The 72,089-nt window shown below is 43.5% G+C and overlaps 1 long non-coding RNA gene across 3 annotated transcripts; it reads right to left on the bottom strand.

Moving 5' to 3' along the window:
* Positions 1 to 24,739: 24,739 nt before the first annotated feature.
* On the bottom strand, positions 24,740 to 59,655 carry LOC142820897 (uncharacterized). 3 transcript variants are annotated; one of them, XR_012897882.2, is made up of 4 exons: positions 59,453 to 59,655; positions 51,220 to 51,401; positions 28,701 to 28,844; positions 24,740 to 27,989 (listed from the first exon to the last, which is right to left on the bottom strand). It is a non-coding gene; the product is annotated as an uncharacterized LOC142820897 (long non-coding RNA). The 3 variants fall into 3 exon arrangements; XR_012897883.2 differs by lacking the exon at positions 51,220 to 51,401 and adding an exon at positions 32,640 to 32,720 and having other exon boundaries at positions 27,389 to 27,989; positions 59,453 to 59,652; XR_012897878.2 differs by lacking the exon at positions 51,220 to 51,401 and having other exon boundaries at positions 27,403 to 27,989; positions 59,453 to 59,644.
* Between the last annotated feature and the right edge of the window lie 12,434 nt (positions 59,656 to 72,089).

The raw sequence follows: 72,089 nt of genomic DNA on the forward strand, positions 1-72,089 counted from the left end.
GAGAAGGTCCAGAGAAGAGCAACAAAAGTGATTAAAGGGCTAGTAAACATGACCTTTGAGGGAAGATTGGAAAATGCTTTGTTTAGTCTGTAGAAGAGAAGACCAATGAGAGGGGACAGGGTAAGTATTCAAATACATAAAAGGTTGTTACAAGGAAGAGAGAAAAATTGTTCTCTTTAACCTCTGGATTAGGATAAGAAGCAATTGGCTCAAATTGCAGCAAGGGTGGCTTAGGTTGGATATTAGGGGAAAAAACTTCCTGTCAGCGTGGTTAAGCACTGGAATAAATTGCCTAAGGAGGTTGTGGAATCTCCATATTTGTATTGAGGGCAAGGCCCAAGATTTAGAAAATCACTCACGTCATGATCAAGGTTCCCTCTAAATCAGTGTTTCTTAAACTATGTTCCATGGAACACTGGTGTTCCGTGAACAACTTGCAGGTGTGCCGCAACCTCTTCTTTGTTTTTGTTACTTCTTTGTTTTTGTCTTTTTTTGTCTGACAACAATTTTTTTTTGAAGAAAATTTTCATAGGTGTTCCATATAAAAATATTATTGTTTGGTGTTCTGTGGTATAAAAAAGTTTAAGAAATACTGCTCTAAATTGTGCGGTGGCATGGCCTCTCAGCTGCTTAATGAGTCCCACTCAACCAGAGATGCAGGGCTCTGAACAAGGACCTGCCTGGCTGGAAAAGAGGAACTTCTCCCTCAGCTACAGCAGCAGCTCCCTGCTGAAAAGAGAGCAGCAAGTCTCTCCTAGTCAGTAGGGACACAATAAGTTCCACACAAAAAATCAGCTTTTAAAAGTAATAAATTTGAGGTCCTTTTAATATGCCTTCTGGTTTCTTGGCCTTTAAGTTGGAGAACAACCCCCAACCCTCAAGATGAAATCAACAAAAATGGGATCATCCACTATTGTATGAGTATATACATCCATGCTGCATATGAATGTTAATCACATAAGTTGAAAAATATTTGGGAGTGGGGGGAAGGTACCAAGTTGAGGGGTGTCAAACTTACTGATAACCAAAGATCTTTAACTATTTTTGATACTGTTACAGATTTGATAAGGAAAAATTAGGCAAATGGTCTGCATTTAAAATACTCAGTTTTACTTAATACAATTTCTGATAAGAATAACAACTGTTTCAAATGTCAGCAATACACTTTCCAGGTCTAGCATTTCTTTTTTATTGTGCGTGTGTATGGTCTGACATAGTTGCGTTAGTATTCGGCTTGGTAAGATGGCAAGAGCTAGAATCCCTCTGAATTCAGCATCCTCTCAAGAATGTGACTGCCTTAGGATAAAAACATAATTGTGATAATTATTTTGGAAGACAGCAAAGCCTGGGATAACCAGATATTCATTATGAGAAATCTGGACAGCATGGCAAGAGGTAGAGAGTAAAACTCTAAGTAAGGTGAGGTTTTTTGTTTACAGTTTACTGGTATTTCAGTATTTATATGAACATTGCTAAGACTATAGCAATTTCTATGTAAATTATTCACTCTTTAAATTTAAAGACTCCAGAACAAAACCTCTCATTTCCCAGAATAAGAACTTGAATTATTTCAGTCAAATATGTTTAATTGTCTGAATAGGATTGGTCTATTAAACAGTAAAAATTATTTACCATGAGACCATCATCCTGAACTCAGTGTCTTTCTACTATAGTGTGCCTAACCTGCAAAGATATACCCAGTCATACAGCTGTGTACAATTCTTTTTTTGAAATCAAACATAACGTAAGAATGGCCAGATTGTGTGAGGCCAATGGTCAGTTTAACTCACTGTCCTGTCTTTGATAGTGGTTAGTGGCAGATGCTTCAGAAGAATGAAAAGAATGGGGGCAATTTGGAGTGATCCATCAACTATTGCCCAGCCCCAGGTTCAGGAATCTCAGGTTACCGTTGTATAGGGAAGATGTTCTCTATTAACCTATAACTGCTTAGATTGCTGAAGAGCCTTTGGTGAAGGATATTTCTGAAAGTCCAAGCACATTATATCCTTAGGTAACACCACAGACATTCATCTGGAATTGGATATCAGGGTATTTATTGTGCCAGGAATGAAAAAATGAGCAGCTTCCACGTGAAGCAATTGCTAGATGTTGGATATTTGAATCACCTTTTGTGAAAAAAAAGAGTAATTTCCATTTTGTTCCCCATTCTACTACTTGGAAATCTGCAAACCAGACCTCACAAAAATGGAATGTTAACACCAGTGCACATATCTTGTCAGACAGCTAACATTGGGGAGGGGGCGAACATTTATGATATCCTTGAGGCTAAGGGACACAACCCATGGCCTGCGCCAAAACTCAAAGAAGTCAAAGGGAATTTCCTCCCATATGCATCTGTATTTGGCTGCTAGCATTTTCTTCATGGGAAGGAAATTGCTGTATATGTCTTTCCCCCCTACTTGAATAAAACCTTTATACTTTAAGGAACAGTAGCAAGGAGGAGGTATTCTGAAGTTTATCCATGTAATTTTCCCCCTCTTGAGTTTAATCTATATTTAGATGCTGCACGGAGGCTAAAAAAGCTAAAAGCTAAAAAGCAAAACAAAATAGTGTAAAATATTAATCTTTAAACACATATAAGCTGAATAACAGTGCCTGCACAGAGAAATGCTGAGAATGTTTTATAGCATAAGGAAGCCTAATTCTCCAGGATGTTGCCAAACTATACAGCCCTTAATCAAAATAACCACACAGCAGAAAAGTGGGTGTAGGTTGGTCTTGAGAGCACAACTTTAAAATAATTTCTTATTTGTAACTTTGTTTATACAATCAGTATACACGATCATTTTCTGGTCACTTAGGCACTATACAATCTATAAACATCCTAACATATTGTAAATAACCGACTCTACTGAGGGTATGTCTACACTACAAAGTTAATTCAAACTAACGGACGTTAGTTCGAATTAACTTTGATAGGCGCTACACTAGCGCTCCGCTAGTTCGAACTTAATTTGAACTAGCGGAGCGCTTAGTTCGAACTACGTAAACCTCATTCTACGAGGACTAAGCCTAGTTCGAACTTACTAGTTCGAATTAAGGGGTGTGTAGCCCCTTAATTCGAACTAATGGGAGGCTAGCCCTCCCCAGCTTTCCCTGGTGGCCACTCTGGCCAACACCAGGGAAACTCTATTGCCCCTCTCCCGGCCCCGGACCCCTTAAAGGGGCACGGGCTGGCTACGATGCCCGTGCCAGGTGCAAGCCTGCCAGCACCCAGCCAGCAGACCCTGCACCTGGCACGGCTCAAGCCAGCCATCCGATGCCCTCCAGCCCTCCCCCTCTTCCCAGGACCAGGCTGGCGGCTCCCGGGAGCTTGCCCGGGACCGCAAGAGGCGGGCACCCGCCTGGTCCAGTGCAGACATCGTGGACCTCGTCCACGACCTCCGCACTAGGCACAGGAAAGTGGCCATCTTTGGCAGGAGAGCTGCCAGCCTGGCCACCCAGGAGCAGGTTTGCATGAAAATCAAGATGGTCCACTGAGACCCCTGACCCTGAGCCCTAAGCTTACAATGGCCGTACTGGGTCAGACCAAAGGTCCATCCAGCCCAGTAGCCTGTCTGCCGACAGCGGCCAACCCTAGGGACCCTGGAGGGGATGGACCAAAGACAGTGACCAAGCCATTTGTCTTGTGCCATCCCTCTCCAGCCTTCCACAAACTTTGGGCAGGGACACCACTCCTACCCCCTGGCTAATACCACTCTATGGACCCAACCTCCATGACTTGATCTCACTTCTCTTTAAACTCTGTTCTAGTTCTAGCCTTCACAGCCTCCTGCAGCAAGGAGTTCCACAGGTTGATTATTTGCTTTGTGAAGAACAACTTTCTGTTACTAGTTTGAAGCCTGCTACCCATTCCTTTCCTTTGGTGTCCTCTAGTCCTTCTATTATGGGAACTAATGAAGAACTTTTCTTGATGCACCCTCTCCACCCCACTCATGCTTTTATAGACCTCTATCGTATCCCCCCTCAGTCTCCTCTTTTCTAAGCTGAGAAGTCCCAGTCTCTTTAGCCTCTCTTCATATGGGACCTGTTCCAAACCTCTGATCATTTTAGTTGCCCTCCCCTCTCCCACCCTCTCTCTTCCCCTCTCCCACCTCCTTTTCCCAGTCTCCCCCAGTTTTGTTCAATAAAGACAGATTCTATTTTTGAACTCAATTGTCCTTTATTTTGTACATCAGGAAGGGGGGCTAGGGAAGGGTAAGTGGAAGGAGGTGAGGGAGGAATGGGGTACGAGCCCCCGATGGGGAGGACTGGGCTGGCTCTGTGGGCTTCTGGGGGTTGAAGCTCTCCTGCAGCCCCCCAATTGCCCCCTCTCCCCAGATGGCAGCCTGTGGCAAGTGCAGCCAGTCTGATGGCCGAGTGCTGTGATGTGGCCAGTGTGGGCACTCAAGGCACTCCAAGCCAGGACTGCTTTGCAAGCGGGGCACCCCTGAGAACTGTCTGTCTGGGGTGGGGGTCGGGTCCCTTTAAGCACAGCCCTCAGCTAGCCTGAGGCAGCAGCTCCACGCTCTGGCTACGTCTACACTGGCCCCTCTTCCGGAAGGGGCATGTAAATTTCACTAGTCGTCGTAGGGAAATCCGCGGGGGATTTAAATATCCCCCGCGGCATTTAAATAAAAATGTCCGCCGCTTTTTTCCGGCTTTTAAAAAAGCCTGAAAAGAGCGTCTAGACTGGCCCCGATCCTCCGGAAAAAGCGCCCTTTTCCGGAGGCTCTTATTCTTACTTTGAAGTAAGAATAAGAGCCTCCAGAAAAGGGCACTTTTTCCGGAGGATCGGGGCCAGTCTAGACGCTCTTTTCCGGCTTTTTTAAAAGCCGGAAAAAAGCGGCGGACATTTTTATTTAAATGCCGCGGGGGATATTTAAATCCCCCGCGGATTTCCCTACGACGACTCGTGAAATTTACATGCCCCTTCCGGAAAAGGGGCCAGTGTAGACGTAGCCTCCAAGTCCTCATCTGATGCCCTGCCGGCACTGCTTCCGGCCATCCTTAACCCCGGTTCAGGGTCCCCTTAATGTGGACATGCTAGTTTGAATTAGCAAAACTCTAATTCAAACTAGTTTTTTAGTCTGGATTCATTAGTTCGAATTAGCTTAGTTCGAATTAACTAATTCGAACTAAGTTAGTTCGAATTAGCGCTGTAGTGTAGATATACCCAGAGTTACTAAGGGCACGTATACTCTGCAAGCTTATTTCGGAAAAAGCTATTCCAGAAGATATCTTCCGGAATAACTTATTTTGAAATAGAGCATCCACACTACAGGGAAGCCTCAAAATTAGTTCAAGGCAGGCTCCCCTAATATGGATGTGCTATCTTGATTTAGAGCCCCAGGAGGCACTGGGCAAGAATAATTTAGATTGGCCCTGGTGAGGAGCTATTTCGACATAGCAGCAGTGAAGCATCCACACACACCCTTCTCTGAAAAAGCTTTTTTGGAAGAGGCATTATTCCTTGTGGAATGAAGTTTACCAACGTCAGAAAAATCCCTCAGTTATTTCAATTTTCTTTCGAAATAATGCAATTGTTGTGTGGACACTAGTATTGTTTTTCCGGAATAATGGCCATTATTCTGGAATAACGGTGCAGTGTAGACGCACCCTAAGAGAACAGAATTACTAAGGGCTCATCTATACTGCAAGCTTAATTTGGAAAAAGCAATTTTGGAGGAAATTCTTCAAAATAGGTTATTTCAAAATAGCATGTCTACATAGCAAATGCTCATTGAAATAGCACTGAGCTATTTCAAAATAGAGCATTCATATTCATTGGATGCTTAATCGCATTTAAGGTCCCCTGGAAGCACTTCAGGCAGAGCATCAGGACAACGCTCACTTACTGGAGTTGCTGCTGGAGGCTATCTGAGGCTTGAGCTTAAAGGGACCCTCCCCCCCATAGAGCCGTGTCTCAAGCTCATCTCCTTAGCCTTCCTCACTGAGGGACAGGAATGTCTTTTCTTTCTCTGCTGTGGTTGCCCTTGTGGGCACCTCAGCACTCCTGCCATGGAGTTGGCCCTTCCTCTGAGCAGTTGATGGCTCTTATCTGTCTTGGTGCAACTCCTGCTAAAGTTTCTGCAGGCCGCCTTCCTTTTGTGGCAATTCCTCATCTCTCTCTGGGCGCTGCTCATGCAGCTTGACCCTATCCCCTGCCGCTTCTAGCAACTGGACTCCAGCTCTGACTGGTGGAACTGGATCATCCTAGAGTGGAGGGGTAACCAGCAGTGGCTACAGAATTTCCATATGTGGAAGGACACCATTCTGGAGTTGTATGAATGGCTCACCTCTGCCCTCAAGTGACAGGAAAACTACATGCGACATGCCATACCCCTCCTGAAGTGGGTATCACCCACTGGAAGCTTGCCACACTGGACAGCTACCGATCCATTGTGAATTAGTTCAGTGTGGGGAGATCGACCATTGGGCCATGGTCATGCAGTTATGGTGTTCTCGTGCTATTGTCCCAGGAGGGTGGTGAACTGCTGGAATGGGGTTCCCTAAAGAAGGGCACAGTGGTGGTGGAAACCCCCCTCCCCAGGAGGTTTTTCAGTTTGCCTTCACAAAGCCCTGGAGGGGGATGGGGCAAGTCGGGGTTGCTCCTGGTGTGTGGGAAAGAGAGGTTTGGGCTTGGGGATCTCCCAAGGGCTCTGGTACCCTGTGGTTCTCTGTTTGCTTGTCTTCTTCTACAGGTAGTGAGGGCCTCAACACCATCCTGCTGCACAGAGTCATCAATCTGGGTGAAGTGGACACCATCATCTCTGGCTTTGCCACCATGGGCTTCCTCAAGTGCAGAGGGGAGTAGGGGATATTGATGGCACCCATATCCCCATCTGGGCTCCCAAATACCAGGCATCCAAATATATCAACCAGAAGGGGTACTTTTCGATGGTCCTGAAGGACCTCATCAATCACCACGGCCAGTTTATTGACATCTACATCAGTTGGTTGGGGAAGGTGCACAACACATGTGTCTTTTGAAACTCCATCCTCTTTCAAAAACTGTAAGTTGGCACCTTTTTCCCCGCCTGCACCATTATGGTTGGGGATGTGGACATGCTGAACTGTATTGTAGGGGACGCAGCCTCCCTTCTGTTCCTCTGGCTAATGAAGCCCAATGCTGGACACCTGAACCAAAGCAAGAGATGCTTCAGTGCCAGGCTCAGCATAGCCCATCTTCGGGTATCTCAAGGGGAGGCTCAGTTGCATCCTTACCCGGATGGACCTCGGCAAGCAGAACGTCCCCCAGGTGGTGGTGGCAAGTTGTGCCCTTCACAATATTTGTGAAAAGAAGGGGGAAGACTTTCCTGACAGGGTGGGGGGCATAGGCCGACTAGGTTGGTAGGGCATTTCAGCAGACACACATGGCTGGTATCCGACAGGCCCATCAGCGGGCTGTGTGTATCCTTAGGTTCTGAGGGAGAATTTCACACTAGGACCCCAATGATACTCTCCCCTGGGCCTCGAAATGCATTGCCCCTCTTTGCATTTCCTCCCACACCTCTTCCTTTCCCCTCCTCCTTCCCCTGCCCTTTCCTACATAGACATTAAAGTACATATTTTGTTTTGGAACAAGAAACTCTGTTTTATTGTGGTGAATGTAACTGGGGAGGGACTGGGGAAAGAAACTGAGAGGGGTGAGGTGGAAGGGGGAAGAGGCAGGGAGAAGAGGCTCAGGGCTGGGGCTTGGAGTGGCGCCTGTGTTGGGTGATCCCACCAGCTCTTGTGTAGGGCCCTCAGTGGCCAACGGGGAATAGGAGGAGAAGCCGGAGGGGCAGAAGCTGGCACCAGGCAGTCGATGACCATGTGGGAGACCATGTAGATGCTTCGTCCCAGCTGCAGCACCCCTCTGCACACAGCCAGACTGGAGCCATCCCTGGGCAGCCCTGCACTCTGCCCGCCGCAGCCCTGGAGCTGCAGCCTGCAGGCAAAGGGCTGGTCTGGGCAGGGAAGAGTCTCTCACCTATTCTGCATTATTCCCCCAACCCTTCCCACTCCTAAATGCCCTCTCAGAGCCCCACCCCACACCATTTCCTGCTGCCAAACTTCCTTCCAGACCCTGCCCTCCTCACTCCATCCTGCATTCCTATCCCACTCTCTGGCAGCCCTGTCCCACACATTTATGTTCTTACCCCAGAGCCTAAGGGGGTTCACAAAATCCACTAACTCTGGAACCCCAGAAAAGTAAATCTGGCTGATGGGAAGCCCTGAACCTCAGTCCTTCCTGTCCTTCCCCTCACCCCGTGAGGGCTGGAGGGCCAGAAGAGTGCAGTGTCTATGTTGGGGGCCACATGAGTGAGGGTTGGAGGGGTTTTTTTGCTTCTCACTTGTTTGGTCCCCACTGATTTTTCTGTGGGTCAGTGACCCCCAACCCAAAACAGGTTCTCCACCCTTGACATAAATAAAGAAAACATTGAAACCTTTTGTGTTGGACATAATACTTTGCTTTACTTAAAATGAAGTCTGATAAGCTAACATGAGAAAGTTAAAATGCTTCATCTGTTTTATAATTTAAATTTAACTCTCTCTTCAAAGTTCTTTTCAACTTTCCCTTATGGTACTTGTTGACTACTGGTCTCATGCCGGTATTTAGCCTTAGATGGAGTTTACCACCTGCTTTGGGCTGCATTCCCAAGCAACCCGACTCCGAGAAGACTTGGAGATGGACGAGCGCTAGCTATCCTGAGGGAAACTTCAGAGGGAACCAACTACTAGATGGTTCGATTAGTCTTTCATCCCTATACCCAGGTCGGACAACCGATTTGCACGTCAGGACCGCTATGGACCTCAACCAGAGTTTCCTCTGGCTTCGCCCTGCCCAGGCATAATTCACCATCTTTCGGCTTCTTGCATGTATGCTCATGCTCCACTTCCCTGATGGACCAAGCGAGATGGGCTGGTGGTGCACCCTCTACGAATTGGTGGCCTCAGGATCCCACCTCAGCCAGCGTGCTCTGGCCCTCACCTTCATTGCGCCATGGGCTTTCGTTCGAGCCCATGACTTGTGCATGTGTTAGACTCCTTGGTCCGTGTTAAATTTAACTGTTCTTCCCCAGCTGCAGTGCTAGCAAAATGGATCCAGTGTAATTATGTAATTAACAGTGAGTTTCCATTGGCAACTGGTAGTCCACAGAAAAGATACATTGACCCAGGTGGTCCACAGAGTACGTGGTAGAGAAATCCCCTTCACCCCTCCTGCAACAGTGGCATGGCCAAGGGCAGGAAGGTTACATCTTAGCACTTCTGAAAGGTTGCTGACCCCTGCACTAAGCTATGGTAAGTCTCCTATTATATTTGAATTATAGGTATTTAAAATATATTCCACTGAAGCCCTGTATAAAATTTCAAGGATGTCACCCATTAGGATACATAACATTTGGTTCTGAAGCATGATACAAATTCCCATCTGGAAGAACACAGCATATGATGGAATTTACTGATACCATCTGATGTAAATAAAACAAATCTGACTGGAAAATTAAAAGGTATTTAAAATGTTCTGTTTCTTACTATTTATACTCCCATTCCTTTCTCTGCCTTTACATCCATATCAAAATAAGTTTGCAGATAAATTCTGTGCATAAGTTCTGGGATTGGCTAAAAAGCCGGGTCATTGATGCAAATGGTTTTCCCTTCTGATCAGTTCTGTGATGTGGTTAGTCTTTCCTGCCCCAGGAATCAGATTCCTCTGTCTACAAAGTGCCAGCATAAACAGCTGGGCTAAAGAAGAATACTTCTATCAAACTACACCATCTCAGAAGAGCTACAAATCTAAATTCATCAAAGGAACAGCAGATAAATAGTTTTAATGTTTTCAAATTATGACAGAAGAAAGGCTTTTTTTAAACTGTTTTTGAAATTGAACAGTAACATGGGACACTATTGCCATGAAGGGACAAATCATGAGAAGGACTAAATGGTCCAACACTTGCTTATTAGTAGAAAAGAAAACAAACCGGGAGTAAAACCACAGAAATGTTAAAGAACAGAAATATAACCCACCAACTCTGGTTTGAAGTGCAAAAATAAGATGAGCAAAGCCAAAAATACCATAGAAACTTGCTATCTTTATATATGTTGGCAGCTCCTCTTCAGACACGATGAATTGGACAAGAACAAATGACTATGAACATAAGATAAAGTTAACCAAAGTTTCTGATACAGCAATTCAAAAAAAAAAAAGAGAGAGATTAATTTAGAGGTTGGTATGAAAGAAAAAACAGAGTTGAGGTTTCTCTGAATTAGTTCACCCATCCCTAAATTCTTCCACTAATGTTGGCAGTTTAATCTATAATCAAATCCTGTTCTGGATATTTTTCCCTGAGTTTACTATGTCCTAAATCAATTCAAAATCTTCTACTGTATTGACAAACCCAAGGCTTCAAAAGTCATGGGCCAGGCCTCAAAATATCATGAGGTTGGCTCTAAAATCATGAGCATTTAAAAATAATTATATGGTGATGTTTTTCTTTGCCTTCTGCTCTCTGAACCTTTAGGGCACTCTCAGGTCACCTTTTCAAGATTTTTTCCACAGTCATAAGAGCCAGAACCATTATGGAGTTTATTTTAAGTAAAAGCTGCATTTTTGATCTATTAGTTGGCATCAGACATTGGCTTTGAGATGAATATGCATCATCACAAGAATTGATCCTTAAAAGTTTCAAATTATTTGCTAGTTAACCTTATTGCCATTGACTTTTCTCTGATTCTCTTATATAAGATTTCCCTCCAAAATGCAAGTTTAGTTAGTTATTCACATCTCATTGTACCTGTTTGCTGGCCTCTGCATTACAGTCTCATCAGTCTTTCCCCTAAAACTGTAAAAAATCACTACTGATATACATTACACCTTGCCACCTGGCACTTACCGGCTGTGTCTAGACTGCATCCCTTTTCCGTAAAAGGGATGCAAATTAGACACATTGCAATTGCAAATGAAGCGGGGATTTAAATCCCTCCCGCTTCATTTGCATAAACATGACTGCCGCTTTTTTCCAGCTCGGAGCTTTGCCGGAAAAAAGCGCCAGTCTAGACGGGGATCTTTCAGAAAATAAAGCCTTTTGTGCACTCATTTGTTGCTCATGGGCCAAGGCATGGCTTGGGGTGGCGGGGCAGGCGCCAGCCCGGGAGCAACAAGCGAGTGCGTAGCGGGCTGGCGTGCAGTGGCTGCAGGCAGGGGAGGGTGCCTGGCTAGATTGTGCGGGAGCAACAAACACCATACCCCGGCCCTGCTCCTGTGCACCAGTGTGTGGGGCCGGGGGGCTGCGAGGGGGCATGGGGAGGTTGCAAGTGGGGTACAAAGGAGGCTGCGGGGAGAGGGGGGAGTTGCGGTGATCCGTGGGAGAGGGCTGGAGCAGTGGAGCTGTGGAGCCAGCAGCTGTGGCAAGTGTGAGCCTAGTAGGGCCCAGCTGAGGACAGTATAAATAAAGGTTCCTGGAGGGGAGGAGAGAGTGGAGCAGGAAGGACTTAGCTGTCAGGGAAGCTGGAGGCTTCTTGACTTAGGGCAGGGCTCAGGAAAGTCAGGCAGGGCTGGGTAACCCCTGGCACCAGGCAAACTCCCAGGGTACGTCTAAACTACATGCCCCTGTCGGCAGAGGCATGTAGATTTGTTTTTTTGGCAAAGGCAAATGAAGCCGCGATTTAAATGATTGCGGCTTCATTTACATTTACATGGCTGCCGCGCTGAGCCAACAAACAGCTGATCAGCTGTTTGTCTGCTCAGCGCGCTAGTCTGGACGCTCCCCTGCCGACATCAAAGCCCTTTGTCGGCAGCCCCGGTAAACCTCATCCCATTTAAATCGCGGCTTCATTTGCCTTTGCCTATGTGTCTAATCTACATGCCTCTGACAACAGAGGCATGTAGTCTAGACACAGCCCCAGGCTGCAGGGCCCAAAGAAAGGTTTGAGGCTACTAGGACTGTAGGGAGGTAGTCAGGGTAGGCAAAAGAAGCAGGTCCATAATCCCTTGACAGTGATGAGTGGCCATTTCAGGTGCAGTTTACCCCTGTGGCAGAGGCTAGATGGAGACTGGTCACTGAGGCAAGGTGGGCATAGGAGTTTGGGGGTTCTCAGAGGGGTAGGACCCCAGAGTGTGGGGGCACTGTCACAGAGTGTGGGGGCAGTACCCAGAGGGAGGATGCCCTGGTTTGGGAGGGACATGGATCCTAACACAGAGGTGGAGAAGAACAGGTAACAACAGACATGACACCAGCAACAAGGAGCTAATTCCCTGAGTGGCCAGTGGGAAGTGACTGTGGCGGTGAGGGCTGCCCATCAAAAAAAATCAAAACGTGGAAATGACTGAAGTTCCTAAGGCACTAAGGAGATGTCCACACAGTCAGTGGCAGCCCATGGCAGCAAGACTTTGGGCCCAGGTCAGCAGACTTGGGTTTACACCACCTCTCTAAAATAGTGGCAGACAGTGCTTTTAAGTTGAAGCTCAGGCTGGAGCTTGGACTCTGAAGCCTAGCGCCATCCCTAAGCCTTTAGAGCCTTAGGTATAGCTGAGTTGCAATGTGTTCCAGGATGAAAATAAGATGATTCATAGACAATATCTTTCTTGGCAGGAAGAACTCTTCTCAGTGATGCATATAGTAAATGATAGAGTTGAAAATCTAGCTAATCCTTGGCTTGTATGTCAAAATAGAGCAAGTGCTTAAAAGAACCATTGTGTGTGGGGGATGGGGGTGGGGAATTGGGTTTTATTTCCCTTTTCATCACAAACAACCAAGACTGGAAAGATCTATCATTCCCTCTAAAAATGATTGGACATGCTCTTTTGCTCAGGGACCTGTTATCACCACTCAAGTTAGCCAGAGTCAGTTTTTAAGGATGGTGCAAGGCACTCTTTTTTTCTGCCACTGGGTTTGAAAGTGTCGCTGCAGCATTTCCATTAACTCCTGGCACTGATAAGGATATGAATTGACTTCCCTTAGACTGCTTATAGGCTACATACATGGCAATAAATAAATAAGCTGTAACATTTTCAGAAGCTGTTTTCTTTATTCCCTTAACTGGAAAGATGATACACTTGGTCAGTTGTTAATGACTGAAAATCATTAAGATCATTTTCCAAGCAAAAACATCACTTTCTAGCATGAGCAATGATGCTAATCCCAACACAGGTGCTCCTGCTTAGTTACAATTTCTCAGATAGTTTTTCAGTGTGTGGCATCATTAAAAGACACAACTTTTTATAGCAAGAATTACCCATGGGCATTATCACTAACAAATGGCAAAGCTCATTAAGGCAACAATGTGGAGATACAACTTTGGGACAACTGTGAAATACTTTTCAAAGCTTTCCAGCTAATTCATTCCCCCTAAATTATTTTGTCAGAGATATTTAGTTCAGCTGTCAGTCCTTCTTTGTAATGCCACATGTTACACAAATCAATCTTGCAGATGTCTCTATGTTTTTTGGTGATGACATTGGAATTGTAAGTACCCTTATTACATCTATATTGGTTTATTGCAAGTTGTTTTTGATACTAACAGTGTGGTCCATATCTGGGAATAGGCTCCTCACCTGAAGATTAAGGGAAACTTTAATTATTTCAGTTCAAGTAAGATTATTTCCTCCCATTCTTGTGATATCAATTCTTTATCATGTCATCTATGCTCCTTGACATCCATTTTGTACTGAGGTAACAAGAAAAAAACTCAACAACTACATGAAAAACCTCTGTTGTTTCCTTACAAATGAGTTAATATGGTTAACATCTGAGAAGATATTTAAAGAAACAAAAACTGGAAATTGACAAACAAGAAGAAAATGTATTTGTTCCAATACATTGGTGAGCATCAGTTTCAGATAGTTAAGATCAGTCTGAAATAAGCTCTGCAGAATGATCTAACAAACCTTCCAGTGTGTTACTTCACAGCCAGCCTAATTTATTGTCATTAAGTAAATAATGTAACATGGGTAAGATTCATAACAGCTAGCACAATAATTTGAACATCCATTAAACAGAGATTTTACTGATGCTAACACTAAATACCCTTTTTACTCGTGCTTTTATTGGCGTTTGAGTCTAGATGTGTATGTTCCTCTTCTCAATATTTTTAGCAGGTTTTATGTCCCTCTGGGGTCTCGTATTATAAATTTTTATATATATTTGTACTTTGTTTAAATTTTTTTGTAAGCCATCTCAAATATTTTAAATAGAGAGGTAGAGTAAAATATTTAAATAAATAAAATAACTAAAGTTACATGGGTAATGTGTTAGCTTTTGCATCATCATGAGATTTACTTCTCATATTCATATGCTATCATTAGTGTTGGAAAGAAGCAGCACAGAGATTATAACAGTGAAAATCTGGCACACAGATGTTTGATTTGGACTTCTCAGGATTTTTTTTAAGATGTTACCAATTGTAGTTCCACGAAGAGAACATCCATTAGCATTAATTGTATATAACTAACCAATGATAAATGATGAGGTTATAATTCTATTGAGGCATTCTTTTGGGAACCAGCAACTCCAAAATTCAAAATCTTGCAGTTTGAATATAGGCAAAGTTGGTAGTACAACTTAAGGTTGGCCAGCACTTCCATTGTAAGATCCTGTTCTCTATAGCTTATAACTTTCCTAAACTTTAATCATTTGGGCTAAAAGTCTTCACACCAGATGTCTGCTTCAGACTTAGTTTTTTGAAAGATGTCAGCCAAAACAATTCAGTTCTTTCCAAGAACTGCGAAAAAATAAATTGTTTTGCCTATGCTAAGAATTCTCGTGAACATTTCTGAAAAGCTCTTGCTCCCCCATGTTTTGGAGATATGGTTATGGACTGAACCATCGATTGATGGATCTCATCTTCTGTGATGTCATTGATGAGAAATGTCACATGAAAATCCACAAAATCTGCCATCTGCAAGTGTTGTACACTCTTTTGGTTCCTTCATTTGTAATATCTGGATACACTGATTCTTGAAGCAATTGAGAGCTGGTACAATAGTTTGACACCAGAACAATTTGTCCTGGGCTGTGATTTTCAGGTCACCAGGAAATTTGCTGCATGAATTTACCTTGTCCTTTAAGATATCTTTATTATGCTTATACTGACTACCAACAGAGCACTTTCTGTAAAAGAGCATCCTCAGTATCCGTGTGTCACCCATGCTCATAATATGACCAATCCAGTGAATCTGTTCATAAGCCTTGCTTTCATGCCCATGATACCTCAGGGTATGTCTACACTACCCCGCTAGTTCAAACTAGCGGGGTAAATGTAGGCATACTGCACTTGCAAATGAAGCCCGGGATTTGAATTTCCCGGGCTTCATTTGCATAAACTGGGCGCCGCCATTTTTAAATCCCTGCTCGTTCGAACCCTGTGCCGCGCGGCTACACGCGGCACGAACTAGGTAGTTAAGACTAGTCTTCCTAGTCCGAACTACCGTTACTCCTTATTCCACGAGGAGTAACGGTAGTTCGGACTAGGAAACCTAGTCCGAACTACCTAGTTCGTGCCGCGTGTAGCCGCGCGGCACGGGGTTCGAACGAGCAGGGATTTAAAAATGGCGGCGCCCAGTTTATGCAAATGAAACCCGGGAAATTCAAATCCCGGGCTTCATTTGCAAGTGCGGTATGCCTACATTACCCTCCTAGTTCAAACTAGGAGGGTAGTGTAGACATACCCACATAGCTTAAGGACCTCCATATTAGGAATTTTGTCCCACCAGTTCACGTGGGCAATCTTTCTGAGGCAGCACGTATGGAACTGGTCAAGTTTCAGAACATAACAGTGATATATACATATTATATTTGTGCATGCTTTGGAGTAAAGACTTAAAGTAGAGACTCAAAAATTAGCAGATGTTTGGCCATTGTTTCATTCATGTGCCTTCTGCCATCCTTGTTGTGGAAATTATAAGATTTAAAAAAATAAACAATTGGACATGCTCAATAGAGACTCCTTTATTTCATCAGTGAAAATTGCGAAAGATTTCATACACAGGGCACATGCTCTGCACTATGCAGATGCAACTTTGGCTGTTTGGGGTAGGGAGGACACTAGAACTGAAACCAGGGAGTCTGGCTTTCCTGTGACCACTATGACTCCACTTCTAGGCCCAGACAGTGCGAAGGAGAAAAAACAGGCAACTGTAGTTCTCTCATTTCCTAATTTTGGAGTGGTTGCCCTTGCAACCATAATAATGTTAATACAGTCCAGCTCTCTCAACACCGTAAGCATGCACCTAGAAAACATTAATTAGGCAAAAGGACTTCATCTCAGCTAAGGCAGGCTCACTGAAAGGGAAGACAAAGGAGATAGGGCTTTGGCCACCGCCACTGCTGCAGTAGCAGCAGTGGCATCTGAAGTGCCCGGCCCTTTAAATTGCTGCCAGCTATGTGTTCCAGCCAGTAATATGGGCTGAGGGTCACATACTGTACTCTGGGCAGCACTGAGAGCCGGCTGCCTTTGGCCCTGTCCCTTTTGCCCTCATGCCTGCCCCTTTCAGATCTGCCCCCGCCCAAAGGCCCATGGACGCTGTCGGCTCTGCTGGATGTAAGCAGGATATACACTATGTGGTACAATATGTTCATTTGCCAAGAAAAGGAACACCAGAACTTGTGACAGCATGCTGACCCTTAGTGAGTCCAAATTTGAATTCCCAAGCCAAATGAGATTTAGACAAGTGCACAAATCCCTAACTCCCATCAAATATCTCCTTTGATCTGACTCACTTTGGAACTCCTCTGTTTCATGACTGGAACACGCTCCGGAGGCAATTGGATTAGCTGAAATTAGACTGACACAACTGGTGGCAGCTGTTGCAAGCCCTTCATGTAATTATTTGAATGGATTAATGCACTAGGAGGAAGAGAAGGCGTGTAGGTTTTAACTTTATCTAAGGGAGACGTTCCTGAAACTCTTTTGAAAACCTACAGTTGTTTTCTCTTGTCTTTTGGGTGTCTAATAAATGGAACTGTGGTAATCTTTAAACAGTGCTCCTTTTAGTTCAATTTATTTTCCATTCTCAGCTGCATGTCATAGTGGAGCACAAGAGCACAGCAAGCACTAGCCTTTTTTATTCTGAGTCACAACACTAGCTCTAGGGCAAATTTGATGAGCCATTTAGTCTAAGGTCCTTTGAGGAAAACTCCTGACTTGCTACTTTGTCACTAATTAAACTAGAAATAATGTTGTCCCTATTGCTGGGGAGACAGCCAAAATCCAGTGTTGTTCCTGACCTGCTCCTGATGTCAGTGTCCAAGGAACTGACTTACCAGCACAATCACATGGCAGAAAGATATCAGTGCCAGACATGCACTCCCTTTCCCTACTTTGTCTCCCTTTTGGGACCGGACAGAAAATACTTAAAATATTGTCAAATGTTTTAAGCTAAATCTCTTTGCCTCCTTGCCATTCCTGCTATGGCTGTAACTATCAGAGACTTCAGCTTCTCTATTGGCCCTCAGTGGTGCAAGCAGATTTTTGCTCTTACAGGTACAACAATTCCTGGGACGGACACAAAGTGGGCCACTAGCTAAAGGGGGTGGGATTATGTGATCTTCCTACAAGACCGCCGTATGGATTCACCAGCGGGGCTGTACGGCCTGCAAAAGGGAGGCACAGCTGTGTGGAAGGACTGGAGGTGGTATAGCCATTCTGGAGGAGCTGCTGGCGTGTGGTGCTGGTTAATTCTGCTCCTTTTGCAGCTGCAATTCCTGGAATAGCCCTGTGGTTCAGTTCAGCAGATACCATTACCACCCATCTCTGTAGCATCTAGAAACTGGTAGCTGGCCACTGAAGTGGTCCACTGTCCTCTGGGGCTGTACAAAGCAGTGGCTAGTAAATGGCACAACGCACTACAGGTTCTGGACTGCTTTATTTTGTGCTAACTGCCAACAGTGCATTGCCTGTTCTGGGAGCTGCGATTTGACCATCTCTGGTGTGGGATGTTTCACCCCCGAAACACGCCCTTTTTCTCAGGTGCTAGAAGCCTCGGTGTCTGCCTTTCTGTCAGGTGCTAGAAGCCTCTGTGTATGCCACTTAAGAATTATTCCACTTAGAAAGAATTCTCAGCAGGCCATATTAGCTGGCTTTTCTCCTGCTTTGTTGTGCTGGAGAAACAGCCAGTATTTGGACCATTATAACTTTATTATACTATTAAATGCAAAATTCCCTTTAGAGAAAAAAAAGAACATAGATAAGTTGCAAAGCTGGATACTGAAAGGTTAAGAAATACCAGAATTAAGGTTACAAACTTGGTTCAACCCATCACGTGTATGCACTATGATACAGTTTTTAATTACTGGTACATCATCACAGACTATTTTCCCTGCAGGACCTCTGTCATTTTGATAATGTAGTTGTTATGGGTTAAATCACAGAAATACCCTTGAAGTTGTCCTCCAGTTTGCTGATCATACCACCAACCCCCAAATTCCTCCTCTCTGGGGCTTCCCACCACCCTGTCCTGCTGGGCCAGATCCTCTGATCTCCCCCAGCCAAGGCACAGAGTTGGGGTTACTTTCCCCCTACAGAGCAACATAGACACCGAACCAGTTCTTCTCTTGGAGGGCTCAGCTATAAGGGTCCAGCACTTAGGAAACCAAAACCCCAAATAAATCCATCTAACCCTGGATAAAAGTTTTATACAGAGAAAGCTTACGAGGTCAGCCCCCTTTATCACTGAAAGTGAGAGATGCATACATAGTGGATGCATGACAATTATTTACACTGGGCTTGATAATGAACAAAAGAGTTTTCATTAAGTTAAAAAGGTAGGATATAAGAGGTGGTATGCAGTTTTCCCAGGGAACAGGGTGGGGTCTTGAGCTGGTTCTATGTTGTATAGAGCCCTAGATACTCAACCCAACCCTACTCACTTCAATACCACCTGGCAGAAGATTTACATGTAGAACTCTCTTAGTTGGTATTATGGGTGAAAACAACTAATACAGAATTCTATTCATTCTATTTCACATTGAGACATTTGATTCAGTCAAGTATTCTAAAAGATTCCTAGTGCCTCATTCCCTCTGCTACTCATCTGACTTTTGTTTGACTTGCTTTCTATTTCATATTTGTTGATGGTCTGGTGGGAGTAGAAATAATTAGGATATGATTATCTTCATTAAGCCAAATTACTAGTTCATGATGTGCTTTTTAGTTACAATTTGATTACCCCTCAAGAGCTAAGTGCTAGAAAAAGAACTTGAACACAGTACATTTTTCATGTGATAGTATTCCCCTGAATAGCAATGACAGGGTAGGCAGCTGATGGTCCTCACACCATTGTGCTAAGAACTATACCCCAGATGAACGTGCCCAAATGCAAACAGAGATTGTTTACATTAACATGCCGCCATAAATTCTAATGCATATCACTGTGGTGTGATAAAAATAATCTCCTTTTATAGAGAACACATTGAAAGTATATGATAAAAAGCAGCTGCCACGTATCCAATAACATCCAGAAGGGACTCCCACCTGCCGCCCAAATTGTCATCCAATTTTTAACATTATTGGCACTTTCCTCCTCCAGCTGAAATACACAGCCTTGCTGTCTTTCATAATCACAAAGAAAGAAGCACTCAACGTTGCAGGATTATATCTTAGAAACCCCAAATTCTAACAGGCTTAATGTCTTACCAGTGCAACAAAAGTCATGTCTAATTTAGGATCTACCAAGTGACACAAAAAATGGTAAATAGGGTCTCAGAACACAGCTAATTGGAAGCCAATTTGTTGAAATTGATTTGCCATAAAACCTTTTTGTACTGTGGAAAATCCAAAGAGCGCCACGAGAACACAGCCCTCAAGCATGCGAAATCAGCATGTCAAAATAAAGCCACAGAAGAAAATGAAAACCAAAACTTCAGCTGTTTATTCAATAATTATTATATTAATGTGAGGGAAATTATATTGCAAGAAAATCAATTTCCCCACAGCACTGTCCGAGATTGTAAAATTACTTTGGATCAGTTTGTATTTTACAGACTAACATGAATTTTAGTAAGATGAAAGGAAATTGATTCTTCTTTAAGAACTCTATTATGTATCTATGTGAACATTATTCCCTAAGGATTAAATTTACCTTGTGCATTGGGGCAGAATTAGATCTAAGAGGTGCATAGGATTTGTGCTGATTCTCTGCACGCAATTTAATTAAATTTTTAGTTCTTCAGGAGATTCGCCTTACATGACATTTAGGGTATGTCTACACTACAAAGTTAATTCGAACTAACAGACGTTAGTTCGAATTAACTTTGATAGGCGCTACACTAGCACTCTGCTAGTTCAAACTTAATTCGAACTAGCGGAGCGCTTAGTCCGAACTAGGTAAACCTCATTCTATGAGGACTAAGCCTAGTTCGAACTTACTAGGTGTGTAGCCCCTTAATTCGAACTAGTGGGAGGCTAGCCCTCCCAGCTTTCCCTGGTGGCTACTCTGGCCAACACCAGGGAAATTCTATTGCCCCCCTCCCGGCCCCAGACCCCTTAAAGGGGCACGGGCTGGCTACGATGCCCATGCCAGGTGCAAGCCTGCCAGCACCCAGCCAGCAGACCCTGCACCTGGCATGGCTCGAGCCAGCCACCCGATGCCCCCCAGCCCTCCCCCTCTTCCTGTGACCAGGCTGGCGGCTCCCGGGAGCTTGCCCAAAACCGCAAGAGGCGGGCACCCGCCTGGTCCAGTGCAGACATCGTGGACCTCATCCACGACCTCTGCACTAGGCACAGGAAAGTGGCTGTCTAGGGCAGGAGAGCTGCCAGCCTGGCCACCCAGGAACAGGTTTGCATGAAAATCAAGGTGGTCCACTGAGACCCCCGACCCTGAGCCCTGAGTTTAGAATGGACATACTGGGTCAGACCAAAGGTCCATCTAGCCCAGTAGCTTGTCTGCCGACAGCGGCCAACCCTAGGGACCCTGGAGGGGATGGACCAAAGACAGTGACCAAGCCATTTTTCTCGTGCCATCCCTCTCCAGCCTTCCACAAACTTCGGGCAGGGACACTACTCCTACCTCCTGGCTAATACCACTCCATGGACCCAACCTCCATGACTTGATCTCACTTCTCTTTAAACTCTGTTCTAGTTCTAGCCTTCACAGCCTCCTGCAGCAAGGAGTTCCACAGGTTGACTCTTTGCTTTGTGAAGAAGAACTTTCCGTTATTAATTTGAAGCCTGCTACCCATTCCTTTCCTTTGCTGTCCTCTAGTCCTTCTATTATGGGAACTAATGAAGAACTTTTCTGTATGCACTCTCTCCACCCCACTCATGCTTTTATAGACCTCTATCATATCCCCCCTCCATCTCCTCTTTTCTAAGCTGAAAAGTCCCAGTCTCTTTAGCCTCTCTTCATATGGGACCTGTTCCAAACCCCTGATCATTGTAGTTGCCCTCCCCTTTCCCAGCCTCTCTCTTCCCCTCTCCCACCTCCTTTTCCCAGTCTCCCCCAGTTTTGTTCAATAAAGACAGATTCCATTTTGGAAGACACGTTACCTTTATTTTGTACATCAAGAAGAGGGGCTAGGGAGGGGTAAGTGGAAGGAGGTGAGGGAGGAATGGGGCACGAGCCCCCAATGGGGAGGACTGGGCTGGCTCTGCGGGCTTCTGGGGGTGGAAGCTCTCCTGCAGCCCCCCAATTGCCCCCTCTCCCCAGATGGCAGCCTGCGGCAAATGCAGCCGGTCTGATGGCCGAGTGCTGTGATGTGCCCAGTGTGGGTACTCTGGGCAATCCAAGCCAGGACTGCTTTGCAAGCGAGGCACCCCTGAGAACTGTCTGTCCGGGGTGGGGGTCGGGTCCCTTTAAGCACAGCCCTCGTCTAGCCTGAGACAGTCCTCATCTGATGCGCTGCCGGCACTGCTTCCGGCCATGCTTAACCCCGGTTCAGGGTCCACTCTGTGTGGACATGCTAGTTCGAATTAGCAAAACGCTAATTCGAACTAGTTTTTTAGTCTGGATGAGTTAGTTCGAATTAGCTTAGTTCAAATTAACTAATTTGAACTAAGTTATTTCGAATTAGCGCTGTAGTGTAGGCATACCCTTAGACAGTAAGAAATTTCACTTTTAAAAAATTAGGTGTTCTGTATGTATTTCCAGTTTGGCAATGTTATGGAAACATTTGTGTTCAAAAAGGCTCATAAATGAGGAAAGTGCTTAACTTTGTGCATCTTAAATAATTGCTTAAAGTTCTTTCCTGAGTAGGCATATAGATAAAACTATATGATTAAGTACTTTCCTCTACTTTAGCTGAGAAGTCCAAACTTGGAACCCTGGTTTAATGAAATCATAACTAAAGCCTGCTGAAGTCCACTGGGAAGCTGAACATCATAAAGGGCTTTAGATGAGGCCTTAAGGGTGTGTGCTTGTGCAAGGGTGGCTACACTGGATCCAAAGTTCATAACCTTGCTACCAAAATGTATGTAACCCCCTTTTTCCTCCCAGAGGGTATGTCTACACTACCCCGCTAGTTCGAACTAGCGGGGTAATGTATGCATACCGCACTTGCTAATGAAGCCCGGGATTTGAATTTCGAGGTGTACCGGTAGTTCGAGGTGTACCGGTAGTTCGGAATAGGCACCGTAGTCCGAACTACCTAGTTCGAGCCCCGTGTAGTCGCGCTGCACGGGGTTCGAAGCAGCGGGGATTTAAAAATGGCGGCTCCCCGCTTATGCTAATGAAGCCCGGGAAATTCAAATCCCGGGCTTCATTAGCAAGTGCGGTATGCATACATTACCCCGCTAGTTCGAACTAGCGGGGTAGTGTAGACATACCCTGAGTTACTTGGGAGCAGGTCTCACTCACAGGTGTGCCTGGGTGCCTGATGGTTTTAACATAAAAGGAGATCCCGAGCACCCCAGTGGTGATGTTATTTAGTTGGGGATTATCTATCCACCCCCTTGCTGCAGTCCCTGGCTCATAAAGGTTATACAATGGTGTGGCCCCCATCTGGCTGGCCCTGTACACACTCAGTGGTGTACCTTGGAAGCCTTCAAGAATAAAATTATTCCAGCAATAATCTGGATCTAACTCCAGGACAACAATTACAAATTATAAATAATATACATCTAATTGATTACATTAGAATGAACATGCCTTTACTTAACAACTTAAAGAAACAGGGTACAACAGAGTAACAGTGAATAAAATTAGCAAAGTACACAGAAATAATAGGAATTTATCTATCTGGCATTTGCACTGCCACCATTTATCCCATCCGAGAGTGTGCACTACTCTGGATTCAGAGTCCCAGAGACTTGCTTGCATGGGTGCCCTTGAAGGTCTGCAGCTGGAGTGGAGGTTCTGTTCAGATCCTGTGTGTGTTAGTCCAAGCTGCGCAGCCAGCTGCAAAATCCCTCTGCCTCTGGAGCAGGCTCTACCAAATGCCAGCAGTTCTGGTTCCCTGGGTTGAACACTCTGCCCCCCCTTTGGACCCAAAGTTAGTCTATATTTCTGAGGTCTGTCCCAGGCAGCACTTTCCCAAAGAGCCCATTTGCTTACACCGCCCTCCTCTATGTTAGTTTTTGTGTAGTCCTTCTCTGCCACTGGCGCAGCCAGAGTCTCTCTCCTCTAGGGCAATCAGCAGCCACTCAAGCAGCCTGCTAGATCCAAACATCCCTGGCTCTTAGTCCCAGGCTGTACCTTCAACACAACAGCTCTGGATTGTATAAGGCTCCTCTACAGCAGCCTGGCTCCCCTCTCCCAAAAATGGAGATCCCCAGAACTGCAGAGTCCCTCTCCCAACATGCCCGGACAAGCCCTACTTCCCCAGTTTTCCTGAAAAGCTCATGGAAGTTGTCTCTAGGGCCAGAAGGATCCTCCCAGAAAAAGTCCCCCTTTAATAAGGAGACTACAGGCAGTCCCCGACTTACGCGGATCCGACTTACGTCGGATCCGCACTTACGAACGGGGCTTTCTCGCCCCGGAGGCCGGGGCGAGAAAGCCCCGTTCGTAAGCTGCTCCGGTGCCCCTGGTCTGCTGGAGACCGTCTCCAGCAGACCAGGGGCACCGGGCGGGTTCCCGTGCTTCTGAGGCTTTGCCAGAGCAAAGCCTCAGAAGCGCGGCGAACCGCCGCTGCTGCCGCTTCAGTCTGGGTGCCTGTGGTCTGCTGGGGACCGTCCCCAGCAGACCACAGGCACCGGGACTGAAGCTGCAGCCGCGGCGGGGTCCCGCGCCTCTGAGGCTTTGCCAGAGCAAAGCCTCAGAGGCGCGGCACCCCGCTGCCGCTGCGGCTCTGCTCCCCGTGTCCCTGGTCTGCTGGGGGGGGGGGGCGCAGCTAGTGTGCTCCTCACCCCCCCCCCCCAGCAGACCAGGCTTTTGTTTTGGACTCTGGAGCAGAGCAGCTGGGGCGCTGCCGATTGGTCCTGCAGAGCCGCTCTGGGCACTACTGGACCAACCTGGCAGCACCCCAGCTGCTCTGCCCCAGGTCCTGATTCAGCCGCTGCTGGTCAGTTTCAGCAGCGGCTGAATCAGGACTCCTGGGGCAGAGCAGATGGGGTGCTGCTGGGTTGGTCCAGTAGCACCGAGGAGCGGCGCTACTGGAGCAACCCAGCAGCACCCCAGCTGCTCTGCCCCAGGCGTCCCCAAGTCAGCTTCTGCTGAAACTGACCAGCGCTGACTACAGGAAGCCCCAGGCAGAGTTGCTCTGCCCCGGGCTTCCTGGAATCAGCTGCTGATCAGTTTCAGCAGCAGCTGACTTGGGGACGCCTGGGGTTCTTAAGTTGATTCTGTATGTAAGTCAGAACTGGTGGTCAGTTTCAGCAGTGTCTGAATCTGGACGCCAGTTCCGACTTACATACAGATTCAACTTAAGAACAAACCTACAGTCCCTATCTTGTACGTAACCCGGGGACTGCCTGTACATGTAATTAAACTCCTTTTAAGTCTGATATGAGCCTCAGGCTGCCCCATGGCAGCTACCCTCTTGTCCCTCTCCCCCTGTCAGGCTATGTTTAGACCAGGGGTGGGCAAAAGGGCCTCTGCGGGCTGGATCCAGCCTGCCAAGTGGGTGTATCCGGTGCACGGAGGCCCTGCTGCTCCTCTGCCCCCAGGCCAATTAGGGCCTGCGGGCAAAGGAGTGCCCGAAGCCTTCTCTGCTCTGCCCCTGCCCTATGAGCAGTGCTCTGTGCTTTAAAGCGCTACACTCTGCTTGCAGGGCGGGGGCAGAGTGGAGAAGGCTTTGGGAGCTTCCCCGTCCCCAGGCCTTAATTGGTCTGGGGGTAGGGGAGCATGCAAAGCCTCCTCCTGAACTGCCAGGAGCACGTGGCACGTTGAAGTGCCATGCACTACTTGCAGGATGTGTGTGTGTGTGTGGGAGAGTGGAGGAGGCTTTGCGTACTCCTCCACCCCCAGGCCAGTCAGGGGCTGGGAGCGGGGGAGCTGCATGAAGCTTCCTTTACCCTGCTCTGGCACTGCGCGGAGCCTGAAGCACTTCAAAGTGCCACATGCTCCTCAAAGGGTGAGAGGAAGCTTCCCTCGCTCCCCAGCCCCCAGGCCTGGGGGTAGGGGAGTGTGCCAAGCCTCTTCCAGGTCATGGCTGCCTAGAGGGAAGTGGAGAAAAGGGGCTAATCATGGTCTAGAGGTGGGGGAGCCCCACCCCTTCCTATTTAGGACCCATCCCTCCTCATTTAGGCCCCACCCTTCCTGTTTAGGCCCTGACCTTTCCGGAGTGGCCCGGGGCTTCTTAAAATTTTTTTGAAGTGGACGTTGGGCAAAAATTATTGCTCGCCTCTGTCTAGACGACAGGCTTCTTCCAAAACAGCACGTCCACACACAAAAGCACACCAAAGAAGCGATCTGTTTTTTCAAAAGAGAGTGCCCAGACTGATTGGATGCTCTCTCACATAAACTACCCAGAACCACTTCAGCCAGGGCTTTAGGTCACCAGTTACTTCCGAGTGCTGGTGCCGGAGCCTTGCAGAGACGTGCTTAAAGGGACACCCCTGGACAGCCATTTCTCTGCTTCTGCTGTGTGCTTGCCTACATCTTCAAGGGACAGCAAAGCTCTCGCAGTGCGTGCTGCGGTTGCCCCGCTTTTTTGGATGCTGCCGATTTTTTCTTTGTGCCATGGAGCCAGAGCTGCTCCTGAGCATGTGATGGCCCCACATGGCCATGCTTCAGTTTTTGCAGCACTGTGTGCCAGCTGCCTTCCTGGTACTGCAGGAGTATGACTCCGAACACATTCTTGGGACCCTCTACCTGGGTGCGGGAGCTACACTCTGACAACCACACCCTACAGTGGAGAGGCATTGTTGGAGGCTCAACACCAGTTTGGACTGGTGGGACTAGCTGGTCATGGAGCAGTGGGACAACCAGCAGTGGCTCCAAAACTTCTGAATGTGGAAGACCACCTTTTGGAGCCTGGCTCACCTCGGCCCTCTGGAGATGTGACACTCACCTACTGCCTGCCATCCACCTGGAGAAGCAGGTCACAATCACCATCTTGAAGCTCACCAACCCCAACAGCTACTTGTTGGTGAGCAACCAGTTTGACACGGAGAAGTTGACCATCAGGGCCCTCCTCATGGAGGTAAGGCACTCTGGGGCTGCAGTCCCTGGGGGGGGGTAGGGGGTAGTCCTGGAAAAGGGGGACCCTTGGAACATCCATTCCCGAGGTGTTGTGCCATTCTTCCCTCACACAGGCCTGCTGCTGGCGGGGGGCGGCTTCATGGGGTAGATTAAGCCATAGGTGGGAACTACACACCGATCTGTGCACCTGAGCATTTAGCAGCCCAGTATATTAATAGGAAGAGCTACTGCAGGCTATGGTGCTGCAGGCCCTGGTCGACTACCATGGAAAGTTCATGGACATTTTTGTCAGGTGGTTGGGCAGGGCAGATGATGCCTGCATCTTTTGGATCTCTAGCCTGTTTGGGAAGCTGGAGGTGGGCACATTCTTCCCCCGCTGTGAATTTGCTCTAGGGAATGTGCAGATGCCACTGTGCATCATGGGCGACATGGCCTATCCCCTCATGAGATGGCTCATGAAGCCTTATACTGGACACCTGGACCCAAGCAGGGACCAATTTAATGCCCTCTTAAACTGGGCCAGGATCCAGGTTGAGTGCGTCTTCAGCCACCTCAAGGCTCGTTTCAGGTGCTTGCTGATCCGCCTCCATGTGGGGGAGCACAACATCCCCGAGGTGGTTGCGGCATGTTGTTTCCTCCACAACATTGTGGAGAGGAAATGGGAGGCCTTCTTCCCGGGGTGGAGGGCAGACACCATCCGCAAGGAACAACCCTTTGAGCAGCCACAGAGAGCTGCCATCCCACAGGCCCATCAGGCTGGGGTGTGCATCCAGGAGACCCTGAAGGAAAGGTTCTCTCAAGGACCCCAGTAACTGTCCCCAGGACCTCCTCAATAGGGGCCTCTGGCTTGCTGCCCTATCCCTTCCCCCCGACAATCTCAATAAAGACACCAGTTTGGTTTTGAACAAAATGAACTCTGTATTGATCTTTCATTAATAAAAGCTGGGAAGGGGAAGGGGAAGGGGGGCCCATAAACTGGAGGAGGAGAGGGCTCAGAGTGGCATGGAGGGCAGATGGATGTGCCACCTCAGGTGCAGGGACCTCGTCGGACTTGGGGTTGGATGGGTCTTGGCACCACAGGAGGTTGGGGGGGGGGGGGCTGGAGTGGGGTCAGGGATGGCAGGGGTTGGGGCATAGGCATCACATGGGGAGGGGGCATGGGCATTGCTTGGGGAAGGAGCAGAGGCATCACTTGGGGGACAGGCGGAAGGGGAATAGGCATAGTGGGGGGCAGGAGGGTGGTAGGTAGAACCAGTGACAGCAGGTGGGTGTTCCATTATGTCACGCATGGTATCACACTGCTGCATGAGCTGGTCCCACATGCGATTCTGCCACTCTGCATCCTCATGGATCTTCTGCACCAGGGTCCGCTGCATGTCACGCAGGATGCTGACATGGTGCCGCATGAGGTATTCCTGGACCCTGGCACACTTTTGGGTACCCTGGGATCTGCTGGCTGGCTCTGGTGGCGTGGCTTGCCTCTCAGTCCCGACTGGTCCGGTGTGGAGAACACAAAGAGGGAGAGGCGGACAGTCATCCATGCAGACTGTTCCTGAGGCCGTAAGCATCAACCAACAGTCCTCGGGCCATAGGAGGGGGGTGTCCCAGGAGCAAGGCCATGTGTGGCCTTCACAGCAGGCCCTGCCTCACAGGGGATCCAAGGTGCCCCGGGGACCATGCTCCCCGCTGGCCCAGGGACAAGCAGGCAAAGGAAGTGTTTGGCCACAGTGGGATCCCCTCATGGGTGGAAAAGGAGCCGGGACCAGACTGGTCCTCCCTGGGGTCTGCACACACACCTGCGGCTTGCAGCGCTATCCGTGGGAGCTGGTGGTGCCTTGCATGTACAGGCATGCCCATGTGCGGCACTCCTCGGTGTGTCTGGGGTTGTGCCTGTGCCCTTGTAACTCTCTCTGCTTCCAGCCATGGCAGGTGCTGGTAGGGCTCCCATCCCCCAGGACCGAACATGTGGGAACACCCCTCCTACCCCTGCCCCGGGGCCAGACATGTGTGGCATCCCCTAAGTCTGGCAGCAAGATTCCAACCCATGCTCTGGGGCTGCCTGCTGAGTCTGCGTGGTGCACACTAACACTGCACATGGTTTCACGATGTGCAGCCCGAGCAGCCTGAGCAATGCTCGCACCCCACCCCTGGTGCTCCCACTTCCCCCCCCCCCCCGTGTGTGTGACAAACTGAGAGCACTCACCTGAAGATCCATCTCAGGTGTCAGACGAGGCCTGGGAGAGATCCTGGCTGACAGGAACCGGCTCAGGGACAGGGTGATGAGGTCTGTCTCCTCCTCCTCCTCCTGCTAATCCTGGTTCTCTTCCTCCTCCTCTGTGACCTCCATCTGGGCAAACAATGAAGGTCTCAAGGTTGGAGTCCATGACAACGGCTGGGGAAATGGATTCCCCATCCCCCAAGATCTGGTGGAGCTTCTGGTAGCAGGGGCAGGTGTGGGGTCTTGCCCCTGCCCCTGAGCACAAGCTGCGCTCTCTGGCCCTGATGTATCCCTGATGGAACTCTTTCACTTCACTCCAGACCTAAGGTCTGGGGTGGGTGTCCACACTCCACCAGGCACTAGGTCATGCACTCAAAGATGTCTGCGTTGTGGTGCTTGGAGTGGAGATCCTGCAATGTCTCTTCCTTCCCCCACATCTCAAGGAGGGACAGTCTGTGCTCCTGACCAGGAGGGTGCCTGCCTCTTGGCCTCATGGGTGGGTCCAGGGACCCCTGGGGCTGCTCCCTGAGAGGTCCTGGGGAGTTTTGGGGGTCATGTGGCTGTGCCATGGGTAGGAGAGCTGTGCGGTTAGGGTGCTGCTCCAAGGCCGACTTCCTGCCACAAGGCTTGTCCAGGGTGCCTGCAGCTTTAAGAGGGTCCAGGAGACAGGAACTATAGAGTTGTGATTACTTTGGATGGAGTGGCCACCAGGGCACCTGTGTTATTTCCTGGAGGCCTCTTCTTTCAAAAGAAAACCTTCCTCTCCAAGCTCTTTCGAAAAAGGTGTTCTTCCTCATAGAAAAAGGAGTACCGCTGTTGGAAATCCTCCTCTGTTCTTTTGATTTACTTTCAAAAGAATGCGATTGCAGTTTGGACGTAATTCAAGGTTTGTCAGAAAAACAGCTGTTTTTCCAACAAAACTCTGTAGTGTAGACATACCCTATGTGGCCCAGGAACTAAGAAATAGAAAGCATATTAGGGTATGTCTACACTACCCTCCTATTTCGAAATAGGAGGGTAATGTAGGCATACCGCAATTGCAAATGAAGCCCGGGATTTGAATTTCCCGGGCTTCATTTGCATAAGCCGAGCGCCGCCATTTTTAAATCCCGGCTGGTTCGAACCCCGTGCCGCGCGGCTACAGGCGGCACGAATTAGGTAGTTCGAACTAGGCTTCCTAGTTCGAACTACCGTTACTCCTCATTCCACGAGGAGTAACGGTAGTTCGAACTAGGAAGCCTAGTTCGAACTACCTAGTTTGTGCCGCGTGTAGCCGCGCGGCACGGGGTTCGAACCAGCCGGGATTTAAAAATGGCGGCGCCCGGCTTATGCAAATGAAGCCCGGGAAATTCAAATCCCGGGCTTCATTTGCAATTGCGGTATGCCTACATTACCCCGCTAGTTCAAACTAGCGGGGTAGTGTAGACATACCCTTAGATAACTGCTATATTATAGCATTTTGAAAAACAGGTCCTTTCAATCTACCACAGTGAAAATATAGCAAAAATCATCTTTTTGGAGGGTCACAAACAGCTCAAAGAAGAAAATCACATTAATTTAAAAGTAAATCATAATTTTATAAACCACAATAACCTAATCTAAAAAAATACAAATCCAATATGTTCTGTGATCCAATATGTTCCTGTGAATTGTTATAAAAATCATATTTATGCATCAGGGAGCATTAGAGAAATTTTATAAGCAACAGCTGTAAAAAATGTGCACAGAGAAAAGAATTCAAAAACAAAAGCAACGCCCCAGTGAGGGAATAGATGTTCTGGCATATTGTCCTGAGATCCTCCAGAAGAAAATATTGCTTTTATTTGGTGTGGAGCCAGACTTATCATTTCAGGTTTTTTCCAGCATAACCCAATTGAAACTGGATTAAAGAATTACTGAATCATACTCTCTATATGTTAACAGGGTTATTATATATTTCGTTTTAAATATTTTCAGTATATAAATAAGTTTCCAATTTAACTGTACCAAAAAGGAAAAAGGCAAAGTAATTTTTAAAAGAAATATATGGAACTATAATCAGTATTGCCAAACTCAAGTGTCAAAAAGCAAGAATCAGAGTTCACAAAAATCAGGAGATTTGTTTAAAATCTTGTGATAGTAAACAATAATTAATTTGGATTTTTTTTGTCTTCTGATGTTGAAGCCCTTAGATTGCAGTCAAATGGGTTAAGCTTTTCTCTGTAACATGAGAAATAGAAATATATGTTTTTATTAAATAAAAATTGAGATGTTTTAGATAACGACTTCACTCCATGGGCTGGTATTTTAAAATCAAGATTTGGCAACACCAGTGGATGGGGGAAATATTCTTATAAAACTACACTCAGTTCTCCTCTCCTCAGTACTATCATCCATGTTTTAAGAGGCCAAGAGAAAAGTCAATCAGATTTTATTCAAATAATGCTGTTTTCCTTATGTGCAGTTTCCATTTAGTTAATCCATCAAACCAATGGTCCTCTATACAAACACACTTGCTGGAACAATTTATATAGTGTGGACGGTGACAGCCATTGAACCAAACTGTAAAATCTACATATGATGGAAACCACTTCAAACCAGGCATCCCCAGTACCTCTAGATCCAGTACTTATGCTTGTACGATCCATGTGCCAATGCATTGATAATACTACTACATTTTCAGAATGTAACTGTAACTGCCACCAGGGGAATTTGAACCTGGGACTGATGGAGCTTAGTATAGGAGCCTCTATCTTCTGAGCTAAAAACCAGCTGGCTCTGAGCTCATGCTGTCTCTTGGTCTTGTCTGTTGCTGTGGTCTAGGTGCCACTGCATGGGACAGTGAACCACACTAGGGCTGTGTCTAGACTGTGTCTAGACTTTTCCGGAAAAACGTGCCAGGTGTCTACACTGGCTGCTTGAATTTCCGGAAAAGCACTGACGATCTCATGTAAGATTGTCAGTGCTTTTCCGGAAATACTATGCTGCTCCCGTTCGGGCAAAAGTCTTTTTCCGAAAGACTTTTGTGCAAAAGGGCCAGTGTAGACAGCACAGTACTGTTTTCAGCAAAAAAAGCCCCAATCACAAAAATGGCTTTTCTGGAAAACTTTTCCATTAAAAGCATTTTCGGAAAATCATGCCAGTGTAGACGTAGCCTGTGTGTGTGGGTTACATAACTACTTACTTTGCAATTAGCTTTGTCCAGCACGCTTGTGAGATTTTCAGGTACCTATTACCCTATCTCCATTTACATACAATTACATGATTTGCCAAAGTCTAGTGAATGTTTCAATAGCAGGGGCCAGAATTATAATTCAGGAATAACTGGATCTCTAAGGCACTCTATCTACTAGACCACATGGCCTGTCACTTACCACAAGCTACTATTATCAGTAAGAAAATGCTTTAGCACCAGGCACTTGTATTTATTGGTATAGTTAAGGGTGGGCTTTTCATGTGCAATCAGGATTCATCCTGTTGTGATCCTACTGAAGTCATTCCTCTGTAAATACCCATGGCTGCTTTCAAATAAAATATATATATATAAAATTCTAACTCTAATATACAATGACACAATGATAAAGTAAAAAACACACCCATTCAAATCCAAGAAATAAACACTTTCCAACTCACCTCACCCTTACATTGAGCTTTGATATAAGATAAGTCTACTAGTAGTGAAGAGAAATTAAGTGCTGGGGAACATAATTACTTGTATGAACTAATACTCTTTTTACACAGGAGTTTTCACTTTATTGTAAAATTTCAGCCATTCTAAGCACCTCATCTCCTCTACCTGCCCCCTCACTAATCCACTTAGAGAACTACAGGCCTGCATTCCAAGGTACAATTCCTTTCCACCTTTTCTTTGCTCAGCTAGAACAAAAAAGAGAGTAATTGCCAATATTATGATGGCATAGGGTGATAAAAGAAATACCGACTCACCTTGTATTTGCATAGGCTTCTCAATGGGGTAAAAACATATTTCTCCAGAGCTTTCCCCAGAGCTGAGAGAGCTCCCAGTACCTGTATGAGGGGACAAGAGGCACTAGCTAACTTCCCTAAAATGAAGAAAGATCGGCTATTCTTCTTACAGTGAAAATCTGTGCATAGTGAATAATTTTTGTTGAAGAAACTGGACTCTGTGGGTATTAGAGTATTCCATAATATGGACGTCTCTGCATTTCACACAGAGTTGGTGTCTATTTTACAAATCACATAAAAAACCAAAGATATGTTAAAGGAATATTAAAGTCACTCCAAAGCTAGGAACTGAGAGAATTAAGACTGCCTGTACAACTCCCTTGTGTGTGTGCATGTGGTAGTCTTTTCCTCCTCCTGTATAATGAAGCCATGCATAGAGATTTCCTCAATCTCTTCCAAATTTTCTCCCCATCCCCATGTTTTCCTGATTGCCCTTCTTATCAAACAGGCCAGCCTTGAACAAGATTATTACTCCAGGTCTTCAAGTGGAGCTCACCCATCAAGAAGGGTCTTTTTTTTGTATCTACCTCCCAATAGACAATCATCCCAAAACATTCTGCTCAGCACCAACCCTCAAGTCTTCAACTGACCTTCATCATGTCACAGCTTTACTCTCCTCCAGGGACCAGAAGGATTCTACTGACAATCACCTGAGCTTTCACTTCTTGAAGTATTTTATGCAGTCAAGGGCTGTCATCCTTGATCAATTGTAGTAGAAATGTAGCGGTATCATTCATCTAAACAAGCAGCACAACCCATAGATTTTTTTCCTCACGTCCGATAGGCTCCACTTCAGCCTCATGTCAACATCTCATATCCCTGCTCCTCACAGACCGCACACTCTTTATGGGTCCTATATGTGCCTAACATTACATACTCCATACACTGTATCAAATGCTCCAATTACTACACTTCTGAGTGAACTCAGTAAAGCACATTACGGGCTCACATCACTTTTTTAAAAGTCTGCACTCCAAGCAGTCAGCAGTTAGTTTACATGATTTAACATAGAAGTTAGACATTTTTGCAGAGCAAAGCTGTCCCTCCCTGCCCCAGCCCCACGTTAGCTGTGTGTGGATTTGAAACTGCTTAAATGGCAAGATGCAAAAATATAAGCAGATGCCCTTTATTCAGATATCTGTGTTTAGTGTCCCTCTAACCAGATAAAAAGGATGAATATTAAAGGTTAAGCGTTAGAGTCACTTTTTTTCTTTTTAGATCTCGTGAAATCATTATGAAGTAGAGCAGAGAATGCTTTGGCATTTGGGGCAAGCATAGAAGCCAAAGAAACTTTGGTGAATGTGGAGGCTGACACAAGGGAGGGACTGATTTCTTTTATTTATTTTTAAAGCATTTGAAGACATACAGTAAAATGGAGATGTAGGGTTCATATTTACATGTATACAGGCAGTCCCCGAGTTACGCGGATCCGACTTATGTCGGATCTGCACTTACGAACCGGGCTTTTCTCGCCCCGGAGGATGCGGGCGGCGGGACCGCCCAGATGCACCGAGGTCCCGCCGCCCTCGTCCTTCAGGGCAAGAAAAGCTGCTCCGCGTCTCCCTGGTCTGCTGGGGGGGGGGGCAGCAGACCAGGGAGACGCGGAGCAAAGCCGCGGAGGACCCGGACGGCTGGACCGTGGCGCGTCTCGGTCCCGCCGCCCGCGTCTCCATGGTCTGCTGGGGGGGGGGGAGGCGCAGCTAGTGTGCCCCCCCCCAGCAGACCAGGCTTTTCTCGGGACTCCTGGGGCAGAGCAGCTGGGGCGCTGATGGTTGGTCCTGCAGCGCTGCTCCTTGGCGCTACTGGACCAACCCAGCAGCACCCCAGCTGCTCTGCCCCAGGCGTCCCCAAGTCAGCCGCTGCTGAAACTGACCAGCGGCTGACTACAGGAAGCCCGAGGCAGAGTTGCTCTGCCCCGGGCTTCCTGGAATCAGCCGCTGATCAGTTTCAGCAGCAGCTGACTGGGGGACACCTGGGGTAGAGCACCTGTGGTGCTGCCGGGTTGGTCCCCGCAGCGCTGAGGTGCGGCGCTGCGGAGACCTACCCAGCAGCGCCCGAGCTGCTCTGTCCCAGGCGTCCAGATTCAGCTGCTGTTGAAACTGATCAGCAGCTGATTCCAGGAAGCCCGGGACAGAGAAACTCTGCCTCGGGCTTCCTGTAGTCAGCTGCTGGTCAGTTTCAGCAGTGGCTGAATCTGGATGCCAGTTCTGACTTAAGTACAAATTCGACTTAAGTACAAACCTACAGTCCCTATCTTGTATGTAACCCGGGGACTGCCTGTATTTATATATGTAATTTCATAATAACCTGTCAAGCTATTTCTGGTATATTGGTGCTAGTTTATGCAGAAGGCTATTCTTAAGAATCCATAATTCACATGCACTGGAAAAAAATATAATAATGCTTTGTGGACTGGAACATTTCTTTCTCTAAGTCTCCTATATACTCAAAAATGTGTTGAGAATTTGTTCTGCTTCTTTCTTCATCTCTGAAATATCTTGCTTGTGCAAATACTGACAGGGCTATGGGAACAGTTTATGTTCCATAATGGTGAGATAACAGGGGTGTTGGATCTGCTACTATCTGCTCTTACATAAGTGCCTTTGATGTACATTTAGTCACCCTTCATTTAAATGCTTTAACACAGAGAACATGGATTTCCTGTACCTCCTGGCCCTCTGTCATGATTAATAACTTGTAGAAGGAAGGAGTTAAAGCTTGGGCCATTTTTCTTTGTCCCTCTGATACCTGGGAATTGGAACAATAATCAAAATCCCTCTGCACAACTTGCATTTTGGGGGTCTGCCTGGCTGGCTTAAGTAGAGCTGGTATGGAAAGTTAATTTTGCATCTGAAAAGGCTAGTGACATTTTCTTATGTAAAAGCTTAGATTTTGGAGTGGAATGCTGCATCTAGGAATTAAATCTGTAGCATATTTAATGATTGTGGAAATATGGGAATGCAGTTGGGTCTACCAGTGGTGCGCCATGCTATGAACTGGTCTGCTACTCTACAGTTAGTGGAGTAATGTGTCTGGGTTATGGATGGTATGTGACAGGCATCAGTATAAGAAAATGTAGTGATATATGAATTTTAATATTTTAAATAATGTTATTATTATTCCTAATAGTTTTATAGTAAATATGTTTTTGGTGTATTTGATAACCTAATAAGATGAAGTGAAAGAATAGAAATTATTGCTCCCCATTTTAGAGATGGCAAACTGAAAGAGAGAGAGAGCCTGCTCAGGGCGACATAGGAAGTGTATGGTACAGCAGACAAATGAACCCAGAATCTTCTTGAGCGCCAGAGCAGCACCTGAACCACAGTCCCATCCATCTTGCCGTGCTCTCACTGAAGATCAATCATTTTGCTCAATTAGAAAGAACCCTTGAAGTTGACGGAGATATCAGTTATAAAAAAGGGACATACACACAGTCTAGAGCTCATCGTGTCTTAGTATACTCGGGAAAACAATGAGTTTGAAACTTGTCGTCATAGATTAACCTCAAGTGCCAATAATGAAGAAACATGTTTCACTGCCATTCTGCATCCTGCTCTGAATCACTCAAGAAGATGTTGGCAGGAAATCTGTATCATCAACCGAGATTTGTACAACTAACAGGATACATGTTTTGTTGTTTATGCATGTTTCAGGAGAGCCTTACATTCTAAATATAGCAAAGAACATCACTCTCTCTCTTGAGACAGCCACATGCATTCTGGTCTAGATTCAGTATATACAAGATCAGAACCTCTTTCACCTCAGGGCGGAGAAGAAAGAATAATGATCTTTACATTATAATATCTAGAATCTTTAAAAGGGAAGGTGGTAAATGCTCCCTGGTGGTTCAATTCATGGACAACAGCTTCATTTGGATCCTAATGTTCCACCATTCAGGTTTCAGATGGCTTGATTATTTGTATGTCAATCAACACTCAATGACTGTTGCTCACTTGGGGTATGTCTACACTACAAAGTTAATTCGAACTAACAGACGTTAGTTCGAATTAACTTTGATTGGCGCATACACATACAAATCGCTAGTTCGAATTTAATTCGAACTAGCGGAGCGCTTAATTCGAACTAGGTAAACCTCATTCTACGAGGACTAACGCCTAGTTCGAATTAAGCAGTTCGAATTAAGGGCTGTGTAGTCACTTAATTCGAACTAGTGGGAGGCTAACCCTTCCCAGCTTTCCCTGGTGGCCACTCTGGCCAACACCAGGGAAACTTGTCTGCGTCCCTCCCAGCCCCAGAGCCCTTAAAGGGCCACGGGCTGGCTATAGTGCCCGTGTCAGGTGCAAGCCTGCCAGCACCCAGCCAGCAGAACCTGCACCTAGCACGGCTCGAGCTGGCCACCCGCTGCCACCCAGCCCTCCTCCTCTTCCTGGGACCAGGCTGGCGGCTCCCAGAAGCCTGCCCTGGTCCACAAGAGGCGGGCGCCCACCTGGTCTAGTGCGGACATTGTGGACCTCATCCACGACCTCCGCACTAGGCACAGGAAAGTAGCCGTCTAGGGCAGGATAGCTGCCAGCCTGGCCACCCAGGAGCAGGTTTCCATGAAAATCAGGGTGGTCCAGTGAGACCCCCGACCCTGAGCCCTGAGCTTAAAATGTCCATACTGGGTCAGACCAAAGGTCCATCTAGCCCAGTAGCCTGTCTGCCAACAGCGGCCAACACTAGGGACCCTGGAGGGGATGGACCAAAACAATGACCAAGCCATTTGTCTCGTGCCATCCCTCTCCAGCCTTCCACAAACAGAGGCCAGGGACACCATTTCTACCCCCTGGCTAATACCACTCCATGGACCCAGACTCCATGAATTTATCTAACTTCTCTTTAAGCTCTGTTCTAGTTCTAGCCTTCACAGCCTCCTGCAGCAAGGAGTTCCACAGGTTGACTATTTACTTTGTGAAGAAGAACTTTCTGTTATTAGTTTGAAGCCTGCTACCCATTCCTTTCCTTTGGTGTCCTCTAGTCCTTCTATTATGGGAACTAATGAAGAACTTTTCTTGATGCACCCTCTCCACGCCACTCATGGTTTTATAGACCTCTGTCATATCCCCCCTCAGTCTCCTCTTTTCTAATCTGAAAAGTCCCAGTCTCTTTAGCCTCTCTTCATATGGGACCTGTTCCAACCCCCTGATCATTTTAGTTGCCCTCCCCTCTCCCACTTCCTTTTCCCAGTCTCCCCAACTTTTGTTCAATAAAGAGAGTTTCTATTTTTGAACACAATTGTCCTTTATTTTGTACATCAGGAAGGGGGGGCTAGGGAGGGGTAAGTGGAAGGAGGTGAGGGAGGAATGGGGTACGAGCCCCCAATGGGGAGGGCTGGGTTGGCTCTGCGGGCTCCTCGGGGTGGAAACTCTCCTGAAGCCCCTTGATTGACCCCCCCTCCGGATGGCAGCCTGCGGCAAGTGCAGCCGGGCTGATGGCCGAGTGCTGTGATGTGCCGAGTGTGAGCACTCAGGGCACTTCAAGCCAGGACTGCTTTGCAAGTGGGGAACCCCTGAGAACTGTCTGTCTGGGGTGGGGGTCGGGTCCCTTTAAGCACAGCCCTCGGCTAGCCTGAGACAGCAGCTCCACGCTCTAAATCCTAATCTGAAGCCCTAATCTGATGCCCTGCACTGCTTCTGGCCATCCTTAACCTTGGTTCAGGGTCCACTCAATGTGGACATGCTAGTTCGAATTAGCAAAACGCTAATTCAAACTAGTTTTTAGGTCTAGATGCATTAGTTCGAATTAGCTTAGTTCGAATTAACTAATTCGAATTAAGTTAGTTCGAATTAGTGCTGTAGTGTAGACATACCCTCGGTTACCTTTCTTAGTCCAGGATGCATGTACACCTCTACTGACTATCTATGCTTGTTTTAAACAGGGAAGGCAAGATAGTGACTAGTCATTTTGGGAGAGAGGGAGAATCAGTAAGAATCCCAAAAGGCAGAGTTTATTCAGGAAACAAAAGGGCTACATAAGACTACAGGCTGAACCTCTCTAGTTCGGAACCCTCAGGATCATATGCCCAACCATGGGAGGTCAGTGTTGTCTAGCAGCATTACCAACACTTCCACGCCTTACTGTGCTCTTCAAAGACATCAAGGGATAAATTAGAGCTAAATAACAGCACAGAACACTGAGAACTAGGACTGGTGGCTGTAAACAAACATTTTGGGACCACAAGAAACTTGGCCACTCCCATAGTACGGGGACATCCAGCTAACTAAAATCACACTGGATCAGCGAGTATGGGGCTAGAAATGTTCAACCGGTAGCACCACCTTTCTTTCCAAAGGGGAAGATACATAATCCCTTCACCTCAATAGCCAGTGGAGCTGGTTCAGATATTCTGGTTATATTCAGAGGACAATATTCGATAAAAAGTATGTAAGAATGTTCCAGCATTTACATTCTCCCTGCCATTCCACAAATCCTCCAGGGTTTCCCTCGTGGTGATGCATCTCCAGGCTGTTCTCAAGGTGGGGGTGTTATTTAAATGTACAATGTGACCCAAAAATCATTTTTCTTGCTTACTCAAAACAGTCCACATCTTCAGTATAGGATCAAAATTTGCTGTCTTCCTGGTATTTTGGCTTATTTGCAAAGAAACCTACAAATCAAGGGAATGCACAGTTTGAGACCAAATCCTGTGTTCAGGCTTTTGCTGCTACAGGCCATCCTCCAAGATATGTTCCAAAAAACTTGGACTTATAGTGAAATAACTTAAAGAGGGGAATTTTTTTTCCCATGTCGGACTTCCATTTATCCAAATTGGGTTTTTTTTGCACAACTTAAGAGCAGGGAATTGGAGGACTTATAACACATCAGTTCCTACAAGCATCAATGACTTTAATGCAGAACAGATATATACCGGGGCGACTTATAGCAGGGATGCCCTGTATTAGGATTCTCTCTAAGAAGTATGCAGCTTAGGCATGTCTCATCACAAAGCGACTTTCCCCTGTTATCCAAGGTAGAGATAAGGCCCTCAAAGCAGTAATTAAGCAAGTTGTTTACAGTGGCATGGAAACATTTTAAAGAGTGCTGAAATCCACTTTTCATATTCTGACCTTCCCCTGACGTCTTCTGTTGACACGACAGCCTCCCAGATTCTAGGCCAGAAGCCCAGGGGTGCTGCAGCACACCTCACACTGCTAGGGTATGTCTACACTACCCCGCTAGTTCGAACTAGCGGGGTAATGTATGCATACCGCACTTGCTAATGAAGCCCGGGATTTGAATTTCCCGGGCTTCATTAGCATAAGCGGGGAGCCGCCATTTTTAAATCCCCGCTGCTTCGAACCCCGTGTAGCGCGGCTACACGGGGCTCGAACTAGGTAGTTCGGACTAGGGTCCTATTCCGAACTACCGTTACTCCTCGTGAAACGAGGTGTACCGGTAGTTCGGAATAGGCACCCTAGTCCGAACTACCTAGTTCGAGCCCCGTGTAGCCGCGCTACACGGGGTTCGAAGCAGCGGGGATTTAAAAATGGCGGCTCCCCGCTTATGCTAATGAAGCCCGGGAAATTCAAATCCCGGGCTTCATTAGCAAGTGCGGTATGCATACATTACCCTCCTAGTTCGAACTAGGAGGGTAGTGTAGACATACCCCTAGTTCCTAGGCCTATATTCATTTAGTATAAAAAATGATCAATTACTGCTAAAAGGGGAATCTGCAGGAGAACAGCAGCTGAATATTACAAGCCCTAAAGCGTGTGCAGGTGGAAATATAAATAGATGGATAATGCTGCTGGACTAGAGCAATGAATAAATACAGGGCCATCCCTAGGGGAATGTGAGGCCCAAGCCAACTCCCTTGCCACAGATCCTGCCCTCACCCTGCCTCTGCTCCACCACAACCCACTCCACCTCTTCCCCAAACCTTTCCCTTGCTCTGCCTGTGCCCCACCTCTACTCTATGCCTTTTCCTCCTCCGCTGAGCAATGTGGCCAGAGGATTACAGTGGCTGGTGCCTCCCCTACCCACATCAGTGAGGCTACTTGCAAAGTAAGGTAACTATGCAACATAGAAGTGGATGATCTAGTTCTAGAACCCCCACATGAGTAAAGCACTTGATGAGATGCTTGATCTCCATTTACTTCCGTGGGACTTAAACATGTTTGATTGCTTTATTGAACTGGAGCCTTAATTTTGAGATATTCCTAGGAAATTAGAAAGCACCTAGTTTCTTCTGGAAACACTGACCCATACTTGTGCCTTCTGGTTTGAATGTTTTGATCTCTATCGCCATAAAACTCCTTGGCAACTCAACCTATGGAAACAGAGGTAAAGTTATAAAAATGTCTATAAAGTGAAACCTGAAGACAATGGAAAAAATGTAGTCCAAGTTAATGCACTTTAATGAATTATTCTCCTTGTATAACAATGAAAAAGGCAAAACAGCCTTCAAGCATGCTTGATACAAGACATATAAATAATCTCTAACTTTTTTTATGAAAGAGTGGGATTTCAACCAATTTCTCTCTGCCTTTTTAATCATCCAGACAGCTAAATGCCTAAATAGTTTTCCTCTGTAGTTCGTATAAGCTCATTTTAATAAACTGTATCTCTTATTCTGGGCAACTTCCTTGTGCAAGAGGCCTCTCAACAGGGAATATTGTGAGTTACGCATTTGCTATTGCAGCTTCCCTAGGGGACCATGTAAGGGAATAATGAAATGGGTAAAGGTTTCAAAGCACCTAAATGACATAGGATCCCATTGACTTTAGTAAGCTATGGAGTTCTAAGTACTTAAATCACCTTTGTAAATGGGACTAGGGATCTTAAGTCATGTGGGCAGTTTTTGTAAAAATGCAAAATAAGATTTAATATATGTTTAATTCCACGTGGGGCAATGTTCTCTAACAACTAGTATTGGCTCTTCACTTTCTCTGTTCACTATTATTCAGAATCATAAATGATTTAAGAATAAAATTAGCTTTAAAAACAATATAATCCAGGCTACATGCTATTCTCTAGATTACTTACAGCAACTAGGACAAATTCAATTTTACCATCAGCTACTACAACTTCACAGGTTCCACTGAAATTGCACCTACTAACACAACTGGAAAACTCGAGTTTTTAAATGAGTACATTTTGCTTGACTGCATGGTTGCATTTGTGTTAAATAAAATAAATAAATAAATAAATGCATACATCAGATAATATCAAGAGTGTCTAAATTTAACCTCCGTGTATGCTGGCATTTTAAACTTTTCCTATCCTGCATCTGCACTTTTCTACATCAGAAGGTTTTTATGCCACAGGTTTTTGTAAAATGCCACAGGTTTGTTAGCATTCACTCACCATTATTTTATTTATGGAGTCATTAATGAACCTAAGGAGAAATTGCCCATTTTTGCCTTTCTGTACACCCATGGTATGTCTAGACTACAGGGTTTTGTCGATAGAAGTTTTGTCGACAGATACTGTCGACAAAGCTTCTGTCGACAAAGAGCGTCTAGACTACATCCAGTTCTGTCGACAAAGCAAGCCGCTTTGTCGACATAACAGTGTGGATGCAAAGGACAGTGTAGATGCAATAATGCCTTCTATCGACAGAACTCTGTCAACAAAAGGCGTTATTTCTCATAGAATGAGGTTTACGTACATCGACAAAACTGCTGAGTTTTGTCGACGTTATGTCGACATAACTCAAAGGCAGTGTGGACGCAGGTATAGTTTTGTCGACAAAAGTCCACTTTTGTTGACAAAAACCTGTAGTCTAGACACACCCCCAGTGAAGAGGGAATTGCAATACTTAAGTCTTACATTTATGATATGAAAATACTGTTGTAGGCTCACATATAGATAAATAAGGATTAAGACACAGTGAATGAAGTTCATTCTCAGGAAAGGACCTGGACAACTTCCCTACTTATTGAAATCTCATTTAAAGTGTCTGAATGAATCCCTTCAGTAGCTGGTGAGAGCGAGTACACTCAAAATAGCCTCAACAAAGAAATTGTTTGTCTTTCCAGAACTGTAGATGTAGGAGTGCCAATGTATCCAGCATGAAGTAGCATTTAAGCTGGCATTATCAGGTCATGGCAAAGATTAATAAGATCCACAGGACAAGAGATATAATTCCAGAAGAGTGGCATACTGATTATTTCACACCCTATGTTTGAAAATAGCCTCACCAAAACCTACAAATGTACTTTACTCTTAATTTCTATTTTCTCTTATTTGTATGTAGCTAAATATTAGTTACTTCCATATTTAATACTAGAAGATCCTTCAGCGCAGGGGGTTGGGAGCGTGTGGGGTGCAGGACTTAGGACAGCGGTTTGAAGATGTGGAAGGTTCAGGGCAAAAGGATGGAGGTGTGGGTATTCTGGAATCAGGATTGAAGGGTGAGGAGGGTGCAGGAGCCAGCGGCCACTATGCTGTCCAGGTGGTGGCTCCCTGGGGCTGGCTCTGGCAGGGGGGCACAATGTCCAGAGGTGGGGCAGAAAGTTTACCTCCAACCCTGTCACCTGCTGTCCCCGTGGGGTTATAGCTATCTTGCTTCCCATCTCTGGGCCCTTGTTACACCCCTGTTGTCATTACATAGTATAACTGTACCTGCAAACAGAGCCCTCCCTTTCTGTGTTATGAAAAAGAATCACATTCCAGACACATCCATTGTCTTGGCACAACCAAACCCTGACCTTGCTTTAAGTTATGATAAGAGGAAGCTGCATACCAAATTTGGTGGTCTTAGCTCTTACCATTTAGAAAGAGTTCTTAGAGCTTTTCAGGTATCTAAAAGGGTGTCACAAGGAGGAGGGAGAAAACTTGTTCTTCCTGGCCTCTGAGGATAGAACAAGAAGCAATGGGCTTAAACTGCAGCAAGGGAGGTTTAGGCTGGACATTAGGAAAAAGTTCCTAACTGTCAGGGTGGTTAAACACTGGGGCTACGTCTAGACTGGCATGATTTTCTGCAAATGCATTTAACGGAAAAGCTTTTCCGTTAAAAGCATTTGCGGAAAAGAGCATCTAGATTGGCATGGACACTTTTCTGCAAAAGCACTTTTTGCGGAAAAGCATCCGTGCCAATCTAGACGCAGTTTTGCGCAAGAAAGCCTCAATCGCCATTTTCGTGATCGGGGCTTTTTTGCTCAAAACAATACCGTGTTGTCTACACTGGCCCTCTTGCGCAAAAGCATTTGCGCAAGAGGGCTTTTGCCCGAACTGGAGCAGCATACCATTTCCTCAAGAACACTGACAATCTTACATGAGATTGTCAGTGTTCTTGTGGAAATTCAAGCAACCTGTGTAGACAGCTGGCAAGTTTTTCCAGTCTAGACACAGTCTAGACGCAGCCTGGGGAATGTCTACACTGCCACCCTAGTTCGAACTTGCCAGTCTAGACGCAACCTGAGGGTATGTCTACACTGCCACCCTTGTTCGAACTAGAGTGGCTAATGTAGGCATTCGAACTTGCAAATGAAGCCCAGAATTAAAATATCCCAGGCTTTATTTGCATGTTCCCGGGTGCCTCCATTTTTAAATGTCCCGTAGTTCGAACTCCCTGCCCGTGGCTATACGAGGCACAGAGTAGGTAGTTTGAATTAAAGCTCCTAATTCGAACTACCGTTACTCCTCCTGCAATGAGGAGTAATGGTAATTTGAATTAGGAGCCTAATTCGAGCTACCTAGTTCGTACCGCGTGTAGCTGCGGGCAGGGAGTTTGAACCACAGGGCATTTAAAAATGGCGGTGCCCGGGAACATGCAAATAAAGTCCGGGATATTTTAATCCTGGGCTTCATTTGCAAATTCAAATGCCTACATTAGCCACCCTAGTTCGAACTAGGGTGGCAGTGTAGACATGCCCTGGAACAAATTACCTAAGGAGGTTGTGGAATCTCCATCTCTGGAGATATTTAAGATTAGGTTAGATAAATGTCTATCAGGGATGATCTAGACAGTAGTGGGTCCTGCCATGATGCAGGGGACTGGACTCGATGACCTCTCGAGGTCCCTTCCAGTCCTAGTATTCTATGATTCTATGAAATGGATGGACAGACAAACTCACTTACTCATTCCCAGACAAACAAACTCTCTCAAATATATAGTAGATTTTAATTGTCACTGGTAAAAGTGTTTTTCCCCAAAAGGTATATGTAGTATTATACTAATTTTCCTTTATGGATATGGACTGAAAGTCATCCTCATGCAGAAGGTTTTGACAATGCTCTTAAACACTAGAGCCATCCATGCACAAATATGAGTCCTCGTCCTTTGCACATTATGCATAGTATTGCTGTCCTTTTGTCATAATGTCTCTATATATCTATTCCATTGTATCTGTTCTCTGTTCCATTTTTAAATCTGATTTTGCAACTGATTTTTTTCTCTCCTGTTTCTTTCATGGTCTCTAATAAGACAATGAAAGATTTCCTAAATCATCAAAGTGGAGTTAAGCTGGTTTTGTGTAGGTTTGAAATGAAGCCAAAGAAATTTGCTGATCTCTAGTTATACTAATAATTATGCCAAGACATGATACAGCATAGTATAAGATAAAATTGGTAAACAGAACCTAGGGGAAAAACTAAGTTAGGATTATTACTGGGCGTCAAATTTTAAGACTGGTCTGGTTAATTTTGGCAGACACTGACCCAATACATAATTTATCTGTATTCTCTTTGAAAACCGCCTAGGCTCATTTTAAAAACTATATATGGATTGGATTATTATTTTCCAGCATAAGCTAACCAGCCTTTTCCTCTCCATCCCAGCCTAAATCAACTGTTGCCTCAGTCCTACAATCCAATCCCTTTTGGCCTCCATGTCTGACCTTGTTCTCCTCAGTCCATTCAAAAAGTCTTTTTTGCCCACTCTTAAGATGACAAATACTAGTTTAAACATCATTTTTACGGATAAAGTTACCTCAAAATGCTACACTGACAAATGCCTAATCTACTGACTTTACCTCAGTCCAGCTTCAACATCAGCACAAGTTATTCCTTTTAAGTCAACCCATATTTAAGTACCTGCTTAAGTACATTAGTGTTGTCAGGGGACATAATCCTGCAAAAAGATTTGTAACTGTAGCAGACATTTTAAAAAAAGAAGCCCCAACGTAGAAGATGGGTTTGCTTTGCACAACATAGGTAAGACATAAACACCAGAAAAAATGACACTCCACATTAAAGTTCATTTTCAGGGTTGAGGTGGGAAATTCCAAAAAGCCATAGGGTAGGTATACAGCTATTGGAATTCAATGGGCGTTAAGCACCCCTAATTCCTTTGGGTTTTTGTGAGCATCCAAGTCTAACATCCCCCACAAAAGTTTTTTGAGAGGCTAGTTAGGTAATGTCAATTACCAGACTAAATATGAATAAATATAAAGATTGACATGGACAATAACAAAGGAGAATAACACGTGAAAATTGATCTGTTGATTTAAAAAAATGTTGCATTTTCTTTTACAAAATGACTAAAGGTTAAGAAAATAATAATAAATGTTTCACTATAAGATGTATTGCTGTCCCTGAGGGGAAGAAAGAATTTCCTCCCATTTTATTTTTTGAAAAAGTAGTTCAACAATCTTCTTAATACAAAATCTGATGCTGCCTGCAAAAAAGCCTAAGAGAGTGCACCAAGTTCACAGAGGAAAATATAGGAAGAATGAATTATCAAGCATCTTAGGAGTTAAAATATGGCATTTCTGAGAATGATGGGAGTGAGATTCAAAGTGAAACCATTCAACATCTCAGTCGTTCAGGTGTATGCACCCATGTCAGACAGCACAGAGGAAGAGATCGAGCTATTCTACAAAGATTTGACAAAAATGCTGGAAGAGATGCCAAAGAGAGATGTGTTGATCATCGGAGGAGACTGGAATGCAAACGTCAGAATAGATAATGAAGGTTGGGAGAAAGTCATGGGAAGGTTTGGATATGGAGAAAGAAATGAATGAGGCGAGAAACTACTAGAGTTTGCTATGGAGCATGAGATGGTGATCTGTAACATGAGATTTCAATAAAAGGACAGTACAAAGTTGACATGACAATCGAATGACAGGAAGTCCAAGAATATGATAGCTATGATCTTGGTAAGAAGAAGATGGGTAACATCAGTACAGCAGTGCCAACCTTTCCATGGAGTGGATATGGACTCGGACCAGAGTCTAGTGATTGTGAACATCAAGATGAAACTTAAGAGAAAGTATAAGACACACTTTAAGAAACCAAGAGATGTGGCAAGGCTAGACCATGAAGAAATAGGGAATACGTACAGAGCAGTGCTCGAAGAGAAGATCAGGAAGGCGGGCACAGAGAAAGACTTAGACAAGAGAGTCAAAAGGATAGTTATGGTAATAGAAGAGGCAATTTAGCAGACGGTTCTGAAAGAAGAGAAGATCAATCATAAGTGGATTATTCAGGAGACACTAAAGTTGGTCCAAGAGAAGAGAGTATTGAAGATCAGAAGTGATGTCTCCAAGAGGGTAGAACAACAATATAGAGTGAAATGCAACGAGCTAAGGAAAGTGGTCAGAATGGATAAGGTGGAAGGGTTAGAGGATCAGTGTAAAGTTATAGAAAGGTATTATGGCGAGTATAAGATAAGGTATATAAAATGATTAAGAATACTAATAGGAAGTGGCAGCCAAAGCATATGGTGATCAAAGACGAGAATGATAAGGTTATGAACAAGAAGTTTGGCAGTGAAGGACGAGATGTTGTACTGATCTGTACAAAGCACAGTTGGACCCAAGTGTCTCAGAAAGACTGATCAAAGAATTGAAAGAGATATTATCGCCAAGCATTGAGAGTGAGACCCATATTCTGAAGCAGGAAGTAGAAAGAGCAGTGAAATGATTAAAGAACACCAAGAGCCCTGGAAATGATAAGATCATGGGAGAGATGATCAAATATGGCAGAGAAAGTATGATTCAGGAAATAAATCAACTATGTAATAAAGTCTGGAAAGAAGGGAAGGCACTTAAGGAATGGACAAGATCTGTGCTAGTGACAATACACAAGAAAAGAAGCGTGTTGAAGTGTAAGAACTATAGAACGATTGCCTTAATGAGTCATTTAGGCAAGGTGCTGATGATGATACTGACGGAAAGATTGAGATCACAGATAGAAGAACATATAGCAGATGAGCAAGCTGGATTCAGGAAAGATAGAAGTACCATACAGCAGATATTGGCACTAAGATTGATAGTGGAGAAAGCTCGGTGAAAGAACAAGAACATCTACAATTGCTTCGTCAATTTTCAGAAGGCATTTGACAGAATAGATCAGAAAATGACTTGGGCGGTGTTGGAGTCATACAGAGTGGATAGCAGACTGATACGGTTGTTGAAGGATAGCAACGATAATGCAGAGGCAGTGGTGAGAATGTGCAGAGAGTTGGGAAGTTGGTTTGGAATGAGTAGAGGTATGAGACAAGGATATCCGATATCACTGAGTATCTTCATCACACACCAAGAGAGAGTGATGGACAAGATCCAGGAAGAGGTAGAAGAGATATCGGTGCATGGGATGAGAATGAAAAACTTGATGTTTGCGGATGATATAGTTATCATCGAGGAAGATGAAGAGAAGTTAGCAAGAATGGTGCAGGTGCTAAATAAGGAAGGGAAGTGGTATGGACTGATTATGAATATCAAAAAAATGAAGACAATGGTATTTGGAGATAAGGAAATAGGAAGGAAGATCAGTGTAGATGGGATCGAGCTAGAGAACGTAGAGCAGTTCATGTATTTGGGGAGCAACATGACATGCGATCTAGACTGTAAGAAGGAAATAGTGATTAGAATAGCAAAAGCAAGAGCAAGTTTGAAGGCGATGGATAAGATCTGGAAAAGTAAAGTGTTTAGCTTAGGAATGAAGTTGAGCATCTTGAAAATGTGTGCATTTAGCAACATGTTGTATGGATTTGAGACATGGGTGATAACAAAAGATTAGAAGAGAAGGATATTGGCGTTTGAGAGGATTTGTTATAAAACGATCCTGAGAATAGGATGGATACAGAAGGTTACCAGTGAGGAATTATATAGGAAGAGAATCTACTGCAGAAGATTATACAATGAAAGGTACAACTATTTGGGCATATCTGCAAAATGAACAATGAGCGAAAAGTTAAGACCCTGGTATTCGGCATAATGGACCACCCGAATAGGAGAAGCAGACCCCACAGAAAACGGGTAGATGATATAGTAGATTGGTGCAGAGCTAGTCTACGGAAACTAAGCCACTCCGCACTGGACAGGGAAAATGGAAGGAAATAGTGAGGGAGGCATCGGACACCAATGAGCCCATGATTGTTGTTGATGATGATGATTTCCAGGACAAGAAACTTAGTTTAAGGAAAGGCAGTTAAGACAGAATATTTTGCTTTTCATGGTAAATAATGGTTAGACACTTAAAGCCACATATTAAAGCCCTCATCCTACAAAGATTTATACACTTGCTTAGCAATGACCTCAGTGGGACTACTCACATGTTTAAAGTTATATGGAGCATTGTTGTAGCTGAGTCAGTCCAAGAATAAGGGATAGACAAGGTGAGCAAGGTGGGCAACATTTTATTGAATCAACTTCTGTTGGTGAGAGAGAAGAGCTTTTCCTTTATGGGCTTATCTAGACTACGCTAGAGTGTCAAAAGAGGATATGCAAATTCCGTGTGAATTTTATGAGGTTTACGCGGCTTTTCAACAAATGGGAGGGGGGAGAGGAGGGGTTCGCCGAAAAAGGCCTCCCCTTTCTAAACTACTTTCACTTTCAAAAGCTCCACTTTGGAAAGTGAGATCGGAAGACGATATGCAAATTCCCAGAGAATTTGCATATCCTCTTTCTACATTCTAGTGTAGTCAAGATAAGCCCTATGTGTTGGGTGATTAATGCTTACAGGGATTTTTTGGAATCTAATTGTATAGATTTAAATTTACCTTTTCAAGATCTGAATTTACCTCTCAGGTTCTCCACATCTGGTTCCACTGTGTCCAGCACAACTTTTCCCACCTGTCCACAATGGCATAACTTTTTATTTTAGCTATTAGTTGTGATCTGATAGAGACAATGTTTAATAAGAATTTTATAGAAATGGCAGAAATCCCCAACCATGGCTGGGATACCATTATGCAGGATGAATATCTCTAGTCCATCACTCTCTGGTCTGGTAATATCCATGGTCCAGTGTGGTTTTAGTTAGCCAGATGTCCACTTATCATGGGTGATGCCAGGTTTCCTGTGGTCCCTCATTAGCACTACAATTGACAGATATATTTTCCCCCTCTCCTTCCTTTTTCTGTTAATAAATTGAGAGGGACCCCCTTTTCTCTCCACTCTTCCCATCTGAGGAAGTGGGTTTTTCCACAAAAGCTCAAGATACTATATATTCCTTTTTTGTTGTGCAACAGTACCATCAACAGATGGAAAAACAAAATATTTTGTGGTCAAACAAAATATACAAATATAGTACAATGAAAATAATCACCAATTTATTTCAGACTTAAGCATCCATTCAGAGCTGAGTGGCTTAGTCCTGGGATATGAAAGAAGTAGATCCTAGAAATTTTAATAAACCATAGTAGTTACTCTTTAAAATTGAATAAATGTATTGACTCAGAAAGATGGGATATGTGGGATATTTTATATAGGTGCATGGAGATAGTTATATATACAAAATGTATAAAAACCAGGAACAGTGCATGTGCTATAAACCATCTTGACCACTTGGCTTCTGTTGCATGCTCTTCCCCAACATTTTTATGTCTTTCTCTTTATAGTGCACTTCAGGGTAAGGACTATGTTTTCCTATGTTGGTAAAGTGCCTAGCACATTTTGCTACTGTAATAAAATAAGATTCAAACTTCTTAGCAGCTATCTATGATCTACCAAGAACATTAGAAGAGAACATTTAAAGAGATCAAAATAAATATGTATGTGTAACAGGAATACTTCTCATTCTCATGGATTTCTTTATATAGGGAAATGCGAGGGCAGTCTCTCTCATGTCTCAGGGAAAGTAAACATGAAATGAAAGCTTTCCTTGAATTTTTCAAGAGATTGCAAACTTGTTGAAAACCAGAACATTTCATAGCATTTAGCAAGGGTGATTTGACATGGGATGCTCTAAATAGGACAAAGCATTAGAAATGTCATAACAGTTATTGTCTGATATACACAGACTCTTGGCATGATTCTGAGAAACGCTGATCATCTTTGATTTCCATTAAAGTTAATGGGAGCTACAGAAGCTCAGAATGGCTGAAAATTAGCCTATTTTGGGGTACGTGGGCAGGAATTAATTCCTACCTCAATCCTCTTATTTGTGCCCTCCTAATAACACAAATGCAACATTTGGGCTAAATCCAACAGAGCTTTTCTTTGAGAATTTCTTCAGATGGTTGACAACTTATCCAGTGGGCTCAAGTAATCAATGTTGGCTGTTAGAGAACTTGTAATAGCCCTTCAGTTGTCCACTGGACACTTAGGTCATTATTGTTTCTGGATAAAGCTATTTGTGATTCTGCTGCCACTGTAGATTTGCTGAGTACCTACTTTTATATATATATATATATATTTAGAAGATTTACCCAGTGTTGCTTAGGTCCTTAACCCAATAAACTTTTTGGTTTTGTTCTGGCTTGGCACCGGAGGTTGAGAGGTTCAATGTGCAGGCTGTCTTGGAGAGAGAGGCCCTCAGCCACAGCCCTTTCTCACCAGTAGGGTTGCCAGGTGTCCGGTTTTGAACTGGACAGTCCAATATTTGAGCTTTCTGTTCAGGAAACAAATTGAGAACATATACATGAGAAAATATAAATGACCAGTGTTTTCTAAATAGGATGTAATGTAGATTGCGATGTAATGCCAAGTATGTCCGGTATTTTTGTTGAAACCATCTGGCAACCCTACTCACCAGAACAACTTGGGGCCAAGTCAAAAGTGTCTCTCCATGGCTCCACTGGGCTCAGCCAGGAAAGGGGTGAATATGCCCTAGCTGGGGCAGGCCCAGGTTTGTCTGCCCCCTGCACTCCCCAGCAGAGTGAGGAATGCAGGAAACTGTACTTTCCCTTTGCTCCCTGATGAAGGAGAACAGCCAGCAATATTCCTGTATGAATTGGGGAGGGGGAGAGCTTCAGTCTCCCCACCATTCCTAAAATGCAGTAGGAGGTGGGAGTCTCAGGGCTAGAGCAGTTCTGGAGGGAAGGAGGCGTTCCAGCCAGCCCCTTTTACCTACCTGTTGATTATGCCTCTTTTGTGTATGTTTTTCTGAGAAGCAATCCCATTTTCCAGACACATCCCACAAACCCTTACTTTCCTTTAAATTATGAAAGCAAGAAGCTGTATACCAAATGTAGTGGTCCTAGTTCTCATATTTAAAAGGAGTTTCTTAAAGAAACAGACAAACCGTTCATAATGGCAACAGCACCTCCTTTATCAGCCTTTTTTATTATAATGTCAGAGTTGTTTCTGAGGCTGTGGATGGCATTGAGTTCTGCACGACTGAGGTTATGAGGCAAGTGATGCTGTTTTTCCACAGTTTCTGCCAGTGCCTGAATGCTAGCCAAGTACAAAAGCAGTTTCTCCTCTCTTGGTGTCCACACCTCCACATCAGCTTCTAGAAGTGGGCCTCACCCTCCTTGACTGAATTAACCTCATTATCTCTAGCCTTATTCTGGCCTGCATATTTATACCTGCCTCTGGAAATTTCCACTACATGCATGTGGCAAAGTGGGTCTTTGCCCACGAAAGCTTATGCTCCAATACATCTGTTAGTCTATAAGGTGCCATTATATAAGTATCCCGGAACAATCTAGGATTGAAATAATTTTGTGAGACTCCCAATTAACCAACTAGGAAATTAAGATGTACAAAACAAAAAAGCCCTTCCCTTTCCTGCAGCAAATTGCAGCTTTTGCTAAAGTAGGTGCCATTAAAAATGGTCATTGACCATACCACAGTGTCAACATTTGCTGTGGTATTTGAACTATTTCCTGTACCTAGAACAGAAAATAAATATTCAGCATATTTAGCTGTTGTAGATGGTACTATACAGGTCAAGTATTTAATAGAAGTCATTTGACGATGTTTCTTCAGCAGAAGGGCAGATATGTGACCCTTTCTGAGAGGAATATCATCAACGTTTTTCTGAAGTCATCCAGTAAAAAATACCTGAAGAATAGTCATTACTCTCCTTCCAGAGACCAACTTTAAGATCACTTTAGCTACCTTACATCTCACAGTGATCTTGGTTAATTAGGTATTCTTTATTTGATGTAGGGATGTAATAGTACAGTCGATTAACAGATTAACCGATAAGCAAAAGCTTATAGATTAATGCTATAGACTACATACATTTCATCCTCCTACCCCTGCCAGTACATTTTTTAGCAGGCTGGCCAGTAGCTGGCTCAGTACTGGCTTGCCCTAGGTCCATGACCTACCCCCGCTCTGGCTCTGTATTTAATATGTATTCGGAGTTAGGTGGGCAGGCAGCCCAGCTCAACTGTGGCCTGAGCCAGGTTTCAGGAGCTCAGACTGTATCAGAGGCAACAGCGTGGGGTGACGGGCAGCAAGTCCATGATGGGAACTGTCTTTTAAACTGGCTCTCTTTGTGGACCATCTCCCACGTGGCACCCCATGCTGCTGCCTCTGATACAGATGCAGCAGCATGGAGTGGCAGGGTGCTCCTTGAGAGTGGGGCTGGAGTACACTGGCTGCTGGCCCTGCACCCAGGGATTATAGAATAGTCAAGTAACCATAAGAATTCAATTAAACGATATTTAACCTCCTACTTTGATGCAAGCATCAAAAATAAGAAAGCATTTTCCATAAGAGTTATTTTCTGAGAACCATCTAGAAATGAACTGTTGTAAAATGTGAATAACCTCTAAATAATCCCAAAAATGTTATGGACCGACTATTTTTTTTTAACTAATTTTAAATTATTTAAACAACAATATTGTTAGCCATTGTTTATACAGACTTAGTGGAGTGGAAAAGAAAAATTTGAAGTACTTTTTGCAACCAAAAATGTACATTCAAATACTTTCAATAATTGTTGAAAAATAGACTGTGTACTAAATAAATATAATTCATATTGCAAGTTGTCAAATCTCTGTATTCTCAGAAGAATTATAAAAACAGAGTGCAGCTGGGATGTTTGAATTTTTTGTGGGAAAAAGAACGCTTTAATTTCAATAGCTTATGTCTTTCTGAACCCCTTAGATGATTTATGTTAAAGATGAAGCTTAGCCTGAAGTTAGGTGGGTTCAAGTAGCTCTATGAAATCCTGCCAAGCAAAGCAGAGATAATTCTATAACTTCTTAATGTGCTGGTTTCATTTTCTTCAAATGTAATGAAAAATAATATAGCTAGGCTGTACATGCACATATACACACACACAATGTCTCCTGACCATCTACTCTATGTGAGTACATCTACACTAATGTTATTCCGAAATAACAAAGAGCACGTCTACACTTCAAGCCTTAATCCTGAAATAATGTTGAGCCTGAGGACTTTTTACTCTGAGTCCTGTAACCCTCATTTCACAAGGAATAAGAGAAGTTGAAGGAAGAGCGTTCTTCCTTTAACTTCCTGCTGTGTAGACAGTTCCAAAAGCCACATTAAGCTATTTCAACTTCAGCTACGCAATTGACATAGCTGAAGTTGTGTAGCTTAATTCGACTTTAGCCCTGTTGTGTAGACGTGCCCTGTGACAGTATCTTATACAGCTCAAAATTACCCCTCATTGTATTCATACCTCAAGGTAGAAGAAAACAAATTCTGATTCCATTTGTAATCAAAACCATTACCCTCACAATGGAAGTTTCACCTTTCTTCCACCCAGAGAAATTTGTTGGAAGACAGGAAACTTCCTTGGGACAAATAGCCTATTTTGGCACATTCTATAGGGACACCCTCTGGCAGGGCAAACAGAAGTGGAGACTTCATTAAACAATTATTCAAAACCCACACCAGTATCACATGGACTAAATAGCTCTTTCTGCAGCCACAAATTCACCTTATTTTATTTTTGCTGGTAAATTCCAGCTTCAGATGTGCCACATCCATTTAACTCTTTATAGAGCTGCTCACTAGTACCACATTGCATATCTTCCTGCACCCTCTGCCATTTACAATATACATGTGAGAAAACAATACATTGAACACTAAAGGAAAGACCATACTGAATTGCCAAGCTCTTCTGGCCCTGAGTAGATGAAGACTTTTGCCTTTCGAATCTTTCACATCTGGGTTCAGATTCTCATTCTTCTCAATCTTCTGACTAATCTCCCAATACCTCTCACAGTACTCTAAGGCGCTGATCCTAACTCTATCAAAGTCAATGGGAGTTCCACTATTGACTTCAGAATAAGGCCTCCCATCATTTTGGACTCTACCTTGTCTGTTTCGACTACTTATTCAATCCTTTAATCTGTTCCCTTTCCTGATTATTCCAGCTGTGTCAAACAAACTCACAAAACTCTCAGAGTTGCTTCCTCATCATCCTTCACCTTTGCTTCCTTACCCCTCTCTGAGGCCACTTGTGAATCAAAACTGCATTCCAACCCAAACTTTCACAATGACTCAGAACCACTAGAAATGGAGATAAGGTCAAACAAGTTCAATTCTTTACAACCAACAACATGTCTTTTTCAGTCTGAATATCCTTCATAGTGAAGCTTATCTTATCCTACGTCTCCCATTTTCAGTTGTTTAAATAAACACCTCAGCAGTGTCATCAGCAATTAAAAGTATATAGTATACCATGATTGCCATGGGAGGAATAGTTTAGTTAGTTTTATTAACATTTACAACTGCTTCTTAAGTGGTAGAAAAAGGATTTATGCATGAGCAGGATTCAAACAGAAAGCTTATGTGACCTCAGACTTGAGGGAAAAAATTGTCAAGATTTTGATAAAGAACGTAGCAAACACATGTCCCATGGCTGATCTTTTGCAATGCTAGTCAATACTCTCTTCTCAACTTGACACAGTACCATTAAAAGCAACTCTCTGTTAGTAGCTTTCTAGGCTGTTCTTTTTCCATCCTGGAGCATTTGTATCCAAACCACATTGCTAGCATTTTTTGTGGGAATCTCATCTTGAACTCTGCTGACTGTGTTCTTGAAATACCATGGGGTAAGTACTGCAAAATATTTATTAATATTCATCTTTGATCTCCCTTTTTAGAGTTTACTTTCCATTTCTTGTCAAGCAATCAAGCTTACAGGCAGGAATGTTGCAGACATGGGTAACTAAGTGAGTATTGAGGTATAGTCATTGAAAGCAAATTTTGAATTCATAATTACAATAATTTACTCTAGAAACAGTTTGAGCGGTTATGCTCATGAAGTCAAGGAACAGACTCATACCTAGCTTCTGTGTCATCACTTCAGTTTGCCTTCTCAATTTCAAATATAAATCCTTGTAGTGGTACACAGAGGAAACACGGCACAACCAACACATTGGCTGACACACATTCACAAAACAACATTTTTAGAATAATTGGTCACAGATGCTTCAAAACAGAAAAAAAAGGTTACTTGTAACAAATAACTTATTCACTATGAATGTTTCCATCAATGTTTTGCTGAAATCTCTATACAGTATATTATGTCCACAGCTAACTTTGCTTTTCTCAAACTGCTTCTCATATAAAAAAATAATACCAGCTTAATTTCTCCTTATACACTGTGTATGAAACCATGCAATTCACTACCAATTTAATTTTCTCCAAGGTGAATTTACTTACCATCTTATTATATGCTCTACTATTTTACACATGCTACTGAGATGAGACTCTGTTCGTTCTCTCAAAGTTATAAGAACATAAGAATGGCCATACCGGGTCAGACCCAGGGTCCATCTATCCCAGTATCCTGTCTGCTGACAGTGGCCAATACTAAATGCCCCAGAGGGAGGGAACACAACAGGTAATCTTCATGTGATCCCTCCCCTGTCACTCATTTCCAGACAAACAGAGGCTAGGAACACCATTCCTACTCATCCTGGCTAATAGCCATTGAAGGATCTAACCACCCATGAATCTATCAATCTCTTTTTTGAACCCTGTTAAAGTTCTAGTCTTCACCACATCCTCTGGCAAGGATTTCCAGAGGTTGATTGTGCACTGAGTGAAGAAACCTTCCGTTTGTTTGTTTTAAACCTGCTGGCTATTAATTCTATTTGGTGATCCCTTGTCACCATTTAGTAACTAGACTAAGAGAATACAATTAGGACAAAGCTCTGAGGGTACAACTAGACTACACCTCTTCTGAAAGAGATCATCTAGACAACCACAAGTATTTTGAAAAAGCGATCTGCTTTTTCGAAAGAGAGCACCCAGGCAATCTGGATGCTGTCTTTCGAAAAATCCCTGTTTGCATTCAAGAATGCCTTTTTTTGAAAGAGCTCTTTCAAAAAAAAAGCCATTCTTCTGATAACAGTGGGTTTACCAATTTTGAAAATTTAGATTTAATTTCAAAAGAAAAAAATGGCAATCAAGATGCAGGTGATTTTTTTTTCACAAAAAGGCCACTCAGTAGCCTAGACACACTGTGAAAGAGGACTGTATGGATATTTGAGTGAGATTATGTATCATATGCTTTGCTATAAAATTATAACGTAAGATCTTCATCCTGTCATTCCTGGTTAAAGGTTACAAAAAGGACTTTAAAGCCTTTTATCCAGCAAAAGATGTCTCCAATCTAGGCAAGAGAGAGGAGAGCACCAAGGTTGCCTTATAAGCCCTGATGTCTGGAATGGAATGGGTTTGCCTTAATTTGGACTAGCTGTAGGAGGGACATGGCATGCCTCTGGAATAACCAGGGGAGGTTGCTGAGAGTTAAAACTGTTTCAGTCCTTGGAGGAGCCCAGGAGTCTGAGGGTCCAGAAAAGTAGCTTAAAGGTCTCATATCCATGGCCTGAGAGGTCTGCGCTGCATCTCTGACAATCTCCATGATTTGTGCACAGATATAAAGGATACGTAATGTACAGCAATAGCAGAGTATACTTTTAGTTTTGAGCAATCTACCAGGGCAGCATTCTACTTTTCAAAGACCAGCAGAAACTAATTAGAGCAAATATATGTATGTAGCTATGTCTTGTATGTTTTTGTGTAGTTTGTAAACAGTTATTTGAGAGCCAGGTCTGCATATGTGGATTCTTCACAAAGTTACTGTTGTATTAAAAAAACCAAATGACAATACCATGGGATTGGTCAACATTAGTTTAATTCTGCTCCCACTAAAGTCAGTAAACGTTTTACCAGAAAATACAATAGAGCTGTATGTCACAGTGGGTTAGTAAGCATTTTGAGATTTGGATTCACTTGGAAGTGGGAGTAATTTAGTAGGCCTTTCTTATGCAGTCTTAAGTGAAAATTCATGAAAATTTAACTATGCTATACCTGAATTTAAATGAAGCTGAAAACTAAGCATGCAACTGTTGCAGTATGCAACTGTAGAGATAAACCACCGCCACCACCCAATTCTAGACAATGGTAGAGCCAATTGTTTGTGAGTATAAATATTATATATTACAACTATTATTTTCCTTTTAAAAATTAGTTGTATATGGTTGACAGGCCTGATTGCATCAACTCAGACTACAAAGTAAGCCAGCTGGAGTTCACTCTTTGTTTATCTGAAAAAGCACCTTCTACGTTACTGATTGTGAAATAATTCAATTAGTGGCATCCTTGTTTACATCAGAGAAGTATACAATTTATATTTTGAGAACTAGTAACTGTGATTTCCAAGTAAAAATTGAAGTCTATTTAGATATTTTTCCATTCTGAAGTTTCTGTTCATCTTGACATTTATTATAGAAAACCAGAGAGGTGCATGAGTACTCAGAAAGCCCTCCTCTGCACAAAATTATTCCCTTCCATTGTGCAAATGCCTTCAGAGGATGAAAGCTACATTCTACATTTACACATTTCTCTACTCACTGTTAAAAGACATGAAACACAAAGTGTTTGTTTTACAAGGTTTGGGTTTTTTTTATCATCCAGTATGCAATGCTGTAGGGTATCTTGATTTGCCTCTGGCTGTTGAAAAAAATGATCAAAACCACCCTATCATAATTTACCAAAAAATCAAATGTAAACATATTAAATTGTTCACTAGATCAGATTAACCCACTGCTAAAAAATTTAGGGCTTTGACAACAAGAATATGTCATTCAGATAGTTTTAAACTGAATGTTATCTACTGGAGTGAAGGATTCTGATTAGCCAGGAATGTAGTTCCAATTCCAGGGATGATTTTGAAAATATTTTATGGAACTTTCAGAGATGGGCAAAACCTAGAGCACTAAGGAAGAAAGCTCCTTGTAAAAGAGAAAAAAAATAGAAAAGATCCCCTAATCTCTTGTCTCTGGAAAACTTCATTTAAGCAAATGGAGAATTTAAACATCAGAAAAGATGAGGGCATCTAAAACAAATGATAAAAGGCTTAAGCATTATCCTGATGGCCATTTCTGCAGAACCCCTTGAAGCCTGACATTGCCAAGAGAACAGATAAGCCACAGATAGAAAAAGTCATACATTGTTTGAGTTACAAAAGCACAATATAAGTATGAACAGACACTAACCTCTATATAGAAAAAAAAACAATGGAGATAGATGTAGAGCAGTAGCTTTCAAACTTTTTTTTCTCATGACCCAGTTAAAGGAAATTGTTCTTGCTCATGACCCAACATAATATGACTAGAGTGTGGGCTCCCAGGTGGGGCTGATGATGAGGGCTTTGGGGAGTAGAAGGGGGTTCTGGCTTGGGAGGGAAGGGGGATCAGAGCTGGAGTAGAAGGGGCTTACCTTTAGCAGCTCCTACTTAGTGATGCAGTGGGAGTGCTAAGGCAGGCTTCCTGCCTCTCCTGACACTGCAGACCATGCTGACCCCAGAAGTAGCCATCAGTAGTGAGAGTGCAGAGTTAGTGTTCAGGGCAGGGGCAGTGTGCAGAGCCCTCTCCCTCTAGGAACCGAGTATGTTGCTGGCTGCTTCTGGGGCACAGCACAGTCTGCTGTGCCAAGACAGGCAGGAAGCCTGCCTTACCACCCCCAGTGGTCACCTGATTAGCCTGCAGCAAGGAGACCCAGTGCCTGACATTCCACTACCCAGTACTGGTTCATGACCTGCAGTTTGAAAACCACTGATGCAGAGCATATTTGACTCCTTGTTAATAAACTATAGAATGCCTCAAAGCCTCTTCCTGATTGCCTCCAGAATGCCTCAATAGTCCCTTTTTGCACTTTCATGAGGCCTCACTAGTATTCCTCTATAGTCCAGCTACTGAAGGATTATATAAAACAAACTCATTAGTTACTTGCCACACTCCAAAGAATTAAAATCATAGTTGATAACACAGTAAAATAAAATGTGGGTATTCTTATCCAGTTTGTTTCCTTAAATATTTTGACCTAAGACAGAGGAAATAAATTTCTCAGACAGATTATGTTATCCACTAAAGCTTTTCTGTAATTAAACAAACAATTCTCTAGTTGGGTGGGTGTTCATAACAGTTTGGAAGTGATTTAACTGAAGTGGGCCTGGCATTTTGAGAAGTGACCTCTCACTCTGGAAAATTAGTATTGTAACAGTAGGTGTTGCTATAATACAAATGAAAGTATGTTTATAGGATTTTTTAATCATTCTACTCTTGTAGCTTTGCATAATATATATAAGAAGTGACCTGTAGCAGATGCTAAACCCCCTAGGCATGTTCGCAAAATTCTCCCTTCTTGTTTGACTACCAGTAAATTGATCCTACAGTTATTGCCAGTACTGACAGTTGGGTATCACTTGGTTTATGAAAGGCCTCCAGGATTGCTTTTAAAGGGAGTAATCATGCCATTGGCAGTATCATTTACTTGCCTGAGTAAAGGAGAACCTGCTCATCACTTGGCCCTTTGTGACTTAACTGGGTGCTGATTATGTAAGCCTATCTATATAGCAAGGGTTAATTATTAGACATTTGTGGACAAATAAGATCAGACAGCATTAATGGGTATGCATTTCCACCCTCCACTGTAGCTCTTGTTCAGTCTTTTAGACTTGTTGGGTGCTATCAGATCTTTGTTCAACTTATAAAAAAAAGTAGTTTCCTTTCAGAAGTCATTGCCAGCATCTTACACAGATGGAATGGCATCCAGTTAAGTATGGCATTCATGTGCTATTTGTTCATTTATCTTCATATCATTTGTATGCTAAAATGCTTATGCATTACTCAAAGACTAGCTTTATTAAATTAGATAGGGCAGTGGGTGGTTTGCCAAATATATTCATTATTATGCACCACCACGGCCGGCTGAACTCTATAAGCATGTGTCAGAGTAAGCTAGATTACAGTAAGTCATTGCTTCAGTTATTAGAGTCATCATTTGTGGCTGGATGATTGTGAAGGGATTATTTTGATCAAGCTGTAGCCTCTCCCATGTCAGCTGATTGCTTTATTTGGTAAATGTGGATAGAAAATTCATGCCTGATGCAAAGGCAGTTGATTTCTTCCAGCAAACTCAAGATTACGTTGTGAACTAGACAGCAGGTCTCCTAGCCCTGGTCTCTACTAGAGAGTTATTTCAAAGTAGCCCTCCTTATTTTGAAATAATAAGTGAAGCATAGACACTATCAAGCTCATTATTTCGAAATAAGGGGCTACTTGGTGCCGGGGTACGTCTAGACTATGTTTTATTTTTTAAAGAAGATATGCAAATTCCACGGGAATTTGCATATCTTCTGATTGCTTTTTCGAAAACGGGTCTTTCAAAAGTGAAAGTGGTCTGGACACAGTTTTTTCAGAGCTCTCTCCCTCCCTCCCTGCTCTTCCTTATAATAGGAGGTTTATACGGTTTTTCTAAAACGGTTTTTTCCCCCATATCCTCTTTCAAAAGTAAAATGTGGATGCCCTAAGTGTCCCATATAGGACTTCATTAGCCAGGGGAGAAGAGGGTAGGCTGCATCACCCATGATGCAGATGGGCATATCTACCTCCCTGACCCTGATAGTGCAGTCTGGAAAAAAAGTGCCAGCATGCATCTTTTGGAACAGGCTGGAGTTCCTGAAGATGCAGGCATCATGTGCCTTTCCTGACCACTGGATGTTAATGTTGGTGAATCGGCACCTGTAATCCATGAGAGCCTGCTGCACCATAGAAAAGTACCCCTTCCTATTTATATATTCTGATGCCTGGTGGTTGGGGGCCCGGATGGGGATATGAGTGCCATCAATAGCTCCCCTGTTGCTGGGAAATCCACATCGATGATGGGGTTGGCATTGCCCAGGGTGATAACCCTGCACAGCAGGATGGTGTTGATGGTCCTCACCACCTGTAGAATGATAGAAATATAGAATCACAAGGTTGCCAGAGCTCTTGGGAGTTCCCCGAGTCCAAACCCCTTCCCCCATAGCAGGAGTAACCCCAACTAAGCCATCTCTGGCAGGGTTTTGTGAAGCTGGCACTGAAAAAGCTCCAACGATGGAGATTCTGCCCCCTTCCCTAGAGAACCCTTTGCAGTGCTTCACCACCCTTCTAAGACAATCGGAAGAGTGAAATCTGTATGAGCATGGCCCTGATGGTCAATCTCCCCACGCCGAATTGGTTCCCAATGGAGCGGTAGCTGTCTGGAGTGGTGAGCTTCCAAAGTGTGATGGCAACTCACTTCTGGAGGAGTATGGCGGGTCGAATGTGGGTGTTCCATCACCTGAGAGCAGGGGCAAGCCACTCACAGAGCTTCAGGAAGATATCCTTCCTCATGTGGAAGTTCTGGAGACACTGCTGCTCCTCCTACAGCACCATGATGATGCAACTCCACCAGTTGGAACTTGTCTCCCGTTGCCAGAAGCGCCATTGCACAGTGCGCAGGGAAGAATGGAAGGGACTGAGGGGTATGAGGAGCACCCAGGCTGGGGTGAGGAGGTCACCCATTCTGAGCTGGTTGTCTTGGTCCTGCAGCACCATGAGGGCAGCCTGCATAAATTGCACCAGGAGTTGCAGCATGAGGTGTAAGAGGCTGACACTGCTTTGCAGCAGATCTGGCTCCATGTTTGGAGCGGTGTGGCATCTGCAAAGGCAATCAAACCTCGTGGCATGAGTTTACTGTCCCCTGAGGAGGTAGACAATGGAGAAGAGTCTGAGACATGGCCCTGGTGTGGAGGGGAGCCCATTTAAGCATAAGTCTCAGCTAGCCTCAGGCAGCAGCTACAGGAAGTGACTGCTGTCTTGATGCGTTTCAGCCTCCAATCAGTGTGGATGCTCTATTTCAATGTAATTCTGCAATCCCTGAAATAACTATTTTTAAATAACGTGCCCACACTACAAATCTCCATCACGCCATTTTGATGGGGATTTGTAGTGTTGACACGTTATTTAAAAATAGTTATTTCAGAGATTATTATTTTTGAAAGAACTTATTTCAAAATTACCTGGTAGTATAGACATGGCCTGAGTCTCTAAAGTGCCATAGGACTCCTCATTGTTTTCACTTGTTGGTTTTGGTTCAGTAATACATTGATCTGCATATTTTTATCTCTCCTTATGCCAGGCAGCATTTAAATAAACTTACACTTGATACATGTATTTGAGAGCTTTCTTGAATAAAGATACTTTCCTGAATCAGGGACTTTACAAGTAGACTTTCCAATTCAAATACTATTTGAAAAGATATGTAGTATATTTTTCCCATTTAGTTAATCATAACAATTTTTTCACATATAACTAATGAGCGAAAAATCCTTCTGATGTACATATATGAGTGTGAGATCAGTGTGTATTCCCAACATTTAATTTATTGCTGTCTTGTGCCCTAGTAACTTTTGCCCCCTTATTTTGGAAAACACTTAAACCTTTTTATGAGCATGCTTTATGTGCTAAAGTTTGGAATTTCCCCTTTCATGGTGACTCCACTTTTTGTTTGGATTATGACCTTCTGCAAAATGTAACACAGAAAGGACCAATTATCCAGGGGAAAAGGGGAGAAGATGGATGAATTGGGTAATGTTTTCTTTATGCAGAAAAGCAAATTCCAAAAATTTTTCCCATAGAAAGAATGTTATAGTTACATAAATATGGTATGTACATATGATATACACATATAGAGCAATCTTGAACAGAGTTTTGAGTCTGTAAATCTCTCTCATGACCTGACCCCTTCTTTGTGAGAAGTCTCTAACAGAATCTGTAGAACATTAGTATTTACAACGTACCACATACAGGGTTTCCCCGATATAAGTTGCCCTGGCATGCCTCCATTCCATACTAAAGTCGGTGAAAAAAAATTGTGAAAAAAACCAACCAATTTGCCCAAATGGAAGTAAGCCACGGGAAAAAAATTCCCCGCTTTAAGTTGTTTCACTAGAAGTCCAAGTTTTTTGGAATATATTTTGGATTTATAGCGAGGACAGCCTTTACATCTGTAGGGGAATTAACTTTTTAAGGAAATCTGTTGATTTATGTTAAGAAGTTACAGATAAGACAGATAAGTTGTGTTTTTATTATATAGCCAAGGAGGTCTTTTATCAGGTCTTGTTCCTCTTTGCTCACAGCATATACAGTACCCAGAATTCTAGAAACATCCTTCAGTACTCTTGAACTCAATAGTCAGAACAGGAGAATGGAAGGTCTTGTGGAAAAGAGGTTGGACTAGGACACAAGAGGAGATCTGGGTTTGTTTTTTGATTTTGCCACAGATTTCTTGTGTAACCTACAGCACATCTCTGTGCCTTAGGTGCCCATCTGTGAAAGGGGCTATTACTGCTACTACTTTTCTCACACCACCTGTCCATCTTGGCTATTTAGAATGCATTTCAGAGCAGTGTTAAGGTATTTTGGGAGCCTTAACTACATTTCTACATCTTAATGTGTTTCCATTTTTTTCTTTAGAGAGTGACCTTAGCACCACATCTCCTGGGTTTGTAATGCTTGTTTTGGGATAATTACAAGATACCTAAAAGCTATGTTAGCCTTGGTTCCTGCATTGTAAGAACTCAAATCTCTCCAGATTGGCTGCCCAAGTGCTCAGCTTACAGGGAACACTGGTGTAGAGGTGCAGGAATTGATAAAGAGAATCAGTGATATGCATGGGTCCAAAGATGAGATGAGCTGTCTCTGGGAAACAGACTGTTAGGGGGCCTGGCACTGTGGAAGAAAAAGAGGTGCAGTCCCTAAGTCCCAGTGCCTCTGTACTTCAAAAGCTCCACCTGTGTTCCTGCTTCAGCTTCTCTACTAATTCTGCCTTGGTGCACAATGGAACTGAAGTAGCAGTGCTTTGGGGAGCCTTCTGAAAGGTGATGCTCAAGCTGCCACGAGGAACTTTACAGGAATAATGACATTATGGCTCAAATCAGCTATCAGTCAGAACTCTTGCCATGGGAGTCTAGCCTCATGTTATTGACTCATAATAATCAGCAGAAATGGAACATGGAAAATGACTTTCAAGAAGGGAAGCTGTTGGTGGAATTATTTCTAATGTTGTAATGGGCCTTGTTATGACTTGTTCAGTTGGCCCTAGGGATAATTAACAAATTAGCTTACTTACAAAGTAACTTCTTCAACATACAGTCGGGTCACAACATCTCCATGAGTTTTTACTGTGTGGGAAGTTTAGAGAGTCTGTGTTATTCTCTCATTCAGGATAAAACAGAGCTTTGGTTCAGAGCTCTATAAGGATGCATTTTAAATGAAATCAAATTAGAAAACAGATCTACTTATAAACTCTCAGAATATTCATTTTGTATTCAAAGGGTGAGAGCAGTAATTTTGGGGAAAATATATTACATTTCTCTACCTTAACAATGGGCCAGTGACCGGTCCCTCTATAATAATTTCCTTTCTTTTAAATTTGAATACACAAGAAATGTGTTAGATTTGTAGCTACTTGTGGGCTGTTGACATCTTGGCAAATGATTACAAACACAACCCATAACAACTATAGCAGCATTACATTCGGTAGCAAGTTCTACCCACACAAAGACCAATACCACTTCACTGCCCTCTTCAAATCACAGCATTCACAGGGCCCTCCAAACCCAGCTCTTCCCAAATGTCCATTCAAATAGATGATCTTGTCATTTCACCACAAAGTCTAGCATAGTTGGTCTGTTATAGTGTATGTGAAGAATATAGAACATAGGTTAAAACATGGCTACATGAGATCACATGTAGCTTAAACCATCGAAAAGTCCCAACACGATGTAGGTTAACTCAACTAAGCTAACACAATTAAAAATCATGCTCTCATTATCTATCAAGACAGCTCCTGAAGATATGAGCAGCTCAAGCCTCTCCCTCCAGGCATCTGGAGCATTACTGTAGTATTTTGGTGAAATACAATTTTACCGTACTTTTTAAAATATTATGGTCAATGTATAATCCTATCTATGCTGAACTCCCATTAACTATGTTGGGAGTTCTCTATATGCAAGGTTTGCATAATTTCTCATATTTGTAAATTCCTGTGTTAAACGTGCACATGCAGTTCTCTGGTGGAGCACATTATGTGTGAATATTTCCTATAAAGAAACATTTTAATAAGGATGGTGTATAGGAAAAGTAGGAGGGAGATAGAAAAGAATTTTCATTTTGTACTTCACCAGTTATTTGAGGAGTTTGAGATGAGAATGAATGAGTGTTCTTTTGTACCTAATGTCTTCCAAGTAATAGCAAAATGTTTTTTAAGTGCATCAGAAACAGGAAGCTTGCTAGCCAACCAGTGGGATCATTGGATGATTGAAATGCTAAGGAAGCATTCAAAGATGATAAGGTCACTGGGACCAGATGGCATTTACCCAAGGGTCCTGAAAGAACTCTTGATGATTACCTGGCCACTGTCAGAAGACAGGATACTGTCTTACGTTCTAGGCACAGGCATTTCTCTGAGTTACTTACCATCCATACTTCAGACTGGAGCAGCTCTGCAGGATACAGGGGGACAGCCTGATTTCAGCACTCCTTTCTCCCTCCCCACCCTGCCAACCTAAACAGTTAGCAAGAGAATCCTGGGAGCAACTCAGCTGCAGGAAGGAACATTACCTCTTTGAAATATTGTTTGATGTAATAAGGTACAAAAAGATCATTTTGGAAGTTAAATATAAATATGTTTGGAATATAAACAAATTCCTAAGACTTTAACTCATTCTTTCCCATGCAGTCTGTCTAAAATTCATGCTTTCAGAAAATATTTACATTGCGTCAAATGGAAAATGAGAACAGATATCCAAATTAGGTAGAGATACATTACACTAGAGATATCTTGCTTCTCTTGATTGTGTTCTATAACCTACTCCTCCTTTGAAAAGGTCCAAAGATGCACAGCTCTGATTGACTTTAATGTGATTCTTTGGGTGCTCTGAATCTTTAAAAAAATCAGATCATTTACTTATACTCCTTCATATGGACTTAGGAATCTAACTTCAGGCATCCATTTAAAATAAATCTTTTCCATTTAGCTTTGAATTGTGATGCTGCGTAGCATAAGACATCTATAGCCATATAATGCTATGTATGAATTAGTACTGGTTGGCTGGCTTTTTTTAGTAATGCCAAATCAAAAATGCAGTCTGAAATAAACTAAAACCAGATTTGCTGAACTTCCCTTGTTAGGAAATTTTGTTACATTAATATGAAATAGTATTCATGTTATTACAATACAAATCACATGTTGTAACAATTGAAACAATATTATTCCCTATTTATATATACACAAGTATGTGGTTAGCAAGTCCCATTTATTTAAGATCAAGAGAAAAGACTTCATGATTGCTAACGTATGTATAAGTGTGAGCTTCCTAAGCATGTGTTGATTTATTTCCTGTAACTTTATAGTAAAACCATGCATTTTTTATTAAATTCAGAATTTATGGTCTTGAACCTCTCCCATTAAAGTAAATATCATAAGTCCTTTATGTTCCTACACAAGCCAGATAAGGAATAAAGAACTTTATATTTAAGAAATGAATCACACAACAGTTCTCCTTTGGTTTCTCATGAAATATATATATAAGAAATGATGGTAGTTTAAAATGGATTATACAGACTTTGCTTCATGTGATTTTTTTTTAAAAACATCCTATTAATATAGTTCACAAATATAATAGAAGTCATGCTCATGGTTCCATTGTGAAAAGTTAATTGTGTTTTGTTCATATAGAAAGGAAATAGTCATTGTGTTACATATGCAGATTACAGTGTATCCCCCTCAAAAGTAAAGCACCTATGCTTTGAGTGCAGAATGAGTTTCCCGGGTGGTCACAGGTTGACTGATTAGCTTTTGGAGTTCAAAGTTAATTTTAAATATGTCCCTTCAGAAGTTTAGCAACCTGCATCGAACTACCTTCAAAAAGTCTTTAATCAGCAGGAGAGTAATACACATTCTTCATATTTTCCATATTGCAAAATTCACTGAAACGTTGATAATATTTGAAAATCTCCTCCCCCAGATTAATAGTCATATTTTGCTAGTATTCTTTGTAATTGAAAGTCTCTTCACAAGAGACTGATGAATAATGGTGTTCCACACATAGTTCCACAAAGATCTGCCCTCTTTCAAAATTGGAGAACATACCTATTGTTCTCAGTGAAATGGAGGCCACAGGTGTTTTCTTTCAGAATTGCCTGTCATTTTTACATTTCTCAGAGGATGTAAAGCCAAGCTGCCCTCAAGAAAAATGGGGACCCTTTGACTGCATAGTGGGAACATGTAAGGTTCCAAGTTGGATGAAATTTGGAAACATACTGCTTTTCAATACATACTGGGAAGAAAAAGTGAGTGCCTTCTACAGGATTTGAATGTGACACTGAAAAAGTTTTAGACAATGTAAAGGAGGCAAGGAATTCTGAAGACTTTCCCCTTCACTGATTATATTCATGCTTACAAGACTCTTGAGTCGTCCTGATTTTAACTATCACTAAATCTAGCTTCTGTCATTTGAATATCTAAGTCTTCAAGCTTGCTACACATTAGGCCACATCCTCAGCTGGTGTAAATCACAACAGCCCCATTGAAGCCAACACAGCTAGGCAGATTTATAGTAGCTGAGGATGTATTTCACTTTTTAAATTATGCGATTTATAATACACGTATATAAAATGTCACACGCATTATAAATAGAATGTTGCTGCCCATGTGATAAATTGCATTTATTACCCATTCTGGCCTTCTCTCATGCATTCAGCTCTAAATTACCTCAACAATCTTTATTACAGATGCCATTTTTTCTTAAAAAATGGCTTGGAAAAAATTTCTCCTCCACTCCAAAAAATGCAGATAGAATGATGTTGGCACAAAGATGAGAAAAGGCAATATTCTGATTTAAGGGCCAATATCTCAAAAGACAACTCCCTCTGAGGGACAGAATCAGGAACCAAACACCATTGGAAAGCCAAAAATCCACCCCTCAATCTATAGGGGATAAAACATTTGGGAACCAGTCCAGCTCCCACTAAAATTCATTGCAGTTTTGCCATGGATTTCAAATGGGCAGCAATACATCAGGTTTTTTTCCAGACCTGGCAGACCAAAAATATCAGATATTAAAATATGATCCTTACAGAAAAGTTGGCTTGTGTAATTTTAAAAAGCTGGATGTTTTTGTCTGAAGTTACACTGGGCCTTATTTATGATTCTCTGAATAATACACTCATGCATAACATGGACATCTCTATGAATACTACTAGTACCATACCGTAACACACCAATAAAACTAGCTTACTCATTCAGTTTTTCCAAAGAAATGTTTCATACCCTTCTAGAGTGCCCTCACTGAGGGCAATCAGGTATGCAGAAACTAAGAAAAGTCTGACCAGAAAGCATACTCTAGCATCATTTCCTGAGGGACCTTACACAGGAATATTACTTATTTTCATTTTCATATATGTACAGTCAGCTCTAGTGGCTCAGTTTTTGTTTGTGCATACAGTGCCAAGTTTAGCTTGGCTCCTCATCCAAAGTTTCTGGTTTACCAGAGTCTAATAGTAGCTTTTGCATGCAAACTGCCCATATAAAGAAAATGTGAATGAAAAAAAAGTAGACTCTTTTACATAAATTACTAATATTTCTTCTGGTTGAGAAATGAAGAGAGATTTAATTTTACATTTAATAAAAAAGTGTCCAGAACTATGACAGCATGCAAAATCTAGAGGAAGAGGGGATCACACTCAGAAACAAAATACCATACTGAGCATTTTCCAGGTATTCCTGGACTACCTGGTTCTTCTGGCACTTCTGCAGAGTGAAACATCTGCACCCCGAGAGAACCCTGCTGAAATGAGTGGGGCACCACACAACTGTAAGTCTACCCATGCAGATCAGATTGCAAGACTGGGAGCTAGGTTGGAAGATGATCAAAAAGACAATTGTGCAGATGATGCCAATGAACAGAAAGCCCTTGCTTTCACTGAGAAGTTGAGAAGCAATTCTTGAATTTCATTTGGCAGCAACTCGACAGATATAAACATTATTTCAAGCTTAATTTCTCCCAGTAGAAACCAGTTAATTAAGAATCAAGACACTTACTCTTGCTATTATAGCCACAGCTATTTTGACAAACTTGTTCTTTTAAAGGGATATAGTAATCACTATATTTTAAGTTAATGATCACCAATTCAGAGTATCATCATATAGTTCCCTCATTGTTCTGAATACATTGCACAATCTTTTTGGCATGATCCCGAGCAAAGCTTGTGCTCTGAAGACAGCAGTGACAGGGTTACAGGAAAGTTAGCCACAGTTTAGCTCACATCACATTTGCTTTCGTGCTGCACTCCACTATTGGATTGATTTCATCTTGGGCTCTATGGCTGTTCTGACCAGAAGATCTTATGTGTGATCACTGTGTGTGAGCTACCCAGACATTGATCATGGCCATAAAGGAGTAAAGGGTGATGTGGATATTCCTTTCTGGGTCAGGGAAGCAGGTGGAATCAGTAAATGAACATAACATCAGAACGGCCATACTGGGTCAAAGCACTGGTCCAACCAGCCCAATATCCTGTCTGTCAACATGGCCAATGCCAGGTGCCCCACAGGGAATAAATAGAACAGGTAGCAGGTCCGTTCTCAGCTTCTGACAATGGATGAAGCCTTGCTCTGTGTCCTCAATGCAGCAGTGAACAGAGCTGATGGAGCACAGCCAATCACCAATATATGATTTTACTCATGGGACAAGAGAGGCAATAGCAGTTCCCTGAGACTATTCGTGCCTCAGAATGTTTTTTGGGCGCACAGAAACTTGCCACTGCTTGATTTGGGTTGTGTCCTAGCCATAAATTCTAACTCTATGGCAACCATTGGCTACTTATTCACAAGTACGCTTGAACTTTTTGGGTTTGCCAACAAAACTCACCACTGCAGAGATTCTACACCAAGGCTGCAATTAACAGAGAAAACATTTTCAGTTCATCCACTGCCATACTGAGCATGTCACAGCTTTCATTTTTCTGAGGTATGCTGGAAAAAGAAATGTCCAGATTTTCTGTGTCTGATTTAGCTATCTGGGCGAATTTCTCATGGATGTAGAGGTATTTGCTCACAAGCCATTTACTGACAGATAATGACATGTAGGCCATATTCTACAAGCTGTGGTTTCAATATGTTTATAGAACAAGAGACAAAGAAGCAGCTAGCTTGCTCTCTTGGCAATTACAAAGATGACAGTATATGATTAAATGCTTTCTTCAGATAATGCTGTATCCACATTCAGATCCTTTACTAAAGGTCACCTTCCTGTTCAATATTGCAGCTTATAAATGTTGTTGTGTTTATTTATATTATAAACTATTATACAAACAGAAGTTAGAAAACCTCAGTCAGGCAGAGTATGAGGCATCTGTTTTACCTAAATTAAATGTCTTTTTTGGCAACATATTTGTGCCTATGACTGTAAAAGTTCAGTGCAAGACTCCTGTAAACCACCAGAGAGCAAGAGACATATAAATCAGACAAGAGGCAGTGGAGCCTGTTGAATATGATCAGGAAGAGGAGGTTTCCAAGACATTCCCCCTAGTTCACAGGCCTCTCCATTTTTTATTTTTTAGGACTGTGGGCAAATTTTCCCCCTTTTTCATTCTATTTTGCAGAAATGTGTCTTTTCACTAAAGACTGTTTAGCAAACCAAAAATGCTGCTCTGAATGCTGACTCTTTATGGTTCTCTCACCATCTCTGGAACTTAACATATTACTTCCATTCTTATTTTGCTTTTCTCTATTCTTGTCCAGAAGCCCCAGGGACTGATATCAGCTTAATGAACACTTAGGCTATGTCTATACTGGCGGGTTCTTGTGCAAGAAGTCTTGCGCAAGAACACGTCTACACTGCTATGTGCAAGATGTGCTTTTGCGTAAGAGCATCCATGGCAGTGTGGATGCTCTCTAGCACAATAAAGCTGTGATGGCCATTTTAGCCATAGGGCTTTCTTGCTCAAGAACCCCCTGCTGCGTGTCCTCACTACCCTCTTGCACAAGA

The sequence above is a fragment of the Pelodiscus sinensis genome, chromosome 1, assembly GCF_052426305.1.
Source record: "Pelodiscus sinensis isolate ZL-2025 chromosome 1, ASM5242630v1, whole genome shotgun sequence".
Taxonomy (NCBI): domain Eukaryota; kingdom Metazoa; phylum Chordata; order Testudines; family Trionychidae; genus Pelodiscus; species Pelodiscus sinensis.